Source organism: Magnolia sinica, chromosome 16, assembly GCF_029962835.1.
Source record: "Magnolia sinica isolate HGM2019 chromosome 16, MsV1, whole genome shotgun sequence".
Lineage (NCBI taxonomy): Eukaryota > Viridiplantae > Streptophyta > Magnoliopsida > Magnoliales > Magnoliaceae > Magnolia > Magnolia sinica.
Genome location: NC_080588.1, coordinates 65,104,878 through 65,166,415, shown reverse-complemented (window position 1 = coordinate 65,166,415; position 61,538 = coordinate 65,104,878). Strand labels below are relative to the sequence as shown.

The window sequence follows — 61,538 nt, the reverse complement described above, 5'->3', positions numbered from 1 at the left end:
CAAATTGAGCGGGGCAAACATGAAATTCAGCGGGGGAAACAGGAAATTCAGCGAGAAAAATTGAAAAATGAGTAGGGCAAACATGAAATTCAACGGGGGAAACATGAAATTCAGCGGGGTAAACTAAAAAATCAGCGGGACAAACATGAAATTCAGCGGGGGAAACAAAAAATTCAGCGGGAAAAACTGAAAAATGAGCGGGAGAAATATGAAATTCAGCGGGACAAACTAAAAAATCAATGGAGCAAACTAGGAATTCAGTGGGGCAAACTAGGAATTCAGCGGGGCAAACATGAAATTCAGCGGGGGAAACATGAAATTGAGCGGGGGAAACATGAAATTGAGTGGGGCAAACAAGGAAATGAGCGGGGCAAGCATGAAATTGAGCGGGGCAAACATGAAATTGAGCGGGACAAACTGAAAAATCAGCGAGGTCTATATGAAATTGAGCGGGGAAAAATAAAATCAGCGAGGCAAACTAGAAAATCATTATGCCCACTGTTTTCCGTGGTATGATTCACTTGATATTTTGATATGCTTCAATTTGGGGCTCAACCCCTTAAATTAGATAGAAAAATGGATGGACGACGTGGATATACTACAGGAAATGGATTGACTACTCCCCCTGCCACCAGCCAATGGTTGGTGTTCGGTGCTCTGTGGGCCCCATCATGACGTATGTGTTTCAACCATGCCATCCATCTATTTTTATATATCATTTTATGATATTATACAAAAAACGAGGTATATCCTGATCCCAATTGGACCACATTATAGGAAACAGTGTTTAATGAACATCGACAATTAACAACTTTTTGGTGGCCATAAAAGTATTGGACTAAGATGATCTTTGTTTTTAGCCTTCATCTGGGTCTTTATGACCTAATAAACAGATTGGATTTCAGATAAACAATACAGTGGGCCTCAGGAGGATTTAAATGATGGATATCCAATCAGTATTGTTTTCCTGTAGTGTGGTACATCTAAGATTTACATCCCTCTTATTTTTAGGATAAAGCCTTAAAATGAACTTTAAAATGGATGAAACACATACATCATGGTGGGGCCCACAGAGCACCGACCACCAGCCGCAGGGCTGGTGTCAGGGGGAATAGCCAATCCATTTTCTATACTACATACATTCAATGTGGGCCCAACTGAGTTTAAAATATACCTGTGATGCGTGCTTTCTTCACTAGACTAACCATTTTTAGAAGAAGATGAAATGTTGATAAGGGGGCCTATAAAAAGGATTTTTTTGGTCTTTCTAACGGGGTGAGGAAAGGGGGTGAAAACAACGGCGATGAAACAACATTGGAAAGGGAGAGGAAAAGTAAACCGTTGAAAGGGAGAGGAAAAGCCACATCAGTGACAAGGAGGGGTATTTTCGTCCTGAAATTCGGTCTCCGCACGTGCAGGCCTAAGTTCCAAAACAAAGTTTGTGGCGTTTCATAAAAACAGTGGATATAAGGTAGGGTCCTTAGTCCCAAATTTCTCGGAAAAAACTCAAAGAAAAAGATAAAAATCGGGCACTTTGCAAGTACACGCACGTCATCTGAGGTATGTGCGGAAGCTGCTCAAAAGAGGGCCTCTGTTCTGTACATACCAAAATTCAGGTTGATTTGATCATCAAGTGGGCCACACAGCCGTGGGTGAATCTCTCTTTAATTATGCGTTAATCTTACACGCGTATGCTCCACCTAATGATCAGAGGATTCAGAGCAGCTCGTCTCCCTCGCTCGCGTGTCTCCACTCTCCACTCACGCGAGAACACTTCGCAACTGCACTAGCTCGATTTCACTCGCTCTTGCAATGAGACGAACACTTGGCAACTCCACTTCTCCTTACGCTTTGGCGTACCTAGTAAACGCTTCGGGGCCCATCGTGATGTATGTGTCTTATCCACTCCGTCCATCCGTTTTACTAGCTTATCTTAGGGGATGATTTCAAAATCGAAGCATATCTAAAGCTTAAGTGGGCCATACCATAAGAAACAGTGTCAATTGAATATCTATTGTTGAAAACTTATCTGAGTGCCACAGATATTTTAAATCAAGCTGATATTTGTGTTTTCTTTTCATCCATGTCTCTATGACCTTATGATCTGTTTGGATGACAAATAAACATCACTGTGGGCTTCAGGGAGGTTTCAAGGGTGGATATCATTATCCCTACTGTTTACTATGGTGTGCTCTACTTGAGAGTTAGATATGGTTCAATTTTTTAATCGTAGAATAAAATAATCTGAAAAAACGGATGGACGGCGTGGGTTAGACAGACATTCTAGGTGGGCCACAACGAGTCTACTCAGTACGTTTTAGCGTGCTGAGTTACTCAGTATACAAATGCGCTTCTTCTTTTCCCAACGAATCACGGGATCCAACTGCACTTGCTCGAATTCGTAAACGGAGAATGCTATGATACGTTGCACCGTACCTTTTCATAGTACACACTCGTTTTAAACTTTCCAAACAAAGTCAACCTTACGCCAATCCAGACCATTGATTTGTTGTAGCCCACAGTGGATGGAGATCTCACCAAAATCTCATCGATCTAATTATTTGAGGGACCAACGTTAGTAACCTTTTCAGTTGAGAGTACAACATTGCTTAATTTCCCTTATCAAAAATCTCCCAAATATAAAAATCGAATATTACAGGATTCTATAGAGGATCCATCAATCTTTGGACACAATAGATTAACGGTCTGGATTTCTGGAATATGGGTTCCACTTTTCAGAAGTGGAAACGCGTGTACAACTGTAACATAAGAAAAGATGAAAGGTGAAATATCGCTGACTCGTCTTGAGGCTTCATCTCCATCACGGACTCTTTTTCGGGTAGAACTGGAAGTTGCTCGAGCGTTAATGGAAGCTCTGGCAAATGCTGCAGTCTCTTCTCCCTTCTTCCAAATCAACCCCAGCAATGGTTCCAGGCTTCCGCTTAAAGCTCGAACACTTCGCTGCTTCAGGTAGCAGAAAATCTCTCTTTTACCTTTTCCGTCTTTTTAGTAGAAATTCTCATTTTATTTTCCATATGAAGCTTTTGATTTTGGAATCCTTTCGTTTTTTTTCTTCTTTCGAAGATTCCTTTGAATTCCGTCGTAAGGAAATCGTAATCTATTCTTTTCGATCCGACTGAGTCTTTGATGGTGCGTTGGAAACTCTTCATTGTTTGGATTGAAATGCAGACGATGCACTCGTCGTGGACCCCACACTCCTGGAAAATAAGGGATTAGGGAGGAATTTTATTGCCTTGATGTTGTGAATCATGCCATCTGACGATCACGGAGATTGAAATGATGGTGGATTTTTCGCAGAGGACTGGACTTATTTGATACTCTAGCTGTGTATGGTGCTTGATACGCAGGATCTCTGAAATCGTACATGAGGCATACATTAACTCAAATTAAATCGGCTAAATTATTTGACTTACCGTCGCTAAGGGCCCGTTTAGATACCACCAAATTAGTTACTTTTTCTACTAACAGCACTAGGTAAGTAACTTATTTCAGATGAGTAAGTTTGGTTTAAGATCAATTATAAGTAAACTTTTTTTTTTTACTTAAAGTTACTTAATCACTTCAGCTTAATAAGTAGAAACCAAGATGAGCTACTTCAGTCATAAGTAGCTTAAGTAACTTACGATCCAAACGCCCCCTAAGTAAGTCCCAAAATCGGATTTTAGTTGAACAATCACAGCCTTTGATTCGTGGACAAATGTTAATTGAAATAGGGCCATTGGATATTTTCATTTCACCCAATAAAGGCCTGTTTGGATCGTAAGTTGCTTAAGATAAGTTACTTATGCCACAAGAACTTATCTTAGTTTCTAGTTATGAAGAAGATAAGTATGTTTGGTAAAGAACCTACTTATCAGCTTCTCCTCTCTTTCGTCTCTCCTATGCCTCTCTTCAACAACTTATGAAAAGGAGAAAAAGCTAAAAAAATTAATTGAAACGATTAAGTACTTTTAAGTAAAAAAGTTATTTATAACTAATCATAAACAAACTTAAATTACTTATCTACTACTGTAAGTAGGAAAAAAGTAATTTATTTGGTGGTATTCAAACGGGCCCTAAATGTCTGCCAATCGGACAGTCAACTAATTAAATAGTCTAGATTAGGACCCAACAATTTGGACTCTTTAATTTGAATTATTTGCATTCCATGTATGCAATTTCTAAGTTGTGCTCTTTCTTTTCAACTTTTGGTACAACAACTAGTATAACTTTAATGCAGGGGCATTTTCACACCGGGTTCGAGTGGGGTAGCCTGTGAGATGCAGGGGCACACTCGGGGTGAGCGGCCCGTGTGAGGTGGGTGGCTTGTGTGAGGCGGTACTCATGTGATGTGGGGCGCACAAGGGGGGTTCGGACGAGGTCCTAACCAATGCGATGTGGGGCTGGGCTATGAGATAAAGGGATTAATTCGCCATGCTCTGTCAATTCGACCTTTTAGAGCAAGTGGTTAGTTGTCCTGCATCAAACTTTATAATGTTTTATTCCCAAAAGTAGGAAAGATTGGTGTGTCTATGAATTAAGGCAAGTGTAAATAGCTGCTCTCGAAGAGTTTGTGTAGATAGGATCGTATGCAAAAATAAATAGGAATGGGACTTGAAGGGGACAATCTTCAGCTTGTCTGAAAACCGACTCAATTCGTTTTTAAAATGGGATGAATTTCATGTCTTTCAGACATCATCTAACAACTGAAAGTTCTCCCACAAAATGACTGATGAAAATAGTAATACTGAAGGGAAGCTTGTTCGACAAATCATGACTAACTCAATCCTAAAAACTAATTAAACCATAAGTCATATGGACGTGCAGACCCCACAGTCCAATCAGACCATCGCTTTGTGTCCAACACATCATCATGCCTTTGGCCTGGTCCGGATCCCCAATTAGGCCATTCTAGACCATTCATGTGGACTTAAGCTTAATCCAGACAGTTGGATGTGTCGGCTTTTTTATCAGGACCCCTTGGATGGACATGATGTTCAATGATTCAGTTGGCCAGCTTGTATGCCCAGGATAAATCCTTTGATTGGTAGTGTGTGGTCTTGGATGGATCAAAGAATCTTTTACTCAGGTGCTGATCCATTTCAAGCTTGTGCTTTGAACTTGCTGTACTGCTTCTGCTGCCTAAGCATTATCATTTTGAAACGAATGCTTCCCTGCTTTTCATCTGAATATTCTTCTGCTTCCCCTTAGGGCCTGTTTGATTTTACATGGTACAAGTAAATCCTGGTAAATAAGTAATTATTACCTTTTCTCCTAGTTTGAAAACGTGATAGTAATTCCACCTCGAAAATCGATACAAAAGTGTTGACTTAAATCTGTGGATCCCACGGTAATGTATATGATATATCCGCACCGTCTATCTATTTTATTAGAACATTTTGGGGGCATGAGCCGAAAAATGAGGCAGATCCAACACTCAAATGGCCCACACGAAAGGAAACAATGGCATTAATTTGTCCACCACTGAAAGTTGTTTCCTTCACTGAGCCCATGTTGAGGTTTTTTCATCATCTAACCCATTCATAGGGTCACACAGACATGGATAAGGGAAAAACACAAATATCAGCTTGATTCTAAACTTTTAAGGGCCCCAAGAAGTTTTTAATGGTAGGCATTGGATTCCCGCTGTTTCCTGTGGTGTGGTCCACTTGATCTTTGGATTTGTCTCATGTTTTTTTGGTCATGCCCTAAATTCAGCTGGCATAACAAATGAGCGGTGTGGATAAATCACTTATATCACGATGGGCCCCACATTGATTTTGTAAATTTCTCGATTTAAGTATTAAAAAAGTAAGTTGTCACATCTGCATTGGAAAAGATTTGGTAATTACCTAGGTAAATAATTATTACCCATTTACATGGTAATTACAGTTGAGCTGAAAAATCAAACAGGCCTTTAGTACATGGGTTTGGGTGGTGAAGCTGCATGCTTAGGAGTCTCACTTGTTTCAAATTCCTTTGCTTTTGGAGTTCATTTGCCCCTGTTGACTGCTTTATTTCTCCTTTTAGGAAGGATGAGAATGGCACGAGCTCTTTTACAGAACCTTCACAGATGGAGTGAGTATGATTTGTTTTTAGATCTGTGATCTCTTGGTCACTTCTTCAGCAGTGACTGATGGCGTCTACATTTGATATGTGGCCCAGGTTGGAGGTGCATAACACGGACACGATTCAGGTATGCAATGTCCCATTTGTTATGTCTTTTCCATTCATCGAGCATTTCTTTTTTCACTGAGATGATATATGTTTTCTCAGGAGTCCATTGTATCTACCATTGGCGGATTAGAAACGAACCATGATGACATTTGGAAACTTTTCAATGATGCTCAGAGGAGTAAGGCCCTGGAGAAGATTCTTTAAAGGTTTTATCTCTCTGCATGGGGTTTGGAGTAGTGCATTCCATATTAGTACTTTCTGAAACATTAGTGCATGTTCTCTCCTGTGTATAGACTGTGGAGGGTCTGTTTATCATTTTCTATCCATTATAGCTCAAATTTACATTCACGCCAGCACATAGTTCAAGTAATCTGCATGTAACATCATTTCCAAATGGGTCCATCTCTGTGCAAAGCTCAAGTAGTGTAGATCCTAGTTGCACTTTGTTCCAGGCATAGAGCAGTGCAGACCCTGTTTTACCTCACAAGTATCTACATCTCTTGGTTCCACTTTCATGCATCTGTTCATGCATTTGGGTGACTGCTTTAACACTTTGTGAATTAAGAAAAATTTCACATCACTTCCTGCATCCGTTATTCAGTTGGCAACTATAGTTCCAACTCCAAGTGCTCCCTAGAAGCATTGATCGCGATTCAATGGTTGTTTACTGAATCTTGTGCAACTTCGTCAAAGTCATCAATCTAGAGTTGAAAGGTTTTTATAGTATGATATTGATAATCATTTTATGTTATCAAGTTTTCACTAGAGTGCTCACATATAATTGCACTGAAGTTATTTATGCAATGGTATATGCACAAATATGCTTATGATGTACATCTGATGCATTTTCTTATTATTGTTTAGATATTCTACACCTTAATAAACAACGACTAATGGCCTTAGGGGAGCTCAGCAAGACCCAGAGAGAAAAACAACTGCTGCTTGATAGAATAGAACATTTGGAGGCACAAAATCAGAGTGTGGTAAAAGGTAATGCCTAGACATGAATTTATTTTATATATATATATATATATATATATAGAATATGTAGTTTCTATTTGGTGCAAACTTTTTTTTTTTGAATACATCTTTATTTTTCGAGGAATTCATGTAGCTAACCTCAATTAATTGTGACAAGGCTTAAATGATGATGATGAGGAGTTTCAACACGAGGTCTTAGGTTCGAGACCCATAGGTGGTGAAATCCCACCACGGTGTGCGTGGGTGTGTGTGTCGGGTGCATGTGTAAAAAAAAAAAGAAGTATAACTAGTCTACTAAAAATCTATAATGTACCCATAGAATTCAAAAGAACTTTAGAGAAGTCCCTTGACCAACTCAGATTAGATTTGAATGGTAATCATGGTGCGCCATAACGACCGTTACGTAATAGTAACGGTGGCAATTATTACACGTTAATGTTCTATGGAGCTTTCCAAATGGGCAAACCTCACAAAAATAGAAATTAATAGATTTTATGCCAGGAAATAAATTTTGATCAAGTACCTTTAACCCTTGATTGCTCATGTTGCCCACCTGTGTATGCTAGATAGTAGCTGACTTTATCATGGGATTGGCTATAATAGCATTGACAACCACGGTACCTCTGATCACTTGACATAGACCGCCCGTCAACTCTTTGTTTGCAACAACCATTGCCCTCTACAATTTCAATTGACCATTTTCACTAGAAAAGTAACCATCTTGACTATTTTTTTTTTCAATGATAGGAGACTTGACCACACACTTCAAATGATTCTTGTAATGCAATCAAACATAGTGATTCTAACATTTCCAATTCTGACAATTTTACATGTGTTATCATCACCCATGTAAATTGTGCTGCCATCACATAACCTATATGTGGAAAAACAATCCCTGTGTGGTATCATATAAAATGAAGCACTCGAGTCCAAAATCCATTAGTGGTTCAAATTCTCTTGTGGAATCACATATGACAACACTTCCCCATCCTTAGAATAATTGCCTTTCTCAACTAGGTTTCCTTGGGAACCCTTTCCCTATGATGCTTGATCATCCGAATTAGGTGTGGAATTTTCTTGATTTCCCTTCTTGAGTTTATAATTTTTGTGCAAGTGGTCATTCTTCCCGTAATTCTAACACCCTTCCTGTTTTATTCCCTTTTGACTTGGATATTTTTTGATATCTCCCACTGGCACCTCTCTCAATCTATCTTCCTCTAACTATCTTAGCATCACTAGAAGATTCCTCAAGTGCTTTTCTACGGGACTCTTGGGTGAGCAACGTGGATAAGATGGACTTCATATCTAGATCTTGACCGTTGCTGGAATTCATAATTAAACCATCCCACGAATATGGCATCGTACAAAGCAGAAATGCAACCTTTTCTTTGTCGTCAATTTTCACATTGGCCACTGCCAATGTGCTAATCAGGGCATTAAATTATTCAATTGTTCTTGTAAAGAGGACCCTTCATCTTCAAGTTGTACAGGTACAACTGCCATTGGAGAAAAATCTTGTTTCACATTGATTTCCCTTTGTACAGGTTTTACAATTTATCTCAAAAACATTTAGCAATGGTTTGATTGGGCACGTTAAACAAAACTGAATCATGTGTCAAACGCCGCCGCCTCAACATAGTATACATATTATACTTTAATGAAATGTCATCTTATAAAAAAATTACCGTTGAAAGAAGTCCAACAAATCATTTCCATTCAGGAGAGAACTTATGATCACCCTTTTAGGTTTGACTTTGGTTTTACCACCCATCCATGGTATGTCCCAACAGATTATCATTCTAGATCTCAGACACGCTTTCCACATATACTGTTGATATGTAAGCATTTAGCAGTGGATGCTTTCCTTTTCTGATAACCCTTTGCCAGCCCAGCACTGTAATTTGCACATGCACTCAACTATTCCTGAGGTTTCTCTTTCAATTTTTATTTATTTATTTTTTCCTGAAAGTGTTCTTCTAAGTTCATTCTCTTGTGGATATTGACTCAACAGATTAACTTCTGGTGCTGCGCACTAACTGGTAACTAGCCCAGGTAAAAGAGGAGGGTTGATGTTAGGCTGGGAGCTGGTTATTGAACCTTTCCCCAGCAATCATGAAAATTTGTGTTTAAAATCTTGGCAAAACAGGATTCATAAAAGCTGACCCCCAATTATCTGGGGCATGGCATCTTTCAGAAAAAAATAAAAAAATAAAAATCTGGGACATGGCATCTTTCAAAAAAAAATTGTCTGGGACATGGCTACAATGATGATGATAATTTCTCTCTCTCTCTCTCTCTCTCACACACACACACACACACACACACACACACACACACACACACACACACACACACACACACACACACACACACACACACACACAAACTTCCAGCAGAAACTAAGGATCTTATTACTATGCTAAGATGTTATTCATGTTGGTATCTTCTTTGTTAGGTTCCGCAGTTAAAACAGACAATCAATCAGTTTGCTGCGAGTTGCTTCTTCGAATGGATTCAATGGTCCTTTCAGGTCTAATTGGCACAGAGGAAGCATCTGATCTCCGAAGGATGGTCATGGAAAACAAAGTTAGTTTAGGTGATGCTTTCTGTAACATCCAGCAGAAAGGAGATACAGAACTGCTGACAGAACTTCGCCACTTTTCGGACAAAAGCAAACGGTATACCATCTCATCAATTGACTGAATAATGTAATGCTCAAAAGCTAATGTGCCTCTAAAATATAGTTTCTTCAGGCACTATGTTTTCCTTACTGATAAATAATATATGTGAACACTTGAAGTAAAGCAGGATGCATGTATTCCATTAGTACCTGAATGGCAGTGACTCTTCTACCATAGACATGTCATGCATGTAAATCAATCTAGACCATCCAAACCATGGGCCCTGTTGTGAATGGAACATTTACTGAAATTCATGCTAATTAACCATTCTAAGCTCAGTGCTGATTATGAACAGCTGGCCATTTTCATTTTAACTGCCTATTTGATGGTCATGATGGTCATGAATTGGATGGTTAGGCTCATCCAATTGGTGTGATTTTTGGGATATTCTCCATCAATAATGGGGCTAAGGATTTGAGTGGTTAAATTTGACAAACAAATTGCCCTACATATATGCCACATGGACACTAGGAGTCACTACCATTTAGTCCAGCCCATGATAACTTTAGTTGCTTTTAGTAAATATGTTTGCTGCTGTCACAGTTGTTATTGGCTAAAGAGCAGTAAACTTGAGACACCTCAAAAAAGGAGTAGTGTTCATATAAAATGCATGAAAGAGTCCAACATCATGTAGCCTGAACAGATGCAGATCAAATTAGACATACCATGGTGATTTGTATACAGCTCCAGCAGATTGGATCTTCACGACTTAAAATCAAAACCTTTAAATTTCCCAGCATGCACAATTGCCAAGGTCTTCAACTCCTTAGGGAGCTGCATTTTACAAAGTTCTCAAAAGGGCAAACAATGGAATTGCTCTCACACACAATGAACAATTGGTAGACATTCACGTGGGGGTCATCTTTTATGCATAAGTTTCCTTAACGTAGATTTAATCTCAGCCACTGATCTTTGTGAATCTCAGCCCTTGATTAGCCTTAAAAAACAAATGCATTTTAACATTAGTTGAGTGGCTACTGTAGTGCATACACTTGCACTATTATAGCTTAACCCTTTTATGTGGATGTTTTTTTTTTTTTCCCCCCAAAAGGTGAGAAACACACACACACACACACACACACACACTGATGCAGGACAATTAACCACTTGTTCTAAAAGCTCGAACTGTTAGATTATGGCGAATTAATCCCTTTATCTCATAGCCCAGGCCGCACATCTCATGGGTTTAGGACCTCGGCCAAACCCCCTTCGTGGGCCCCAAATCACATGGACCGCCCACCTTGAGTGTGTCCCCGCATCCCACGGGCTACCCACTCGAGCCCGGTGTGAAATGCGCATTAATCACCCCTGGTGAGGAGTCTCGAACACGAGACCTCCCCCGTGGGCCCCAAATCACATGGGTCACCAACCCGGGTGTGCCCCTGCACCCCACAAACGACCCCACTCGAGCCCAGTGTGAAAATGCCCCTGCATTAATCACCCCTGGTGAGGAGTCTCGAACACGAGACCTCCCGCTCTGATACCAATTTGATTCAGGACAATTAACCACTTGCTCTAAAAGCTCGAATTGTTAGAGTATGACGAATTAATCCCTTTATCTCATAGCCCAGGCCCCACATCACATGGGTTTAGAACCTCGGCCGAACCCCCATTCGTGGGCCTCAAATCACATGGGCCGCCCACCCCAAGTGTATCCCCATATCCCATGGGCTACCCCACTCGAGCCCGATGTGAAATGAGTATTAATCACCCCTGGTGAGGAGTCTCGAATACGAGACCTCCCCCGTGGGCCCCAAATCACATGGGTCACCCACCCCGAGTATGCCCCTGCATCCCACAGGCAACCCCACTCGAGTCTAGTGTAAAAATGCCCCTGCATTACACACACTACCACCCCATGCATGCATGGGTTCTCGAACCCTTGACCTTAGATATGAGACATGGTGTCTACCACTGAGCCAAGAGAAGAGGTCCCCTTTTATGTGGATGTTGTATTTTATAAAAACCTTCATAGACCTCCCAATGATTGAAAGAAATACCTATCACTGAAATAAAAACTAAAAGAAGTCCTAAAATCTGTTTGATTGAAGGTCAAAATACGTGTGTAGCACACATGGGGCCCTCCCGATGGGTCGTACAACCCACAATTTCGGTCTTTGGAGTCAACATCTTCATAAATCTCTTCTGGGTATCATCCTTGCTCAAATTACCTTTTTATCAACCTCACTTACATTACCTTACATTACCATTCTATCTCAAACCTGCAGATGGTGCATACGCAATTTCTAAAAAACGTGTGCAATTTGGAATTGTGCAGGCACCATCTGCAGATTTGAGATGTTCAATTCTGTCTTTATTTTCTTTCCTCATTTTTAATCATAGTTTTTTGTTAATATCTTTATAAAAAAAATCATAGTTCTTTGTTAATGTTGTCCATCGTGCTTGTATTGTCATGTTTTGAGACCAATATATGACACTCATGTTCTCTCTTTCCTGAAATGCAGAATAGGTTTTCACATAGTGCACATCTGTACTGAAATGGCACCTATAGTTTCTGTTGGATCTTTGGCATCATATGTGACCGGCATATCTTGCGCGCTGCAAAGAAAGGGCAACTTGGTGGAAGTTATTTTACCCAAGTATGCCAAGAACTTGCACTCTTTTACCCTTAATTTCTTTTGGCTTATTTATAGTTATTCATTGGTGAAGTTCTTATCATCTAATTCACAATGGTATGACGTGAAAAAAGAGTGCACAAATGATGGATCAAGCCTTTTCTTTGTCTACATTGGAGCCGAGTACTTTTGGAATTATTATTTGACATAACATGAAGTGATGTAGGGATTTCTTTAAATTTCGCCAGGCACGTTGATGGGCTTGTCCTTAACACGATAGAATCGGTTCAGCCCTCTTCATAGGCAGCCATGAAAAAAACCACATGATTGGGTGATCCTTCCCATTTGATCAATAACATTTAAAATGGAACGTCAAGATCACTCAAATAAAAGCAGTCCCAATCATCAATCTGTACCATCCATGTGGTGGGCCCCACATGGGCTGCTTATATTTTTAGAGAATCACATTGCCAGATGATGCTATTATTATTATTATTTTTTTTGGAGAATGGATGGCTATATAAAAGGGTCAACATATGGAATCCAATCCGTGCGAGTTTTTCATGTTGGCCAATACACAGTTTGCTCGACCAAATTGACAATAGATCATTTTGCACTATATACGTGTATGTGTACACACACGCATTTGGGAGGTTAGTTGGGATCTAACCAGCAACCTCATGGTGCAATGCAACAAAATTTTACTATATCTTCCCAAAATTTCCTCAATTAACTTTAGTTGCGTGTTTCTGCAACTCTTGATGCTACAACCATTTTTATTATTATTGAACTTTGCTGTATCTTCTTCCTGGAAATTTCCTCTTTTAAACCTTGGGCCATGGTTTGTTGTGTTTTTGCAACTCTAGATGCTAGAAGTCGTATTTTATGGTTAGCCATTGATGGGGACATCACCGCGCACACGCGCACGCATGCCGCCCCCACGCATGTACGCCAGAAGGAGGACCCCACTGTCGATCTGGATCGATGACAACGTCCAGGGAGGGCCTCCTAGTTAGGAGACGAAGTTTTGATTCAAAAGAGTGGGCCCGACGATCAAGAAAAGCCCACCATGGGATCTTATGATCGTGACCCACTAGTCGAATTGATTTTATATTTTAGGTTTTGTTTATTGTTATTATTTAGAACATCATGAACGCTTTAGATTTCTTTATTTGGTTTTTATTTTAGTTTACTTCATCATCAAGTAATAGGTTGTGCACATGACGCGAGTTTTGGGGTATAAAGTTTTCCTATAAATAGACACCCCTTGTAGTTCTTTTGATTCATTGAAGATTAATAAAAATTTTGCGTTTTTCTACTCTCTAAGTTGTGAAGCCTAATTGGGTGCGAAGCCCTCCTTTCATCGAAAGGTTAACTACCGTGGTGCGAAGCCACATCTATCCCGATTTGCCCCCATCCATCGCCATCTCTACTACCCATCTTCTACCATCCCTTCTTCTCATCTCAACTCATCATCTACACTTCGAATCAATCATCTATCGCAGCAATTCTCCTCCCCACAGCAGAATTTCAGAATCCGGCCCTACAAGAGGGCTGAAACTTCGGCGAAGCACCACGCACAAATCGTACATCGGATCAAGCTGAGATTTGGGAGTTTTGGAGTCCATCCCTGGTTAACCAAGGCCAAGGTTGCCTTTTTCTGAATAGTGGGCCCCACACACGTGCGGCTGGGATCATACGCACGTGCGTTTGGGCAATTGTTGTTGTCCACGCGTGCGGTACTTCTCTGGTTTGTCTTTCTCTTCTCTTTCACTCCGCTTTCACTCAAAATCCCTAAACCTAACCCTAAATTACTCAAATCTCCAATTTTATGCCCTTTTTCTTACCTTAGGGTTCCCCAAATTGGAATTTCTGAATCCCTTGGATTAGGGACCGATTACTATGCATGTGTGGATGATTATTTATTATCTTCGAGTATCGTTTGGTTCATAATTTTTATTGATCCAGCCCTATCATGTGTAGGCCTGGACCCGCATAGATTCTCCTTAATTGAATGTTTGGACTTTCATGTGGGATATGAAATTTGTGTAATTGTTTCTGAACTAACGTGATCTTAAGCCTGAAATCTCGCATATCATATTTAATTTTCATGTCTTGCATTAAATTTGGTATCAGAGCTTAGGGTTCTTATAGGGGAATGCATTACATGTTTAGGGTTTAGTTGTTTATGTCCATTACGCAACAATTCTCATCATATATGGTTGTTTAGAGATCCATAAACCATAACAGAAGCTGCTGAAATTTTCTGTTATCCCCTTATTTGAATTATTGTAGAAATTAACTTAGTTTTCTATTTCTAGGTTTAGAAACTTTCCTTTTCTGTTTTTTAGAAACTAATTTTTTAGAAACTTTCTTAATCTGTTTTTAGAAACTAATTTCCTTTTCTTTTTCTTTTTTAGAAACTAGTTTACTTTCCTTTTTCTTTTTTAGAAACTAACTTACTTTCTATTTTTAAAAACTTTCCTTTTTCTTTTTCTTTAGAAACTAGGTTGTTTTTTTTTTTTTTTAGAAACTTTTCTAGTTTGTTTTTTTTTTAGAAGCTTTCCTAATTTGTTTCTTCAGAAACTTTCCTAATTTGTTTTTGGAAACTTTCCTTTTTCGTTTTTAGAAACTAGGTTACTTTTTTTTTTAGAAACTTTCCTAACTTGTTTTAAAAACTTTCCTTTTTCGTTTTTAGAAACTAGGTTGTTTCTTTAATTTTTTTTTTAAAAATAAATAAAAAAAAAAAATCCTTATATTTTGACAATTATATTGCTGAATTTTGGTTGGCACCCTACACTAAACATGGAACAATTGCAAGAGTCACTAAGCAAGCTGTCTCAAAAGTTCAAGTTTTTGCTTAAGCGCTTGGAAATGGACCAATGCTTTGAACAGCTTGATGTACGCATTATTCGACTAAAGACCATTGCCAGGACAAACCCCATCATTGGGGTAGATGTCCAATCTCAGGCAGGTGGCCTGGAGGATAGACCAATGAATGAAGTTGGTCAAGGAATCAATCATGAGTGTGCACCCATGCACCCAACCCATGAGAGACATCAAGACCACTATTTTGAGGGGTACAACATGTGCGGCCTTGTAGCTGGAGAGAGTGCACCAGAGGCTAGTGTAGAGTTACCCACTGAGGCCATTCCGGTAATGGATGAGTTATGTGATGTCTTTCCTAATGATCTATCGGATGAGTCTCCCCCTAGGAGGGATATAGAGCACACCAGAACATGGGACACCGTAATACCTACAGCCGAGTTTGCGTTTAATAGTTTTGTCGATAGGTCCACAGGTCTCAGTCCTTATGAAGTCGTTACTGTTTATAAACCTGAGAAACCTATTGATCTTGTCCCTATGTCATTGTAACGTCTCGGAAAGACCCGTACAAAGACCCGAGTACCACCTCAGGCAGAAATCACCCAGGACCAAAACCTTTTAGAAATTAGGTTAATGCTAGCAAGTGCTAAACTAGAGTGCTTATGAAATTAGCACTAATCGCTTTAAATATGATCTGCAAGACTAAAAACGTGCAGAATCATTGACGTTACATTACCCTGAAATCTAGAATCCATCCCTAAACTCGGTTGCTCTCGGGAGCACACCGAAACTTCGTATTGGACCTAGACTGTACGTCGAAGGTCCGATGACCGCGAAACTATTCAGTTATGACCGCACTACTAGACTTGACAACCTCCTCGGAAATCAAGTCTTAATTGTGTCTAGAAATGCACAACTTGAGCCTGGAGCAAAGTGTGTGAGAAACGTGAAAATATTTAGAAATAAAATCCGAATTTAAGTAATCTGAGTCGTGTCGCTTGCGGGCCAAATATAAGGATTCAGACCATCAGAATCTGACCCAAATACACCCTCGGATCAGGAGAAATGTCCCACACATGTCGATGTACTTGTGGCCCTGATCGAGTGCCCGTGACCGTTGAACTGAAACTGGTCCGCCACGGCTGATCTGTAAATCCGACTGGAACGAAAACTCAGCCTGACCAAGATCCATGGTTAGGGAGTTTAAGTCCGACCGCACGTGGAAAAGGGGCCACCAGAAGTGCTCCGTTGGACCGGAATGGTCCGTATTTGGATATAACCTAAGTATACCTTGGCCCTGGGGCCATTCCCATGAAACCTGGGCCTATATAAGGACCTTAAACCCTCTCCCTCTCACCTCATACGAATTTGATAAAACCCTAGGAGAGAGAGAAGAGAAAAGAAGGGAAAAGAGAGAAAGTGAGAGTGAGAGTTGAGATTCTTCCTGGGATTCGATCCCGCTACTCCACGCACTTAACCGCCACTCCTGTATCGCTATACAGGCGATTCCAATTCCATTTTTAGGTAATAAAACCTAACCCTAATCTGTTTTAGGGTTTCAGATAGTGTAAGTTATGAAATAGCTAACTTAATTTATGCTATAGGTTGCCAATCTGCCGTAGACAAAGACTTAGCTTTAAAACTGAGTTCGTTACAAGTCTACCGGCGAAAGGTGCGAACTATAAACGTATAGGTTATGGTTTTCAAGGCTTTCAATGTCGGTTAATGGTTTATTACTGATGTGGGTGCAATTTCACATGTCAAATGCGATATTTGTATCGCATTTCTGATATATATGAACTATATTTGAGTTTAGAGTATTCCATGTATAGGTAGAAAGTATCGTATACGTATGGAATTTGAACATGTGTTTGCCATGATTAATTGTTGTATGTTTATGCTAGTTGTATGTGTAACAACTCCTTGGCGAAAGGATTTGCCCTAATACGTGCTATCACCAACATACGTCATGTATGATGAAATATGTAGTCTAAGTGTTTGTAGAAATGTCTGAATGAACAAGTGTGTAATAAATTGTACTTTATATGGGTGTTGAGAAGAGATTCTCAACTATCTTAACGATGTGTATGATTTCCTCCATGTAACTTATATTCTTTGTCTGTTTTACTTGGACACTGCCTATGTGTGAATTCATGTTTAAGTTGAAATCCATCAAATGCTCACATGCTTGTATGATTGGAATTGTTGATCCATTACTGTTCTGATTAGCTTGTATGATTATCTGTTATAATTGAATGTGTTTGGGACTACGGAATAGTCCAGGCAATCGGTAACAAGCTTGGAATAGGTGGCTGAGGTTGTTTCGCCACACAGGACGTGATTGATGAATTTGAGCCGTACTTGGGATGTCGGCAGTGGTTAGGCTACACGGAGTGCTTATGCACTTCATGTCGATTAACTCAACGTGTTCTCGTACTAGTCGAGCTTGTCAAGTAACCCGATTGACCCAATGTATGTTCACCATGTATGAACGCTACTGCTTGAATCTAAGGTACCAAACTCACCAGTGAAAACCCTTTTAAACCTTGGTACCTTGATACGCTAAGACTCATGAGCCGGGCATGGTGGTATGGGACACCGTGATCGAGCTGTCGGCTTACGCTGGGGTGACGAGCCTCCCCGTAGTGAGCAGTGAGCAACCCAGACTCGTGAGCCGAATACGGTGGTATGAGACACTGTATTCGAGCTGTCGGCCTACACTGATAAGGTGACGAGCCCTTTGTAGTGACTTCGAGCGTACACTAAGACTGCGTAGAGGCGACGAGCCCCTACGTAGCAACAAGAGTACACTAGGCCTGCACTGATAAGGTGACGAGCCCTTTGCAGCGACCTAGAATCGTATCATCGTATGAGATTTACTAGGACTGACGACCCTAAAATGGATCATTGTTTGAGAATTGATATAAGGGAGGTACCTTAGCTTCCCAATCCTGCTGTATGAAAGAGACTAATAATAACTCGGGAATCACGCTCATTTCATCGCACTGCATGTGCCCCGAGTTGAAGAGCACAGAGGGAAGAAAGCATGCCGCGACCGTAAGATGGTGTCGCACGAGGGAGTGTAGGCGAGGGCATGCATCATGCTTACATTTCATCCTTGCATTAATAAGAGTATCTAGAAATGTCTGATATGTCTACTTTATCATTGCTGCTTGATTGAATTGATAACATGTTAACCTTTGCTTTATGGTTCCACTGAGTTGATCACTCACTCCCACGTTCTGGGACGGTGTTCTGAACACCCACCAGACTCTGTCTTAGTTGCAGATGACGATGCGAGTCAGGATGCGGAGCCCGATTACTATGACGATCAGGATGAGTTCTCATATATGCAATTCTCCGGTGGTTTCGCTTAGGCCATCTGCATCAACGGGGCTACAGGGTTTATTATTGTAGTTGAACTATTTTGAACTATTACATGTACATGGTGACTCAGTGATGTATTCATACTCTGGAGACCGATCGTGATCTTTTTGGTTCATACACGTCTATATACATTTTCCAGTCTTCCGCTTGCGTTATATGAATTGATCTGCAGTATGAATTACTGTTTTGGTATAATCCCACTCATGATTAATGCACTAACACAGACAACATTTAATCATCATTATCTATGTTGCATAAGTGATGCGTTGGAACTCATGTGTTGAGTTTATGTTTGACCCCTGATTTTCAGGGCGTTGCAAGTTGGTATCAAAGCATGATTTGGATTAAACCGGACTTGGGTTATGGTCACACTACGTATGCTGATGCTTTTCGACATAGTTGGGTGCGAGAAAAATGTAGAGACAAGCTTAGGTTTCCCCGATTTCGCCAATTGGCAAAGTTCACCGAAAATGATCGCCGAGATCGGGTCTGTACACATCCGTGATCACTTGAGTCGACCCCGGATCATCCCTAGACCGTTAATCGACGAGTTTAGACATGATTTACCCAATCCCAGCCTTCATCAGTCGAGAAAAGACGAGGTTACATCAAAAAGTGCTCGAAAGGACCCGAAACGACTCAAAACGGAGTCGGGGGTCAAACGAAACACTTCTAGGGGGACCCAGGGTGGGACCCACACCTTTTTGGGACCCAGGGGGCAGGAGGACCTCGCCCAAAGGGCGAGCCCTCGCCGGATAGTCCAGCGACCGGCGAGGACCTCGCCGGTTTGGCGAGGCCTCGCTGCCAAACGGGCCTGGCCGGGTGGGCCGGCTCGGGCTAACGGGTCCTGGGTGTTGTGGGGCCCACGGACGCAGGTGGGGTCGATTAAAACCCCTCCTATGCTATCTCTCCTTCACAAACCATTACCCCAAGCTTTCCTTTTCTCCAAAAATTTCAGATTTTTCATTTAAACCCCTCCTCCAAACGCTCCATTTCTCATTTTCGTGCAACCCTTGCACCACCCCTTCAAAAACCCTCCACCACCGCTGCCAACCCCTTTCCATTCTCTCATTTGAGCTCTTAAACCCTCCATTTGAGTCTCAAATTCGTGTAAACTCACTAACCTATCCTATTCCATCATTTTCCCTCTTTATCCCCTTTCATTTGAGGCTACACATCCCCTTTTTGTAGCTCAAGATTTCAAAACCCAACAATCCCTCTTCTGATCTTCCTCATTCCTTTAACTTTCTTCATTCCTTCTCTTTTTGGAGCACACAAATACCATTGTGTGCTTCAACGATCTTGTGAGCCCATAACCCATCTTATTCCCACTTTTCCTTCTATTTCAATGGCTTTTTTTGAGCTTGTGACGACTATTTTCTCTCTTTCCGCCCTTCTTTCTCTCATAGGAAAGAAAAGAGCTCCTGTGGTAGAAGCTGGGCCTAGTCGCCCTACTCGTTCGAGGAGACCGATAGGTGCTGCCGCGAGTACGACCGTCACTCGGGAGTTTCAGACTAAACGGGATCTTGATCCCCAGGCTCCCGTTGGAAGGACTCTGTTGGCGGAGCTGTTGCATGGAGTTTATGAGGGTCGTAGGGTCTTTTTTGAAGCTCATGTGGATGCAAAGCTATTTAGGGAATACCTCTTGCTCGAGCGCCTGGAAGAGGCTGGGTGGGGTCCGCTATTTGAGGGCGAGTACCGCGCCAATATGGGCACTGTCCGAGCTTTCTATGCCCACGTTCGAGAGCCTACGCTGGAGCCCTTGCAGTTCAAGATCCCTTGTGGAAGAGATCGAGAAGCCACAATTGACGTTGGTTTAGTATCTCGGCTTATGAATGTGCCTCTTGGCGAGGTACATGCAAGTGAGAAGAATCTGAGGAGTGCACGTGAAAGAGATTGCCGCACACGGACCCTTTGTGGCCAACTGGTTCAGTGGCAACCCAACAATAGCCTTCTAGCGACCAATATGACTGCCGACTTCCGTCTACTTTACCACATCTTCACGTTCAACGTCTACCCCAGGTGGAGCAACCGCAGCGAGTGCACGCGCCTGATGGTAGATTTCCTGTATCAAGTGGGGCAGGGAGAGAAGCTGTGTGCCTACTTATGTTTTGCGACAGATAGTTCTCACTGCACGCTCTAATAGGAGGTCGGATTCGCTTTCATTCGGCCGACTCATATGCAAGATTGCACATGAGTTTGACTACAGACTTGGGGCGGAAAAGCCAGTGTCGATCCATTACATCAATGAAGCGACTCTCAATCAGATGGGAATCGGGCCACGGCAACGACAAGCCCGACTTGATGAGAGTGAGGATGAGACAGAGAGCGAAGAGGAAGAGAGCGAGGAAGAGCTTCAGAGACTTGATCCTGGCATCTTGGAGCGGTTCAAGAGTTTTATTTCGCCAGTGGGGAAATCTTCGCAGCCGGGAAGAATTGATAGGGACATCACCGCGCACACACGCATGCACGCCGCCTCCTACGCACGTATGCTAAAAGGAGGACCCCACCGTCGATCTGGATCGATGACAACGTCCGTGGAGGGCCTCCTAGTTAGGAGACGAAGTTTTGATTCAAAAGAGTGGACCTGACAATCAAGAAAAGCCCACCATGGGATCTCATGATCGTGACCCACTAGTCGGATTGATTTCATATTTTAGGTTTTGCTTATTGTTATTATTTAGAATATTATGAACGCTTTAGATTTATTTGTTTGGTTTTTATTTTAGTTTACTTCATCACCAAGTAATAGGTTGCGCACATGGCGCGAGTTTTGGGGTATAAGGTTTTCCTATAAATAGGCACCCCTTGTAGTTCTTTTGATTCATTGAAGATTAATAAAAATTCTGCATTTTCTTACTCTTTGAGTTGTGAAGCCTAATTGGGTGCGAAGCCTTCCCTTCATCGAAGGGTTAACTATCGTGGTGCGAAGCCACATCTATCCTGATTTGCCCTCATCTATCGCCATCTCTACTACCCATTTTCTACCATCCCTTCTTCTCATCTCACCCCATCATCTACACTTCGAATCAATCATCTATTGCAGCAATTCTCCTCCCCACAGTAGAATTTCAGAATCTGGCCCTATCGGAGGGCTGAAACTTCGGCAGAGCACCACGCACAAACCGTACATCGGATCGAGTTGAGATTTGAGAGTTTTGGAGTCCATCCCTGGCCGACCAGGGCCAAGGTGGCCTTTTTCTGAATAGTAGGCCCCACACACGTGCGGCTGGGATCATACGCACGTGCGTTTGGGCCATTGTTGTCGTCCACGCGTGCGGTACTTCTCTGGTTTGTCTCTCTCCTCTCTTTCACTCCGCTTTCACCCAAAATCCCTAAACCTAACCTTAAATTATTCAAATCTCCAATTTTATGCCATTTTTCTTACCTTAGGGTTCCCCAAATTGGAATTTCTGAATCCCTTGGATTAGGGACTGATTAGTATGTATGTGTGGATGATTATTTATTATCTTTGAGTATCGTTTGGTTCATAATTTTTATTGATCCAGCCCTATCATGTGCAGGCCTGGACCCGCATAGATTCTCCTTAATTGAATGTTTGGACTTTCATGTGGGATATGAAATTTGTGTAATTGTTTATGAGCTAATGTGATCTTAAGCCTGAAATCTCGCATATCATATTTAATTTTCATGTCCTGCATCAGCCATCCTAATGGACGGACGAAGGAACATGTGTCAGGTTCTCTTCACATCCCCTTACTAGAGACCCAAGCCAAAGCAATTGCCTACCAACTGTATTACTAATCATTCTTCTAATCTGTGTCAACTAGCATAATTATATTAAATTGTTCTTGGTCTTGTCAAGATTACTGTTTATGGATTTCTTTGAGATGAAGTTCCTGAGCTACTGACTTGAAGGGGTCACCCCTTTTAACAGGTATTCAAGCCTGGACCTAGAGGAAGTACAGGGATTTCGGAAAGTTGAAGCTGAAGTTCGTTCTTACTTTGGTGGTCGCTGGCATGGAAACAGAATTTGGACTGGGTGAGAAATGGTTTTTCTTTGTGCAGCATGAAGCATTATTTGGGCTCTTTCTCAGCACTATCTCCTTTTTGTTGTCCGGGCTTTTGTTGATTTTTTATTTGTCATTACTGTCTTCCTCTTGATTAGAACATAATGACAAACTAAGAGCACAAACTCATACTAGATGACCACTTACTGCAAGTTTGACAAAAAAAAAAAAACCAACAACTGAGAGAAAAAGTAAAACCTCACTCATGTGCAGCGATTAGCTCACTGCACATGTGGCATACATGCATGCCAATCTGGATTGTCCAAATGTTGGGCCAGTGATCATATGATCTAATTGCTCAGTTGGTGACCATCAAATGGGTGGTTAGGAAGTGGTCAGCTGTCTAAATTTGACTCAGAGAATCAGAAAGCTTTGTCGCCTGAACAGTTTGGTTTTCAGGTGGATCGAGTGGGCTTCGCATATGTGTACATCCATGTGCATCAACCTTTGTTTAAGTGGTTTGGCTTCACCACTTGCTTTTCTGATGTATTACGCAGCCTTATTGCCCCAATCTTCGGTTCGTCATCCTCAATGACTTGGACCTAGTTCATTGCTTTCTGTTGTGAGCACTCCCTTTCCTAAATCACTGTCACAGATAAAGCAATCTGAGTGCCTGTCTGTAATCTTGGGCTTGCCATTACCATTTTGTAGCCTTTTGAAATCTTTTTTCTCCTTGTTGAACTTCCCCTCTTCCTCACTATCAACCTGTTAGAGTGATTGGCAAACTTGAACTTCAGAGCATTGTCAGCCTGTTAAAGCTCCTCTTCATGAGTTGTTTGGCCATTGCCAATGTAGACGTCAAATCTTGCATACCACGATGTTGTAATTCTTGCTTTAATTTAATTGCTCTCTATTTCTATGTAATTTTATTTTTTTTTTGCACTGAATCATTTAATGTTTTGTGTTTAGGGTTATCTATGGCATTGGAGTTACATTTATCGAACCTCTATATCATTCATCGTTTTTCAACCGGGACAAGATATATGGCTACTCGGATGACTTTGAACGGTAGGGCATTTATCTTGGAAGTTGGAACTAATTAGCTATCAATTCTCTTTAACTCTCAGTTCATAATTTATTGGAATTCATGGAAAATCATTCTCAGATAGATTCTCACAAACATTTTCCTTGCCATTCTAAAAGAAATGTGCATTGCATTTGGGGAACATGCAGGTCACTAGTGAGTGACTATTTGGATTCCAGGCAGCTGAATGTGTATTTGTTATTACCATGAAGTATGAACTGCTAGTGCAAAATTGTTTGGCAAGGATGTTATTGCACAGTTAAACTAAGGTTTCACAAGTCCTTCGAGTTCATAGCTGTGTGTGAGAACTTATGATCTTTCACAGTGTTCCCAGCTAGATCATCCTTAATGATAAAAGATTAAATATGATCTGTGAATGATCACAAAAAGAATTTTCAAAACAGGGTTAGCAGACGCTTTACATCTTGGACCCTATGTAACTTTGGCATAGACATGCCAAACCAACTAAGAAAACTTGAAACCTGGACATATCTGTATGGCTTGCTTCAATAAAAACAATGCATGATGTAATTTATATTTGAAAAGAAAATAATTTAAAACTCATAACATATATAGTTATACATAAGTGATACAATCGTCATCATTTTAAAAAAAAATCACCATCATCATCATAATCAAGGTATGCAAAAAGGGAATGGTAACTGTCATTATGTAATGGTAATTGTGGGGAACCAAGGTATTCCAAAATGGTTATGTAATGGTAACGGCCAATGTTGTCAAACCGCATATGCGGTTTTGTGCGATCGGATATGCTTGTGCGCATATGCGATCCACAATCGCATATGCGGTCGCATATATATATATATTGAAAAAAAAAAACAAAAAAATAAGGAGAAGAATTGAAAAAAATGTAGAAAAAATAAGAACTTAGGAGAAGCTTCCCTAAGTCAATAGATAACTAATATAGTAATTTTACATATATAAAGTTAGTTTGTGACTTGTTAGAAAAATGAATGAAGTACATCAAATTCAACATTCAACAATATAGTTAAGTAACAAAACAATCAATAAGCTATTTATTGTACAAATACAATTTTGAAGTTACATCTTAATGTTTATTATTTATACATTATAACACTAACACTACTTACAAGTTACAATTTACAACTTCGTTACACTAACACTAAGTTATATTCAACAATATACTTACACAACTTATAGTTACAAAGTTACAATATTTAGGAAAGTTTGATTTTTTGCAAAAATAAAAAATAAACAAACAAAATAATGTGCCAACAGTTGGCAGATATGCGATCGCATACATCGCATATGTGATTGCATATCCTCGCACATTTGGCATATGCGATCGCATATGCACTGCAGTGGCATATGCGATGATGGCATATGCGATATGCATATGAGATTTCGCATATGTGAATATGCGGTCACATTTAACAACGTTGGTAATGGCGGTAACTGTTACGCATTACAGGGTCGTAACGATATTTATGGGAAAATTGACCTGTAAGGCTGTAACGGCCCTGTAACAGTATTACAGGGCTGAAATAGGTTTCTTTAAAAAAAAGAAAAAAAAGAAATCTGTAACAACCTTTACAAGGGCTATAGTGGCTGTTACAGCCCATATTGTATTGGTAACAACGGTAGCCGTTACGGTTACCATTACCATTATGGAATACCTTGGTGGGGACCAGTACGTGTATGGGGGGTGTTAATGGCCATTTCAGGAAAAAAAAAAAAAGGCCCGTACAATCTGTTACGGGGCCGTTAAGGTTTTTAAAAATAATGGCCATAATGGTTCGTATGGTAATGGTTTCCATCATTGAATGGTTTGATCATAATAGCCTTCTCCTAGCTAATATTGGATTTTGAAAAGGGTTTCAAAATAAATCTACTTTCAAAATATTGTCTTTTATAAAAATTATTTTAATATTTTAAATGGGTTGTTGCCTTAGTGATCAGGCTCAGTTTTCATCCAAAAGACTAGAGTTCAAGTATCTTTAAATGCATTTTGACACCTTTGATTCTGAGCCACTAGGCGCACATGTGGATGTCATGTGTGCATCATGTGGCAAGCACATGGACATGTGATGTGTGGGTTGCCTTATGGCACTTGGCTATTGGTTGACATCTGTCTCTCCTTTGAATTCAAACAAAAGAAATGGAATGAAACAGTTAAGAGGATTCAAATGGCAAAAGGCATGGACTTAAGGACAAAAGGTTCTGAGGCGTCTTTTTAAGACAAAAAGGTGCCCCTGTAAGACAAAAAGGTTCCTTGAAGAGGCACTGGGTCCATAAAATCAATACCATCCTCCAACTTGAGAGCATCTTCCCTTTCCTTCCTCTCCCTTAGAAACTCTTCCTTTTTACATAAATTTCAGCAAATATTGAATGTGGTAATGCCCCAAAGGGACCCATCAACTTACTCTCTATGCAATGTCCTTTATCCATCCAAAATCAGTCAAACTCGCTCAAATCTATTTTTCGTCAAACAAGGGTTTAGCAGTTGCATTGGACTAAATCATGCTAATTTGGTTAGCCAAATAAAAATCTTCTGGTTTCACCTAGCTTGATCTACAGTTTAACCAATATGGTTCAAATGTGGAAAAAAATGTATCCTAGCAATTTTGGGTAGACTTTGTGGAAAATGTGTGAACCTTGGAACCATATAATCCATGTTATCAAAAAACAGTAATATTAATTGAAAAAAATGGCCTGTAAGAGGCCGATACAGGGAAGTTATGGGGCCGATACATTTTTTCCTTGAAAAAATAATCGATTGTTACAAGTTCGTAATGGCCTGTATCATAATGGCCATAAGGCTGGCTGTTACGGTCACCATTTCTATCATTGAATACCTTGATGTAATCTGATTTGATGTTTCCATGATAGCTTGACAGGAGTTTACCCTATTTTATATGGAGGGAGCCTCTGGGGAAGAAGGAAACTGATGTGGGATTAAACTCTGTATGATAAAAACACATCAGACAGTGACAGATAATGGGACATTTCGTGCATGTATCTTCACCACTAAACTGAATGTTTCCTTAATTATGTAAATGCAAGTTTTTGACCTGATGATTTTGAGTTTGGACCTCCCTAAATACCACTTGGTTACTTAGTTTTGTCATTTAAGAAGGGGTACTCAAGTCCTTGATGTGTATACCTAATTCCAGAGTACTTTGTTAACCACACGAACGTTCTCATAATTCCACAAAAAATGAATATCTTGTTCACATTTTTCTGATAGAAGCTTGCTCAGATCCTTTCAGATTTACCTATTTCTCCCGTGCATCCCTGGATTACTTGGTGAAATCAGGAAAGCAACCTGACGTTTTGCATATACATAATTGGGAAACAGCTATTATTGGGCCACTTTTTTGGGATATCTTTGTTAACCAGGTAAAACACAGTTCTCCCCTTCCAGCTATTACATCATTTGATATAATATTTTATACACCATGCTGGATTAAATTTCTTTGTTTATTTTGTGGAATGGGGATCTGGTACTGGAAAACTTATAATGCTTTAATTGATCAGAAAAATTCTACTTTATTCTTTCATAAAGAACATGTTACTCATGTTGAGCTGTTTTGTATTGTCAACATAAGTGTGAGGTAGTTTGCATCTAAAATTCTTTAGGTGTAGAAGTCAACGACACTAAGGTGACTACCTCTTGCCAGTTCATAATAGTGAAATTGTAGAACTTAAAAAAAATGAAAATGGTTGAACTATTATTTGATTAGGGGAAGATACACTTATTAGACTTGTTATATTATTTCCAAATTACTAGTTCACAGTTTTGTCATCGACTATAAAGGAGATACTGTCATCGTCATCATCTAAACCTTGCCCTGGCTAATTGGGGTCGGCTACATGAATCCTGTTCCGCCATTCCATTCTATCAGGGACCATATCCTCAAGTAAACCATAGGTCATCAAATCTTTTATTAATACCTCCACCCACATCCTTTAGGGCTTTCCCCTTTCCCTTTCCATTCCTCAATAGTTCTTGGTCTCCAATACACATGTCCAAATCATCAAAATTTACTTTCCCTCATCTTATTACTTATTTGGGTTGCTTGTAAGTTACTTTAAATGCATTCATTTCTAATTCTATCATTGTCATGTCACTCATCCATCTCAACATCTTATGATGCAGGACCGATGCATGAACCAAATAACATGTGAGATCAAGTAACAAAATTAAGACAATTAACCAAAAAAAAAAAAAAACACAAACGTTGCCATGATCATCACGAATACTATGAAAACCAAAAGAACATCATGCATAATCCTAGCATAAGTTACCAACATCGTCACACGAGATCATTAAATAAAAGGAAACTGGGATCTAATGGATGTAGGGACATCCAATTAGCATATGATATAGTCTATTTCAAAGTAAAGAACCTAATACAACCCAAGGTAAAAATTATGGTTCGGGTAATTTGGAAAAGTAGGAAAGTTAGGGATTTTAGATTTAGGGTTAGGGTTTCGGGAATCAAAGAAAGGGGTTTTAATATAAAGATGATGGAAAACCAAAAGAGGCAAGGTGTGGCCGTACGACCAACCCAAAGGATTCACACGTGTGGCGTGGGATGGATGGGTTTAGGTCGGTTAGGGTTTGGGATTGTAGATGGGTAAAAGAAAGATGAGTTTATGAGAAGATGAGGGGTTAGGATGAGAAAATTGAAGAACTTGAAGAAAATACCTTGATGGAGGGGAAAAGATATGATGGTGTGGGCATAGATGGAGACCTCTTACATCCGTTGATGAAGATTGGCCTCGCACCAATCTTTCTTCCAAATCACATGGAAGTATCTTCAAATCTCACGAAGATGGAAGAAGAAAGCAAGAGCTCTCTCTCTCTCTATATATATATATATCACAAAATCCAAGGAGGAAGAGGGTCACGCGCCCACCCTCTTTTAACTCCAAGAAGGTTCAAAAATTACAATAAACACCATGTTTTGTGAATTTTGACGAAAATAGCCCTAGTCTAACTAAAATCAACTAAAAACACTCATAATGGCGTCCAAACATAAAGTAAACAAAACTAAATCCTATAAGATGATAAAATTTAAGAAAAAATAGTGTGGACGATCTACGCTCAATGGCCCGATCATGCGATCCAACGGCCCGATCGTCACGTACCTCCAATCCAATGGTCCGGATTACTCCATAAAGCAGCCCATGTGCATCTTCCTAGTGTGGGGTCTTCCAGATGCTTGCACATGCACATGGGGTCTTCAACACGATCACGGGTACTCGCCTAGCCACAGGGAAATCGGTGTGGCCCGCCTCCTCTGATACGTACGCAAAGGTGTACGTGAAGTGACGTCCTCATCATCTTAGTTTAGTTTCATTCTGTGAATGTATTGTTCCTTGATTGCTCAACATTCTCTCTCATAAAGCATGATTGGTCTTATAGCTCTTTGATAAAATCTCTCCTTTTGTTTGGTTGTATGTTGTGGTCACATAAAACTCCAGCTGCACATCTCCACTTCATCCACCCTACGCTTATTTTATGAGCAATTAGGCATCTCTTTCTCAATCTCTCTGTCCTCCTGAATTATCAACCTAAGATATCGGAAGTGGTCATTTTGGGGTACTTGGCCATCAATCTCAAATCATTTCTTATTTCCACTCCTATTGTTACTAAAATTGTATTGCATATACTATGTTCTTGTCCAGTTAATTTTAAAACCCCCTTGTCTAAAGTATCATCTGTAGTTCTATCATTGCATTTACCCCCTTGTCTCCTTAATCAAAACTCGTTCATCTGCAAACAACATACATCATGAGACATCTTCCTGTGAACACCTAGTTAACTCTTCCCGTAACCAATGTAAAATGATTGCCAACTCATTTCTGACTCATGGTATAAGCCTATTGTAATTGGAAACTCACTTGTCTCTCCACTAGTGATCGTCACATTAGGTACGAAGAGATCCTATATACACGAAAATTCTTTTAAGAAAATATGTCCATCTATTCTGCAAGGCAAGCATCAACAACTTAGCCTTAGATGGATTTTTATTATTTATGGTCGCTATATTTCTCAGAAGCCTTGATTGTGTTTTTTTTTTTTTTTTTTTTGTAGTTGACTTTCATGAACTTTATTGATTATTTAGTTTTAGACAACTAACTAATTTCGGCCTGATTTGGTAGCAGATGCTGCTTTTGTACATACGTACGGACTGAAATTTCAATATCTTGTGAATGTTCTCATTGTACATTTGAAAAAGAATTTATGCCTTACAACTTGCTCATCTCCTATAGGGACTTGGAAGCACTAGAATACTATTCACATGTCATGGCTTCAATTCTCAGGCAAGTAACTGTTGATTTGCTTGGTTTTTTATGTCAACATGAAGAGATGATTTTGTTATGTGGAGGTGTTTTTTTGATCTCGTCATTAAGAGTTGCTTTTGTTATGTGGAGGTTACGACTTATGACTGACGAGATTCCTACTGTATTAGTGTTTGGAGAAGCCGGATACGTTAGCACTATGTGGCCTTGATCCTTCTCGACTTCACCGCCCCGACCGTCTGCAAGATAATATCAAGACGCATCTTGTTAACATTTTGAAGGTAAATTATTGTACTTCCTTTTAAGAGCTTACTGTTTTTACCAGAGAATAAGTTACAATAATAAGCATGTAATTCCACTATATTATCAGGGGCTAATGCAACTGTTCATTATTCATGAAAAAAAAAGAAAGCAAGATCATCAGTATGAAGAGATTACACAGCTGTCTCTTTTTAGAATCTGCACAATCTTGACTTTTGCAAGTCTGTGTGTATTCATGTGTTCGAGAAAACAGAATTTGTCATGTTCAATGTTGTATGTAAATGTGGAAACCAAATGTTTGATGTGTCCATAATAATGACGATTTCTATGATTTATAGATATGGGAGGGTAGAAATATCCAAGTTCTGCAAGAGTAAAGGTGAAATTTTCTAGATTCAATGTATCACAATATATTAGTTGACTCATTATTGCACTCTGGAGGGACAAACATATTTTTGGTCATATTGCCTTTGGACATATTGTGCATATACGACATTTTATTTTTTCAATGAAATCAATTGCCAATTGCCTTGGCCAAATTCAAAATGATATCAGAAGAAATAAATGGAAAAGAACTAGTAAGAGAGATGAAAGAGGAGAGAAGAAAAGAAGGAAAAAAGGAGAAGTTTTGGAGAGCTTAAACCTAGATGTGTCAGCCCCCTCATTATTTTTATAGGCAACTTTGGAAAAGATTACAAATAACACCCTCCTAGTACTCGCCTGACCAAAAAACAACTTATTAGTACTAGTATTACAAAAAAAAGCCATTCTAACCTCATTTCTCAACACTCCCCTTCAAGTTGAGCATAGATATCTATCATGCTTAGCTTGCTAAGAACATATTCTGATGTTGTCTTAATAGCTCCCTTAGTGAGAATGTCAACCAGTTGATTCTCAGTTGGTATAAATGGTAAACAAGATCTTGAGAAATAACTTTCTCACAAATGAAGTACCTATGAACTTCAATATGCTTGGTATGATCATCTTAAACTGGATTTTGTCTAAGAACAGATTCTAATGCTGTCTTAATGGTTCCCTTAGTGAGAATGTCAACAAGTTGATTCTCAAGTTGGTATAAATGGTAAACAAAGATCTTGGGAGATAACTTGCTCACAGATGAAGGGCCTATCAACTTCAATATGCTTGGTATGATCATGCTAAATTGGATTTTGTCTATCCTAATGGTTGCCTTGTTCTGACAAAACAACTTCATAGGAGCATCTGCCTTGACTCCCAAGCCACACGACAGAATTTTCAGCCATCATAACTCTACTACACCATTTTCCATAGGCATGTACTCTGCTTCAATGCTAGAGTTAGCCACTACATTGGTTTCTTGCTTCTCCAAGTGATCAATTTCCTCCCACGAAAGTGCAATATCCTGTAGTCAGCTTTCTATCATCTACCACCAGCTCAATCTGCCTCTATGTAGCTCTTTATGCATAGATGGCCATATCTACAAACAAAAGACCCTTCCTAGGAGATGTCTTCAAATATCTCAAGATTCTATCAACCACCTCCAAGTTAGGAACCCGTGGAGCCTGCATAAACCTACCACCACACTTACTGCATATGTTATATCAGATTTGGTGAGAGAGATAAGAGCAGTCGGGTAACCAACCTTAGATACATCTCTTTATTCGGTAACAGTTCCCCTCACTTCGGCGTAGCTTATGATTATGATCAATAGGAGCGTTTGTTGGTCGGGAGCCTAGCTTACCAATCTCCTTTAGTCTAAGGTGTAGTTTCTTTGAGATATAAAGATACGTTTCTTTGATCGAGCAGTCTCTCTCATGGATATGAATATCGGTATCGTATTCGCCGATACGGCCATGTCATATCCATATTGATGCAAGACAATATGCAATACAGGGTCATATTGGCCCGATTTGAAAAAATTGACCTGATATGGCCGATACAGGGCGTATCAGCACCGATATGGCCGATAAAGGCCAATATGCTCATTGAAGTCTAATTTTGAATTTTTTTTTCCTTCAAAATTGCACTCTTCTCGCTTTTTTTTTTTTTTCCATTTAAATTATGGAAGAAGCTTAAAAACTCATTTTAGGCTAGATCTAGACCTATTTTGGGATAAAAACAAATGATTTGACTGGGATTCGACAAATCGAAGCAAAGTGGACGATAATGAGAAAAATCAAAAAGAAGGGTAAACATTCACTTTCTTTTTGATATTTTCATCTTATTTTTGTTGTATTTCAATGTAATGGGCCCCAGTTCACCAAATCATGCTTGATTTGTGTTCAATTAGGGCCCATTTAGTTAACCTTTAACAAGTCAAATTGACAGACAATATTCTCATCAAAATGGTCCGATACACCATCATATGCTTGTCCAACATACACAAAATAATTGATTATTGAATATCTTATCATTCTCTTTTTTCATGATATTTTTCTTAATTCTTTGGCTTCAAGAAAAAATCCTGACCGATATGGGCTGATATGGCCCTGATATTGATACGTGACGTTGTATCATATCATATTTTCGTTAGGCCGGTGTGTCGACCGATACTTCTTAGTGCACTTATTTGTACACCTTGTTTGTCAATCACGTGAGTCCTTGTGTCAGGGAGTCGGTTGAGCTCTTGGAAGCTGAAGACCGAAGACTCAAGAGGACATGGAGCATCAGGGAGCAAAGATCAAGTATATGAGGTGCCTTGGTGACCCTTGTAAACAAAGATTACAGTATCTGATACCAGAGATGAGCTGAATGATTTCTGTACTCGAGACAACCCAAGGGGTTGAATATATAGAGATTATAGTCATCTATACAAGGAAAATAATAAAATCAGAATCCTCTACATATGGAAATGAACTATACAAGGTATACTAGCTATACAAGGTATACAAGGCATGTGAGCCTGTCTAACATCCCCCGTCAAACTAATGTTGGTCATCGACAAGTAATAGTTTGCCAACTAGAAATGAGTGACGTGCAGAAGTGAGGGACTTGGTGAGAATGTCGGCAATCTGATCATGGGATGCAACATGTGGAAGAGAAATGAGCCCAGACTGAAATTTCTCGCGGATAAAGTGACTGTCAATTTCAATATGCTTCGTCCGTTCATGAAAAACCGGGTTAGAGGCAATCTGAATAGCACTTAGATTATCGACATGGAGTGGAGTAGGATTCTACAGAGGAATGCGCAAGTCGGAAAGAAGTCCACGTAACCAGACAAGCTCACTACACGCAGCGGACATTGCCTGATACTCGGCTTCTATGCTCGATTTGAAAACAGTGACCTGCTTCTTACACTTCCAAGAGATGAGAGAAGTGCCGAGAAAAACATAGTAGCCTGTGGTAGATCTTCGTGTGAGAGCGCAACCGGCCCAATCAGCATCCGAATAAGCACGAAGGTCCAGAGACGCCGTGGAGGAGAAGAACAGTGATCGATCTAGAGTTCCACGTAGGTACCGTAGGATGCGCAACACCGCAGTCATATGAAGAGTCTGAGGAGCAGAAACAAACTGATTGACGACTTGGACAACGTAGACAATATCAGGGCGAGTCATAGTTAAGTAAACCAGACTCCCAACCAAACGACGGTATAAGTCGGGCTGCGCAAGTAGATCACCATCGTCACGGCCATATTGAACGTTAAGTTCTAAGGGAGTCTGAATTGTCTTCTGATCCGTCAATGATACCAAGGCGAGAAGATCCTTGGTATATTTGCGCTGGCTGACCAGGATCCCACGTTTAGAACGTGAAATTTCAAGTCCAAGAAAGTATGTGAGATTGCCGAGGTCTTTCATCTTGAAGGATGATTGCAGAACATCCTTTAAAGCTGAGATGCCAGTAGCATCGCTACCAGTCAGAAGGAGGTCATCAACATAGACGATAACAATGACAATGCTGCAAGCAGTGGTGCGCAAAAATAAGTTTGGGTCATGACTACTTTGAGTAAAGCCAGCACCTGTAACAACATCGTGAAAGTGTTGGAACCATGCCCAAGGTGCCTGTTTGAGGCCATACAAGGCTTTCTTTAGGCGACATACCTTATTGTCAGGGATTAAAGAGCTAGGAAGAGGTTTCAAATATACAGTTTCTTGGAGGTCTCCATGAAGAAAAGCATTTTTCATATCCATCTGAGCAAGTGGCCAAGAGCGAAAGGAAGATATTGCCTGAAGAGTATGAACGGTTTTCATCTTGGTCACAGGAGTGAATGTCTCATCATAATCAATTCCGCATTTTTGTTTGTATCCCTGAGTGACAAGTCGAGCCTTGTATTGATCCAATGATCCATCAGACTTGAGCTTGACAGAATAAATCCACTTGTTACCAATTAGCTGTTGGTCAGCGGGTCGAGTGATAATGTCCCACGTATGAATTTCATCCAATGCCACAAGTTCTTTTGCCATAACCTTCTTCCAACAATCATGAGTGGTTGCCTGAGAGTATGAAGTAGGAATAAAAACAGTGTTCAGAGTAGCATTCATGGCAGACATAGAGCATATCAAGCGATCAGGCGCTCATTGTACATGATCGGAACGACGTATCAAGGTAGGTTCAAGATTTGCAACAGGTACAGTAGGTTCAGGATAAGTAATAGGTGGTAGATCTGTACGTGGTCGACGCGAGTAAACCTGCAACGGACGAGGGAGAGTACGCGAGGCAAGAGGAATATCAGGAAAGGTGGTTAGACCAGGAGAGTTTTGGGTGTGCGGAGGAGGAAGAGATGAATGAAAGGCAATATGTTTAAGAAAAACAACATGTCTTGAAACCCGAACACGATGAGAAATCGGATCATAACATCTAAAACCCTTTTGAGTTTCTCTAAATCCCAAGTACATACATTTGATCGATTTTGGAGAAAGTTTGTTACGCTCACGTGAAGCCAGGTGAACATAACAGACACAACCAAAAACACGAAATGTGGAATATGCAGGAGGTAAGCCGGTGAGAACAAAGTGTGGAGATTTACTGTTCAGAACGTTGGTTGACATCCGGTTAATTAAGTAAATTGAATGTAACATTGCTTCCGCCCATAAAGAACGAAGAACACTCATAGCTGTCATCGGGGTGTTGGCAGTTTCAACAATATGATGATTTTTTCGTTCAGCCACCCCGTTCTGTTGTGGAGTATCAGAACAGGTGGTCTGATGAATAATCCTATGACCTTGAAGAAATGTACGAAAATCTGTTAAGAGATATTCCCCCCCTGAGTCAGAGCGGAGAGTTTGAACTGGAACCCGAAATTGAGTCTCCACCATAGAGTGAAATATCCTGAATTTTTCAAAAACCTGTGACTTCGAGTGCAGAAAGTAAATCCAGGTGTAACGTGTGAAATCATCAATGAATATAACATAGTATCGTAACCCAGAGAGAGACATAATTGGTGAAGGACCCCAGACATCGGTATGCACTAGTTCAAACATTGAAGAGGATTTCGTAGTATTTAGAGGAAAAAGAATACACTTACTTTTTGAAAGACAACAAGATGTACAAGAATAATCCAAATCTTTTTTATTAAGAGAAATGTTCCTTAACATGCCAGAAGAAAATAACTGAATTAACTTATCGGAATGTGGATGACCCAGGCGAAAGTGTCACAGTTTCCACAATTTATTTGCTGAACAAATATCTGATGAAGATGGAGAAAAGAAACAACGAGCCGGAGTGACAAATGAATCAAAGTCCAGTACGTACAGACGACCATGCGGCCTACCCATCCCAAGTACCTTTCCCGTTGCCAGATCCTGCACAAAACAACAGTTGTGAAGAAATATGACTAAGTAGTTATTGGATGTGAGTTGACCAACTGAAATTAAATTGGAGAGGTGAGGGACATGAAACACATCACGAAGGGTGAACTGGCGATGAGCAGAAGGAGAGAAAGTCAATGATCCAACAGACTGAATGGGTAGTCTAGTGCCATCCGCAGTAGAAATAGCCTGATTTTCGGTGTAGGGACGAATGTCATGAAGATGGGATACAGCACCAGTCATATGATTGGAAGCACCCGAATTGAAGAACCATGTAGAAGATGGGGATATACTTGACATTCCGGCCGCAGAAAGGGCCTGAACGATTTGCTGGAGCATCGTAGGAGTCAAAGGTGATGAAAGACCTTCAACAGAAACAGTAGATGCAGTATTAGTAACAGATGGCTCGGAAGAAATAGTGGCAGCAGTAGCAGAAAGAGCACGACCACCGCCCACCACAACCACCACGTCCACGGTCGAAAGAAGATGCATAGGCATGTGTACGGCAGTCCTGAATACCATGACCAGTCCGTCGACAATAAGGGCACCATTCTTTGCATTGAGCGACGACATGACCCACCTTGTTGCAGCCACGACAAGTCAAAGGAGTGGACCCATGGGTTGGATTTGGAAAATCATGCAGTAGGGCGTGCAGCAGCAGAGGGTCGGATGATGGCCGGACGAGCAGGGACGCAGCAGGGACGAGTAGGGATGGTCGGATGGTGGCCGAATGAGCAGGGACGAGCAGGGATCGTCGGATAGTGGCCGGACGCAGCAGGGACGAGCAGGTACGACTGGATAGTGGCCGGACACAGCAGGGACAAGCAGGGATGGTGGCCGGATGCAATAGGGATGGAGGCCAGACACAGCAGAGATGGTGGCCGGATGCAGGGAAGGTCGGATCTGACAGGTGGTGCTGGTTTTGGATCAGTGAATCTCTGATATTATGTAAACAAAGATTACAGTATCTGATACTAGAGAGGAGCTGAATGATTTTCTGTATTTGAGACAACCCAAGGGGTTGGATATACAGAGTTACAGTCATCTATACAAGGAAAATAATAAAATCAGAATCCTCTACCTATGGAAATGAACTATACAAGGTATACTAGCTATACAAGGTATATAAGATATACAAGGCATGTGAGTCTGTCTAACAACCCTAACCTTGACCCAAAACAACCCTTGAACCTCTATATGATCATGGCCTAATAGGTAAACCTTGTTTGATCATCCATTAGCCTTAGAAGCCTCATTTGAACATACTTAGATAAGCTATAGAGGTCTCGAGTTGCTGTTAAACCAAACTGCCCAAAAACAATAGACTCATAGGTGTCATTGATCGACTCCGATTGATCGGGCTCGAGTGATCGAACATGGCCCAAATTGTCCAGTAACAAACTCACTAAATGCTGGATTTAGAGCGATTAATCGATACATCACCTAATCGATTGAAGGGGAGTTCGATCGATCGAAGGCATCGCTCGACGGTCGATCCAGCTGATTTCTGCTCATTTTTTTTGTAAACCGAGAAGAGCTGAAAGCTTTTGTGTATTTGAGACAACGCAAAAGGGTTGAATATATAGAGATTACAACATCTATACAAGGAAAGTAATAAAATCAGAATCCTCTACCTATGGAAACCAACTATACAAGGTATGCTAGCTATGCAAGGTATATTTCAGTCTGTCTAACATCCCCCCTCAAACTAATGCGGGTCATCGACAAGTAATAGTTTGCCAACGAGAAATGAGTGACGTGCAAAAGTTAGGGACTTGGTGAGAATGTCTGCAATCTGATCATGGGATGCAACATGTGGTAGAGAAATGAGCCCAGATTGAAATTTCTTGCGGATAAAGTGACATTCAACTTCAATATGCTTCGTCCGTTCATGAAAAACCGGGTTAGAGGCAATCTGAATGACACTGAGATTATTAACATGGAGTGGAGTAGGATTCTGCACAGGAACGCCCAAGTCGGAAAGAAGTCCACGTAACCAAAAAAGCTCACTACACGCAGCGGAGATGGTCGGATCTGACAGGTGGTGCTGGATTTGGATCAGTGAAGCTTTGATACAAGGTATGCTAGCTATATAAGGTATATTTCAGTTTGTCTAACATTTTTATCGTTGGAACTTGGTTCCTATATATAGGGCATTCGGTATTTGGGCTTTTTGATGGGGTTTTTGTGCAATAGAAGATTAGGTGTTTTCTCACTCAAACCACACATCCTAGACCTTTAATCCCATGAGTTCCAAGTCATCTTCCTTGAGATTTTCACTCTAATGAGGATTTTAACCTCCATCCTGAAGATGATATTTAGCTCCACTATTTTCTAGAGTTTAGACTCAATCTCATTGGCACATCTTTTGTCTAAATCCTCTAGAAGCCTCTTATAGGTGAATCCCCTAGGATTTCAACAATCCCATTAGTTTTAGGAGATTCTACCACCCTCTCATCACCTTGGTCACCTCAAATGGAGCATCGCATGCAAGCTATTTGATCTTGGAGCTGAAGCACTGGCAAGCATCGACATCAACGATTGGTGGAGCAATTGAGGTGCAGATTCAAACACGGGAGAGCTTTGAAGAAGCGACTCAAGCACGATGCGTTAAAGGGGCTCAATTCGATAACTGTCAATTAGTGAGTCCATATACTTTCTTTCCTTATGTAGGATTGATAATAAGAGTTTGTAACCCAAAGTTGATAGGTTCTTACGTAGGATCTAGGCTCTTGTGTATGGCCGAATTCATTGGACACAAGTGCATACGTGTTAGTCTTCGTGAGAGCCTCTAGCGGGAGTAAACGTAGGTCCTTGGACTAGGACCGAGGTTTTTTGTTAGCCGATAGAAAACCAACTAAAGTCTCTTACGGGGAGCCTTTGGCGGGAGTGTACGTTAGGTTCTTGTGTAGGACCTGTGTCCTTGTGTAAGGCTGTAAAGGTTAGAGGTGAACCTGATTTAAAACCTCCGAAAATGAATACTAGTACACTCATGGAGAGTGCGTTTGCCGGGAGTAGAGTAGAGAAACTGAACCACTATATATGCTTGTGTTTGGGAATAATGTTTGCAATTCTATTCTTGCTTATGTGTTCATTAGTTAAATCATATGAATGCTTGAATCAGATTATATGTTAGGCACCTAACTTATAAAGCACACACAAGCATACTATCGTTTATAGACTAGTTGCTAGAATTTGCGTATCTATTGTAGTCTATGTGATTGGACCTACTATTGGCTTGGAAGGCCATAGTATTAAATTGCCTTACTTAGTTTAATTGGTAAATTAGTTTAAGTTACGTAATTGTGTTTTAATTGGTCCTATCCCTCTAGGGCTTAGCCATTCATTCTATAGCTCCGCCAAGCTTCCACGTGCTGTGATAGACTATTCAACGCAATTTAATATTGACATTCATAACCGTGATCTCTATATCCAAAAATATTTCATGTCCTAGATCCTTATTCTCAAATTCTTTTGCCAAAACATCATTTAATTTTTGGATCTTCTGAAATCATTTTCTGTCATCACAATATCATCCATATAAATAATCAAAACCATAATCGATTGTTCCCATCGCTTCACAAAAGGTGTATGGTTGGCCTGACTTTGGGAATATCCACTCTTCTTCACTGCCTAATTGAACCTCTCAAATCAAGCCTGGAAAGATTGTTTAAGTTCATAAAAGGACTTCTTCAACCTACAAACTTGTCCTTCATTGTTGGGGAATATGAAACCGGGTGAGGGAGGCATTTACACTTCCTCCTTCAAGTCTCCATGGAGAAACGAATTCTTCACATCTAGTTGATATAGCTGTCAAACAACCATTTACTCCCAAAGCTTAAGCTGTCTGAGTGTGGTGTATCAATGTATATCAAGGGATTTTATCACTTCAACACCCCCCACACATGTGGGGTGGGAACTCCACACGGGAACATACTGACAAGGGTGGAGGGACACTTACACCATAAATAGGCCGGGCTTGATTTCCCGGTCCCTGGGCCGGACCTGATTTTTCCTGACCCCCCATGGGAGAATAATATATTAGCGAGGCATATTTGCTACTCTCGAGATTTGAACATAGGACCTTCGGCTCTGATACCATGTCAAACAACCATTTACTCCAAAAGCTTAAGCTGTCGGACTGTGGTGTATCAATGTATATCAAGGGATTTTATCACTTCAACAATAGTGGCCTAGAAAAATTAGCTGTAAGGGAGTATAACCTATATAAAGTTCATCTTGGCTAAAAGTGCAAACGTTTCCTTGTAGTCATCAGGTGGGTACCCCTTAGTGATAAGTTTGGCTTTATACTTTTCAAAGAGGGGGAAGGGGGGCTGTCTAGGATGGTTGAACTTCACTAGCCTACCATGGCTAATAAGTCTCCCATGTATGATGAGTTTTCCCATAATGGTTGCATTGCATCTCATCTTATCCTTCTTATTCGGTGCTCTATTCTTTTGACTGATTCCTTTTGCACCCTCAAGAGGAGCTAGAAGAGACTACAAGAGCTGAATGATTGCTGTTGGAAGAAATTGGCTGCATGCCTTTCTTCTACTATTCTTCACTCTAAACCAGGGAATAAAGTTAGTCCAATAACGGAAGCTCATCTTTGCCAAAATCTATACATTGTCTACTCTTGCGTAGAATTCAAACCAGCTAAGAAATCAAATGTTCTAATCTGTTCGACCTGTTTTTTATGTCTGTCCCTATTAGCGTTAGTATCCCATTGTAACAATTGATAATGTTCCAACTCTTGCCATAGACTTTGAATAGTGGAATAATAAGTAGCTAAGATCTTCTCCCCTTGATGAATAATAGCAATTTCATGGTGTTGCTGATATATAGCAATATTTTGCCACTGGGAATAAGTTCTAGTAACTTTATCCCAGTCTTCTTTGGCTGTCCACATGAGCAATAATCCTTTGCTAATATGAGGTTGCATGGAGTTAAGTAACCAAGACATCACCATCAAGTTCTCTTGCTCCCACTTATCATATGAAAAATCATTAGTAGCTGGTTCCTTCTCCCGGCCGTTCACATACCCTAGTTTTCCTTGCCTGCCAATACACATTTTGGTGGATTAAGACCATTCATGGAAATTAGTGCCATTCAATTTCACAGTTGTGATCTGCACACAAGGATTGTTACCATAAACACCGATGGTTGATATGGAACTTGTGGTCCCAGAAACATTAAAAGTAACCTCTGAACCACTTGTAGTCGACATTTTCCACAGAAAACAACTCATTTTTTTAAAAAAAGGATAATAGTAACTGTTTTTTATTGAGAAGCTACACTGACAACTGACAAAGCAGAAAAAATACATCCCAAATAGTTAATCAGATTACAACCTAGAATCACAACCCAAACATAGACTTTTGATTGCCACATTATCTCTTCCAACAATCGATGTTTATTACAGAAACATCGATTATTGTGTTATCTCCAAATATTCCACAGGACTGCTAGTGAGACGAGGCGCCATGTCAGAAGCAAAACCTGTGGCATTGGACTTCCATGCCACACCCAAAATAACTCAGTGACTGATTGAGGCATGGCCCACCGAGAACCAAATGCTTGTAGGAACATGTTCCATACATGTTGCATAAATGAGCAATGAAAAGGATGTGATCTATAGACTCTACATCGCTCATACACAATAGACAAATGTTGGGAAGGACCATTAATCTTTTCTGGAGATTATCTATGGTTAAGATTCTGTTTCGATTGACTAGCCAAGCAAAAAATGCCACCATGGGGGGTGCCCCATAGAACCAGAATGCATGAAATTTTTTTGGTGAGCTCGAAGTTGACGGTTTCCTAAGCATCATGTAGAACCCGATTGAAAATCTTCCATTCAATGATCTCTTAGATACCCATTGATCTTGAATAGCCGGAGAAGGATGAATGTTGTGGAGCAGCCCCAAAAGAATTGCTAGATCTGTTGCCTCATCGTCTGTTAAGGGCCTAAGGCTCTTCGACATGGGGAACACCATGCTCCTCCGCCATTTGTATGGGAGAAACAATTGGCAATTGAGATATTCCTCATGGGTGCTAACCTTGCCAAGGATGGAAAATTTACCTCCAAAGGCCTTTCTCCACACCAAGACTACTCCCATAAGCGAATACGCGACCCATTCCTGAGAGAGAAGACCACACCATGATTGAACAAAGGAGCAATTGAATTAATGGCTTTCCAAATACCTGAAGCTCCATAATATGAGGCTGTCTTGATCTCCCTGATAGAACAAGATTTTGGAAAATTCTCCTTGATATTTTTCTATATTGCTTCAACCTAAAGTTGGGTTTAAATAACTACTCTACAATTCTAAACAAGGAAACCTATTTAGAGCTTCTCTATATATAGTATGTTACAACTAATGATAATCCATGACAGTCATATACACAATATTCTCATACCTCCCCTCAAACTGATGTGGGATAATGAACCAACATCAGTTTGCCACGAAGAAACCTATGACGTGATGAGGTCATAGTTTTGGTAAAGAAATTAGCAAGTTGTAGTTCTGATGTTGCATGGGGAAGAGAAATGATTCCAGCTGTGTATTTGTCTCTCTCATAGTGGCAGTCAACTTCAATGTGTTTAGTGCGCTCGTGAAATACTGGATTGGAAGCCAACTGAATAGCACTTAGGTTGTCAGCATGTAATGGAGTCGACAAAGACAAATGAATCCCAAGATCTGTCAACAATCCCTTGAACCAAGTAATTTCACCACATGCCTCTGGCATTGCACGGTATTCGGCTTCTATGCTGGATCTAGATACTGTGGTTTACTTATTACACTTCCAACTAACCAATGATTGTCCCAAGAAAATACAATAGTCAGTAGTGGACCGGCCTGAAATGGGACAACCTGCCCAGTCTATGTCAGAGTAAGTGGATAATTGTAGATCATGCGATGATGGAAAGAGAATTGCCTGATTGAGGGTATCTCGAAGGTATCGAATAATGCGATGAACTGTCGTCATATGCAATGTGCAAGGTGCCTCAACAAACTAACTAACAACATGAAGTACATATGAGATATCAGGACGAGACATAATGAGATAGACTAAGCTCCCCACCAGCTGCCTGTAGGATGTAACATCTGAGAGAAGGTCTCCATCATCTTTCCCATACTTGATATTTAATTCCAGATGAGTCTCATAGGTCTTGTTATCCATAAGGTTTAATTGCTTGATCAATTCACAAGTATACTTCCGTTGACTCATGAGATAACCTCTAGCATTACGAGAAATTTCAAGACCCAAAAAATATGTTAATGGCCCCATGTCCTTCATATGAAACGAGGAGTGAAGTAATGATTTAAGATCGACAATACCTTGCACGTCATTGCCTGTGATGAGATTATTAGCAACATAGACCAATAAAGCGACAAGACCTGAATCGGATTTGAAAATAAACAGGATGAGTCATATTGGCTTTGAGAATAGCCTGCTGAGGTTAACACCTGATGAAAATTTTCAAACCACGCTCTTGGTGCTTGTTTCAGCCCCATATAAAGCTTTTGATAGCTTGCAAACTAAGCGTGGATCTTTGGACTTATAATCGGGAGGTTGCTTCAAGTAAACTTCTTCTTTGAGATTCCCACGGAGAAAAACATTCTTGACATCGAATTGACTGAGTTGCCAACCTTTAGAAGAACTTATAGCGATCAAGGAGCAGACCGTTTTCATTTTTTCCACTGGAGCGAATGTCTCATTATAATCAACTCCATAATCTTGTTTATAGCCCTGGGCCACTAACCGAGCTTTGTATCGATCTAAGCTCCCATCAAATTTTAATTTCATAGTATCTACCCATTTGCTACCTATCACTTGCTTCCCCTCAGGTAATGGAACCAGTGTCCAAGTAGCATTCTCCTCGAGTGCCTGAATCTCATCATCCATGGCCTTTACCCAACATGGTTGTGTATATGCCTGAGAATAAGAAGTAGGGATAACCAAGGAATCTAATCTAGAAAACAAGGCATGATGAGAGGCAAAAAGATTTAATCGACAGGGAGCAATAGACGGACGATTGGAACAACGTAATTAGATCTCAGTGGAAGGCGGGACAGTTACCTGCGCTATAGGAGAAGAGGACACCTGATCGGAAGCAGGAGCAACTGTGGGAGAGGACCCAAGAGAGAAGCTTCACATGACGTTGGTACACTTGTAGAGGAGGAGAGGAAGGAGGCATAGAATGATTTTCTTCAAAAGAGGACATATGAGAAATGGAAGATGGAACAATGGTAATTGATGGAGATGAATAGACAACTTTATAATATAGTAAATTTTCAAAGAATGTGACATGTCTAGACACACGAACACGACGAGCACATGGATCATAACAACGATACCCTTTCTGATGCCCCCTATATCCAAGAAATACACATTTAACCGCTCTTGGGCTGAGCTTATCTTGTTCTCGCTCTGGAAGATGAACAAAAGCAATGCATCCAAACACTCTTAACCGACTATAATCTGGATCTTTGTCATGAAGAAAGAACGTGGGAGTTTTTCGGTTGGCCAAAACACTAGAAGGTAATCGATTGATCAGATACACAACTGTTGATTTTGCTTCCAAAGAAATTTTGGGACACGTGCATATTCCATCATGGTGGTTGCAACCTCAATAATGTGCTGATTCTTGCGTTCTGCTACTTCATTCTGTTCCGGTGTGTGAGGACACGTTCGCTGATGTATAGTACCATTCGAACGTAGAAAAGTTTCAAACTCGTAAGACATATACTCTCCCCTAGAGTCAGATTGTAGAACTTTAATTTTCTTTGCAAGTTGGGTCTCCACATATGATGAAAATTGTCTGAATGCTTCAGACTTGTGCTTCATGAAATAAATCCAAGTGTGCCTTGAAAAATCATCCACAAAGACGATGTAATACAACGAACCACCAGGAGCCATGATGGGAGATGGACCCCAAACATCAGTATGAACGAGATCAAACAGATTATGAGTACGAGAGTTACTCAATGAAAAGTGCAATGCAGTAGATTTACATACTTTGCAACTAACATAGTTCATATCAATGGAAATGAGGCTAATATTTATTTCATCATTCAAAAGACCATATCTAAATAAGAAAAGCATGTTCTTAGAATTGGGATGCCCTAAACGACTATGCCAAAGTTTCCAGTATTTATTAGCAAAAGAAATATCATGAGAAGATGGAAGAAAAAAACAACTAGATGAGACGACCCCAGGATCGAACTCCAAAGTGAACAACCTTCGTCTCTTATGGCCCTTCCCAATCAGCTTCCTTGTTTCCAGATCCTCTATGAATCAAACAGATTGAGAAAACAAAATCAAACAGTTATTTTCCACTAGTTGAGCAACTGAAACCAAGTTGGCAGATAATTTAGGAACATAAAACACTTTGCAAAGGAAGAAATTTAGAGATGATGAAGGTGAGACTTTCAAGGACCCGATATGAGAGATAGATAAATAGTTTCCATCCGCAGTATAGATGGAACCCACTCCTCTATATGAGACACAATCAATCAGATAAGAAAGGTCTCCAGTCATATGATTAGATGCCTCTGAGTCAATATACCAACGATTTCTAGGATCAATATTACCTATTGAACCCGAAGAACCCATCACTTGGAGGATTTGCTGAATTTGTTCGGGGGAAAGCAGATTAGTCTGCACCGATAGGGCCATGGATGATGAGTCAAGCTTCTCAGTAGAGGAGGCCAGAAATGCACGTATATGTCGCTAGTAGTGAGGGGGTAGAGGAGGGCGAGTCAGGCAATTGGCTATATCATATCCTTCTTGTTTTTAGTATCGACAAAATAGAGTACTTAGTCTAGAGGAATTCAGAGTTGCTTTTTTGTTGGGACGACGAGTAGCCACATGACCAAATCCATTACACTCAAAACATTTAATTTTCAACATGTCTCGTGACTTTCCTGAAAAATTGCGAGTGATGAGGGCAGCATCAGGAACAATCTCTCTCATGGAAGCAAGGGTTTTCTAACGTGTCTCTTCTGCCATCAAATTAGATAGAGCTGCCTCAACAGATGGAAGTTGAGGTCGGTTCATCAGAGTGGCCTGAGTTGGCTCAAACTCCGGACGGAGTTTATATAGAAATTGCATCAATTTACTTGTGTCGCGAAGCATCTTCACCGTCTCTACTGCCGCAGTGGGAATAACTGGATCCATAAGTTGAATCTCATGCCAAAGGGTGGTAAGTTTAGAATAGAAATCTTCTATACTCAGAGTTCCTTGTTCTAATTTTGACAGCTCATAATCTACCTGATAGCGACGGGCGTGATTTGATTGTTGATACTACATTTTCAAGTAAGTCCATATTTCGGATGCTATCTCAAATGATGTGAGGTTAATTGCAATGTTGCTCTCAAAATTGTCTAGGATCCATGTGACCATCTTCCAATTATTTGTGGTCCAAGGTAGGAGTTCCTTTTCATCATTTGGTTTGTCCATAGAACCATCCACATAGTCGTAGAGATTCTTTCCTACTAGAAAATGCTTGAATTGAAATTGCCACAGGGAAAATTTTTTCCTATCCAACTTAACACGGATAGTTTCAATCTTATTGGAGAGATTCATGGATGCAAATATATATATATATATAGAGTCATGCTCCCCTGTGCACCTACGCACGTGCGCACCTTTGCACGTGTGTCATGGATGTCTAGTCTGAACGGTCCATGTGATGCGGAATCCCATGAAACCTCATGTGACAAATTTTCACCCTGATCTAAAATTCTGGTGGGCCATAGCAAAGAGAAATGCAAATCAAGGGAGGAAACTGTTTTCATTTTTCATGGCCCATCAAAGTTTTAGATCAAAGTAAAACTTGGTCCTGGGGGGTTTCACGAGGTGCTGCTTCACATGAACGGTTCAGATTTTGGATCCACATCACCTATGATAGGTTCTCAAAAAAGTTCGTATGTAGTACGTACGAACTGGTTCGCAGGTGAGCGTTTCCGTGTATATATATATATATATAAACATGGAGAATAAGTGTACCGATGATTTCTGGTAATGCAGAGACGGGTGTTGGACCGGATTTGGCGACTGCCAATGATGCCTCTATGCGTGGCAGAGATAACACTTGCAGAGGAGAGGTCCGTCACAAACCCTACCCAAGGATGGAAGATGCGGTAGATAACAATCAAATGGCCCACAGCGCGTGAACAGCAATATAGGGATCTGAGATGAACTTTAGAGATCTCTGCGAACAGCGGTAAGGGCGTGTTGGAGATGGTGCCGAATGGTAGAGATGGGATGGCAGGGGAGTAGAGATGGGGTTTCGCTACAGGGGGTCGTGCTCTGGCGTGGCTGACCAGAGCTAATAATGGCAGCCCAGATGATGGTGCGGTGAGGAGGAATATCAACAGATATTGCAGCAGATATTGTAGCAGATTTTATAGAGGAAGCTGCCAGAATCAATGGAAATGATGGGTCGGTGCTGGAAATAGTGGTGGGTCCTGGCGCCGACGATATATTTTGCCGGCAATCGGATGACATTGTAGATTCGGTGGTACTCGATTGCAGAGATGCGCAGGCTCCAGATGGCTGGATTGCGACGATGATCTTTGGCCAGCGGCGATGATGAAGATCACAACAGTGCTCTTAGAAACCTAGCTTTGATACCATAATAGAACAAGATTTTGGAAAATTCTCCTTGATATTTTTCTATATTGCTTCAACCCAAAGTTGGGTTTAAATAACTACTCTACAAGTCTAAACAAGGAAACCTATTTAGAGTTTCTCTATACATAGTATATTACAACTAATGATAACCCATGGCAGTCATATACGCAATATTCTTACAATCCCCTTCCTTCAACACAATATTTAGAAACAAGTATTCTCTCCACAACTTGCTTGCTTTCGATCTAGATCTTCATTACCATTTCCTAGAAGTGTCGGATTCACATCTTCCAATATTCTAATGCCTACTCTGCCTTTAGACAAAGGTTTACATACCTCTTCCCACTTAAGCAAGTGAAAATTTATGCTTCTTCTCTGCCCCTTGCCATAGGAAGTCACATCTCAAATTTTCTAACTTGTCCAGAATTGTCTTCGGGCATTTAAAAAGAGACATAAAGTAAAGTGGGAGATTGGAAAGTGCCGTTTTGATAAGCATAATGTGACTTGCTAGAGATAAATGGCGACTTTTCCACGTGGATAACTTTCTTTCAAACCCGTGTTTTAAATAGCGGTAGCGTGATGCGTAGCGCTCTGCCCTCTATAGCGTGTAGCGTAAATACGTAGCGTGTCGCGTAAGCTACACGATACTTCTATTTTTTAATTTAAAAATAGGACAAATATAATAAGTAGTGAAAAAAATGAAAAAAAATATAAAAATGCCCAAAATATGATTCATTTTTTCAATTATAAGCATGTTCAAAAAAGTTATTAGTTATCATTTATCAAAAGTCAATCCACATATATAAGCCAAATCAAATAATTATCACATCAACAACTTTCTAAACAAACCACTTTAATTAATAGTCTAATTGAAACCACAAGTCACAACTATGAAAAGAAATAAAAATCCCATAGGTTAAAAGTGTCAAGTATAATAAAAGTGTCACATTCCTCAACATTAGAAACAAAGAAAACATGAAAAAAATAATAAAAATAATAAAATAGTAAAAAAATACCTTGTAGCTTACGCTACGGATGCTACGCGCTACGTAGCTGTAGCATACGCTACGACCCTTGTAGCGTACGCTACTGGGGATTTACGCTATTTGGGACGCTACGTAGTGCTACGGCCACGCTACGCTACGTAGCGTACGCTACCGCTACGCTACGGGCGCTATTTGAAACACTGTTTCAAACCTTTCAATCACCTTACTCCACAAATGTTTGGCCAGTTTTCCTATGCAATGGAAGGCCCAAGTAGAATGACGGAAAAACCCCAACCCCACATCCTAACATGCTCGCAAAGGCCTGTACCTCTTCATTGGAAATCCTAATGCCTAGCATTTCACTCTTTTCCACATTGATCTTTAAGCCTGACACCTCTTCAAAGCACCCCAAAATTTTTCTTAGGTTATCCACCATTGCAATCTCTGCCTTGCAAAAGAGAATAGTATCGTCCGCAAATTGTAAATGAGAGATGTTTCCCTGACCTTGTGTTCCTTTAAACCCATCTATAAGTCCCACTTCTTGACCTTTCTCTAGCATTTTACTTAAAGCTTCCACTACCACTATGAATAGAAGATGAGAGAGTGGGTTTCCTTGCCTTAAACCCCTCGAGGCCTTGAAAAAACCTTTTGGTGAACCATTAACCAAGAGTGAAAAAGAAGTGAGAAGCATTCACGAATACGTAGAATCCATTTGTTTCTGCAACCAATCGTTTTTAACATGTATTCAAGAAACCTCTAGTCCATGTTATCATAGGCCTTCTCTATGTCTGGTTTCTTCCTTTGTGTCTTGAATTAATGCATTCATGTGCAAGTAAGGCGCAATCTAATATTTGTCTATTTGCAACAAATGCTCCTTGACTCTCTGATATGACCGAAGCTAGCACTGACTTGGATTTGGAGGCAAAATTTTTAGCTAAAATCTTGTATGGGCTACCTGTTAAACTGATTGGATGAAAATATTTAGTCTTAGCTCCCTCTTTCTTGGGGATGATTGCGATGAAAGAGGCTCTCATCCCTTTTGCAAGCCTGCCTGTATCGAAGAACTCTTTCACAAATTCCATCACATCTTTCTTAAGAACCTCCCAAAAAACTTCATGAGGCAATTGGATAGTTATCCAGTCTTGGGGCCTTATCTCTACCCAAGGAGTCAATAGCAGCTTTGATTTCTTCTTCCGAAACTGGCCTTTCTAGTGAATCCCTATCCACAGGAGATAAAGACCAAAATGACAAGTTATCTAACAAAGGCCTTCTCCTCTCTTTGCAAGCTAGTAACTTTGAGTAGAAATGAACAATTGACAAACAAATTGTATCCTCCTCTCTAACCCTGTGATCATCAAGCTGCTGATCCAATTGGTGCCAACTCTTGCACTAGCAATGCTACTATGGAAGAAGCATGTATTTTAGTCACCCTTTTAAAGCCATGGTGCCCTTGATCTTTGTTTGCACTTAATTTCTTCTTCCTTTTGAAACTTACAGTAGACTACCTGCATTTAGATATGCCTTTGCTGGTCTTCTTCAGAAAATACCCCTCCCCCTTCTTCCTTAATATCCAGCCGGTGTATTTCATTTAAAACAACTCATATTCTCCAAAGTATAGTGAAAGTACTATGTAGAATTTCAAAGAGGCTCAACAAAAAAGATAGATAAAAAGTTTGACAAAAAAGGGTTGTATGACACCATTCCTTCACAAATATCATCATAAATCTCTCAAATCTCAACGGAATGAGATGATTTCTAGAGGTGGCAACAGGTCGACCATATCAAATCAATGTGGAAAAGTTCCACAAAAAATCTCTCAGGAAAAAGGCACCCACAAAGCTGAGTTGGCCCTCTTTTTTGAGACTTCTCTATTTCAAGTTAAATGCCACCAAATACTTAAAGTTCCTGAAAAAAAATTACCGTAATTCTTCTAAAATCATTCTCTTTAAAATCCTGTACTTTTCTTCTTCATGGGACCATCGTAGGGTGTATTGCTGACATCACATGTATGGCATGATGATGTCAGCAGTGGGTCCCATCCAAGAAACCTCCAATCAACATAGAAAAAATGCAGGTGCTTTGATACCGAGAAGAAATAAAAGGAAGAGAACTAGCAAGAGAGATGAAAAAGGAGAGAAGAAAAGAAGAGAAGAGGAAGAAAAGAAGGAGAAAAGGAGAGTTTTGGAGAGCTTAACCCCAGGTGCATCGGCCCCCTATTATTTATATAAGCAACTTTGAAAAAAATACTAATAACACCCTACTAGTACTCACATTGCAAAAAAAGACCTTATAGAGCTAGTTTTACAAGAAAGCCCTTTTAATGTCACTTCTCAACAATATAGGATAAGGATTTTGATTTGGAAAAGATCTCAAGAAAATGCTGACGTCTGTATGGATTCAACCAGAAGATGTTAATTTAAAAATCTTCCAGCAGGTAAATTTACTGATATTCTTCAGAGACCAAGGACAACTTGTCATGGATGGAAAAGGCTACCAGTGATGAACGACTTAACAACAGCAGTTTGTAGTCTCAACCAAAATGTTGTAATTGCAGTTCTGGCTAATTCATCTACAGGAATTTACAATCACGCTGCTCAAATTGAGACCTGAAGTCTACACTGTCCAATTCACTCTTATTACAATAGAATCGGATTGGATACTGCAAAGGAAATCCAAAGCTGCTGCTTTGGGTTGTCTGCTGCATATGGAATGTTTCTTAATGCAAGAAGGATGCACCTCATAATTAAAAAAACTCATTATTTCAAGAAGAATGCTCCCCAAGCTTGATTGTCCCACACATTATGGTTGTCTTCTATTTTTCTTCTTATCTATATTATTGAATTGCTCAATCCACAATATTTAATCGAGTTTGAAAAGAAACAACAAACACATGCCTACAATGGATGGACCTTTTTTTCCCTACATTTTGCTTTTGTACTATCCTATTACCAAAAGCATAAGTGTGGACCACATGCAAACACGCTCACGTGGACGCACGCACACACACACCCCTAGTGGCCCAAAGAAGAATGTTAGGATAGATATCCTGGTGGCGGAGCAACGCCTAGGGCTCGGGGCGGAAGTAGCGCATCTGGCAGATCTACATGTCTATCTGAAATAGCAAATGATATCATATGTAAGGTAGTTGTTGATAATCTAAATCATTTGGGAATCCCAATAGTAAGAACGGGTTGGTAGAGAGGTTCCAGTTCAGACTCGCATCTTGGAGAGCTTTCCCTAGGAGGTAGGATTATTTTCAGCAAAGCTGTGTTGTCAAGCCTTCATCACCTGTCTTCAGTCTCCAGTGAAAATCATCATGAAGTCAGAAGCTCTCCAAAGAAGAGTTTTGTGGAATAACAACTAATGTTAGCTCAAATGAGATCTGGCTTTGTTATTGTTCTACGAAAAGGTTGGGAGAAAGAGAAGATAAGTAAAGAAGAAAAGAAAGTGAGGGCTCAAGGATTAGGGACGTCCACTCTACTCTCTCATTTTATCAGGGCTTTTGTAATGTTTGTGAAATGATAAAACACCCCTTTGCATAAGTTACATAAAGCTCATCATCATAATCAACATTTAAGCTTTATCCCAACTTATTGGGGTTGGATACATGAGTTCTTTTATGCTATTCTACTCTATCAAGGGCCAAACCTTCAGTTAGAGCACAGTTCATCAAGTATTTCCTACCTCCTTCCATGTCTTTTTGGGCCTTCTTCTTGTCCTTTTAGAGCCTTCAACTTGTACCAACTCACTCCTTCCAACTGGCAGAGTTCTTGGTCTCACATGACCAAACCATCTAATTCTACTTTCCCTCATCTTATTACCTATCAGTGATACTCCTACGTTCCCTTGAATGCATTCCTTCTTGCCAATCATCATATGAACAAGTAGTTTGTTAATTGCCCAACATTCTTCCCATAACGCATGGCTGGTCATATAGCTATCCTTTTAAAAAAAATCCCTTTTAGTTTGAATGGTAGACAACGATGACATAAAACTCTAGAGGCACATCTCCATTTCTTCCACCCATCTTGAATTCCACCCATCTTGAATTCTATGGGCAACATCCTTTTGAATTTCTCCAATCTCGTGAATTATTGACCCGAGCTATTGAAAGTGGGCATTTTGGAAATTTCTCATTTTCACTCCTATTATTACTAAAATTGCACCACATACACTTTGCTTAGTTTGACTAATTTTAAATACTTTAGATTTTGAAGCATACCTCCACAAATATAGCTTTTTTGTTTACGCCCTCTCTTATCTTGTTAACAAAAGCTATCATTTGCAAACAACATACCTCATGGGATAATGCGGACATCAGTGGTGCACTATTTAGAGTGTACCAGAGGAGGAGGCGTCATCGACAGAGTACCGGAGCGGAGGAGTTGATGTGGATGGACGTTGAGTTCATCGGACCCATTTTCTGACGCGCTACGAGTGCAAGAGCGGCATGACTGCACCCTAACCATAGATCCATGGGTCGGATTTTACACCCTACCACATGAGTGTTTTAGTTTTAGGCTTTTTTTTTTTTTTTTTTTTTTGTTCTTTTCCTTATTTAAGGGGCTTTATTGCACTTTCTTTATTTTTCATTTTTCATTTTTTTTGTTATTTTCTTGTTTTCAGGGGCTTTAGTGTACTTTTACTTTTTCCATAGCTTATATATATGTTGTGAGAAACCCTATTTTCATTATTATTGAATGAATAAAAATTCATCTCTTTTCTTCCTCTTTATTTAAGAGATCAGGGTTTCAGGATTGACCCTTGGGTGTTGACGATTCCACCCCGATTTCAGGTTTTCCTCTTTCTAAGATCTTCAAGGTGCAGGAAAAGGTAAGAATCATCCTTCTCTTCTTTTGACGACAAAAGGACCTATACCTTCTTCATCTCGAACCCCTCATCCTTCACCCCTTTCGTTCCTCTTTGAATATCTCCTTTCTAGTTCGAATGGAAAAGAGGAATTGTTAGTCAATAGAATCAGATCCAAGCTTAATCGTGGACTGACTTATGCTAGATCTGGGATATCCTCATATCCCGAGGTCCTCCCTTTTTATTGTTTACGTGATCTTATGTTAAGGGGCATGATCTTGACGAAATAACCTCATCATTGTGTTGAGATTTACCTAATCCCTTTGATTGGAAACAATTAGTTAATTGGTGTATTTATTTGAATATTCTTTAACCTGATTATACATGCATCTAGGGTTAGGTCATCACATGTCCCTGCATCATGGGATCTCTTGCAAATGCCATGTTCTCTCATCCATACCAATGCACAAGGGTATGGGCTCAATGATGACCCTTAGTGTAAGCCTACAGTAATTGGGAACTCACTTGTCTCTCCATTAGAGGTCCTCACATTTGTTATCGCTTCTTCATACATCCGTAACAATGTCAATATATCCTCTTGAGACTCCTATATTTCCCAACACCTACTAGATTAACTCTCTAGGGACCCTATCGAATGCTTTCCTTAAGTCAACAAAGACTGTGGAGATCCTTCTTTCCTTGTATTTCTCCTTCAATTGTCCAAGTATGAAAATAGCTTTAGTTGTAGACCTCTGCAGGCATGAAGCCAAACTGATTTTTTGATACATTCAGCTCATGCTTTAGTCTTTTCTCTATCATTCTCTCCCAAACAATCATTATATGGCTCGTAAGTTTAATCCCACAATATTTTTTTTTTTTTTTTTTTTTTTTTCTTTTTTAATTTTTTAATTTTTAAAACACATGCACACACACCCCCACACACTCATGCTAGTGGAATTTCACCACTATGGATACTCGAACCCTTGACCGGGTGTTGAAACCCCTGAGAATCCCACGATAGTTACTGCAGCCTCTATGTCTCCTTTGTTCTTATAAATAGGTAACATTGTACTTTTCCTCCTTCCGTCTGACATTGTTTTTTTTTTTACAAAAAAAAAAAAAAAAAAAAAAAATCTTACAATCTTTATGTTTTTATACAAAGCCATGCATATTAATTAAAAACTTCAGCTATAACACATAATGACTAAGAGCTAAAGAGGGAAAAGCCTATGTGACCACTCATAACCATCATCTTCATGTAAGTTGGGGCACGCATAATCATAGCCATCCATCACGGTTCATCAATGATTCAATAGTTACTATGCTATGGCTTAAGAGTTGTACATGTTATAAAAGTCACCCATTTGGTGATTTGCTGCAGCTCAACGGTTTTGTGTTTCTTTGATTCATGATTCAATTGCTTACTTCACTAAATACTCCTCCCACTTCTTTATGTTTTATGAATATTTGCTCATGTACATAGACGTGGATTGAAACTGCTGTCCCAATTTTTTCATTTTTTTATATGTGCTTTAAACATTTCTGTGCCCATCACAAAGCAAAATGATTGATAATCTTCAATATCATAGTATATCTTTATCATGTTTTGCACCTGCAGGGTGGAATTGTCTACTCCAATAAAGTAGTGGTGGCGTCATCCATTCACTCAAAAGATAGAATCATTCGCAATTTGAGCCATGGATTGGAATCCACATTAGCCATCCACAAGTGGGTGACATTCGCTATTCTGCACATGGGTTTCTAGGAAGTTCCTAGATAAATTATTTCAAAATTTCTATGGGTGTGATTCTCACTATTATGATCGTTATTATTGGGTGTCTCCTTGTTTGTTTTTTCTCCTTTTCATTTGTTCTAGGGAGAAGTTGTTGGTTTCCCCTTATGGATTTGATGATACCATCTGGGATCCTTCCAAAGACAAATTTCTTCCAGCAAAGTATTCTGCAGACGATATGAAAGGAAAATCAGTTTGCAAAATTGCATTGAAGCAGCGCCTTGGGTTCTCTGGAGATACATCTTCTGTGATCGTAAGCAGTGCATAACAACATTTTTATGTATGGTAAATTATGTGCCTTCTGCATAACAAGTATGCATTTGATTCCAATGGTGATATAATGGAGTAAGATGTTGCCAATGTTTATGCTGCAGCAATAGCTACCGTAAAAATAAATAAATAAGAAAAAGAAAGGAAAAAAGAAAAGAAAAACAGTACACGTCTTATATTTTCTGAATGGTTAGAGGAATATTGATATCATTTTTACAGGTTGCATAAGAGAATCAAACAATAGTATAGCATATGCATGGAAACACTCCACTGTATCTATATTTGCAGGATGAGCAATAAAATGAACTTTTTTTGGGAACTTCTTGTTGTCAGTGATTTTTTGAAAAACATGGAAGCATAAGAATTTGAAAATTTTCAGGTTTCAAAAGAACTTAATAAGGTTCCTCTTCAAGTTTCAAAAAATCATACCCTGATTTATGCCATCCGACCAAGGCTCTCCGAGTCTTGCCACCCCCATAAGGCAGAGTTATGGTTTCAGAGGTAACACCAGTTATGGTGCATGTTGCCATAAAAAAATTGTATGCCTGCTTTATCTATGCACCCAAACTAACCAACTCGCTCTGTTCTCTAGTGTCATCCACTCTTAATTGGACTCACATGCTGGCATAAGAGGTGGGCCACAAGATTTTAACCACAAGATGCTCATCAAGCATGATAAACCAGGTTTTCCAGTTAAAACAAAAGATCAACAGTTAAAAACCTTCTATTAAATATGAAAAACCTTTTAATCGTCCGGCTCAGCTAGAAAACCACTTGATGGATGGTCTAATCGCTAATTAACCCACAAATCAGTGCCTCGAGGTAACAATTGGATTCCATGTTGGAGCATGTATTTGTTGTACCATATCCTAATAAATGCACCCAATGACACCCATATGTTAGTCACTAATTTAAGCTCATAGGGTGAGCCAAAGCACACAACACTAGGACTATGAAATCCCAACATAACCTCAAGTCTATGTATTAGTCAAAACTAGTACACGGTCAATATGGTCTGAATATGATGGTCTTTCAATTCAGAGACATGAAGTGATCCTCCAATGCAAGTATTCAACCAGGTGTAATAACCAATGTTTTCAGTATGATGGTATCAGCTGATATATCTTGTACCCCACTTGTGGGATACAAAACACCACACAGGTAGTGTCGATAATACCTAGATGTTTGATCCGGTGAGCATTTTCGATTTTTGATCCATGTTTTTTTTTTTTTTCTCTGTAAATCATGTTAAATTAGTGTGAAATGGTTACAAATCTATTATTCTTCATGTTTGGCATGAAAAAAACATGGATTTGGAGCTTCGACTTTGAGATTTGGAGGAGATGGCCAAGCTACGGAAAATTAGGAAAAAATTGAAAGTTACCAATTTTTCGCAAATCGGTTGCAATCTTTGTGTCCAAACACAAAATCAACATGTATATAACCTGATCTAGTGACTCTTGGTAATTTGAGGATTTTTTAGAAAATTTTTAATTAAAAATGTTATTTTATTTTTTATTTTTTTTCTTGAAATTTCACTTCGATCAGCAGTTCATTGGCCCCCATTCGAAATTCCAAATAACCTGCCAAGCGCATTTATCATTTTCCAATCCTTCTGCCAAAAAAAAAAAACATTGAATCTTTTCAAACATCTTGAAGGCATAGATGTCCTTTGACTTTGTAAGAATGTCCAAAATTCCCCCAAAATCATTTCTATGTAAAATTTCTCAAGGTGTCTTTTTGAGGCCTGATCATGAATAAAATCTCTTCATTGATTTCAGTTAGGACTTTTCTATATTGGTGGCTTCTCAACTTTCTCATTGTCTTATTCACTGAATTTTTTTGATAAATCTGATGCTGCCATCCATGGTTTCCTGCAGTTCCAGCGCTCTACACTCAGTTTGATTACATCTGTTTCTTATTGCTGTACCCTTTTCAGTTATTTTTCTTTGATAGCATTCTCATGACTACTGTTATATTCATTTCATCTCTGCTTTCCATACTGCTAGCAGGCTACTAGTTTTGATGTTGACATTATCTATCAGGTCGGATGCATCTATTCCCAAGTTTCAGATGTTGACTTGGAGAATCTGAAGGCAGCTGTTTTGCTTGCTATGAGGAAGGGGGCTCAGGTTATTTTTTTCCACCATGGTCAATCAAAAAATGAGTTTTGTAAAAAAATGGTTTTCTTTTCATATTTGGACCCTGATTTTTTCAATAACATCATCAGTTTGTCTTCATGGGGGCTAGCAAAACACCAAGTGTTAATGCTGAATTGGAATCATTTCAAGAAGAACTCAAGGTAAAATGTCAAGAATGGGTTTGTTATCTTCTTTGGGTCTTTTGAAAGTGTTCAGTCTCTGTGATCATAAAAATCTACACCAATGATTAGAGATGGCTTTTACCGACAAGCTTGCCATCACTGTAAAATACAGATTTACAGTGCAATGAGCTTTTGTTTTATGTTTGTTTGTAACCTGATGATTTTTGGTATCTGTTTCTTGAGCAGGATGAAAATGTACGATTTGTAAACAAATACAATGAAGGTGTAGCACACCTAGTCCTTGCCGGATCCGACATCATCTTGTGCCAATCCTTTCATGATCCAGTGCAACAAGTCCCAGTACGTTGAGCAAAATCACATATTGAACTCCAAACAGGAGCTTAGCTGCATACCAAATACTAGTTTTTTTTTTCTCTTCGGGAAATCAACATTACCCTGTTACATATTTAGGTTTCAAAAGTTCACTCCGGCAGTTATGTCTAGGATTCCAGTCGGGCATTTTGGTAGTGAGAAATTATATGATCTTTGACCCAAAGCTTTAAATACTTAATAAGTAGGGCCCGTGGTACGATTAACCAGACCATTGGTCTATTGTGCACCATCATGGATGGGTTGGGCCACAAAAAAAAAAAAGACTCAGATTGGAACATCCCATCCACCAATCTTTGGACTTTGTTTTCCATCGAATGTGAACACTTTTGTGTTTCTCTTTTAAGCATCTAATTTGTAGGCCGAAAATCGCAAGGTTATGATTGTCTCGTCTGGGAGATTTTTCAGGCATTATCCATCTATGGTGGAGGGAAACAGACCTTTATCTCCAGACCATGGGCCCTGCTCATCAGAACTGTAAACCCGACTTTGATTTGCAGAGTTTTTGTTCAAAGATCCTATAATTCCTCTTTGGTAGTTTCCTAGAAAAATCATTAATGCTTATTTCATTCCTTTTCTCTACATTAGAGACCATTGATCTCATGTAATTCTCCAAATTCAGCTCAAGGCAATCAAGTACGGAGCTGCTCCAGTTGCAATAACCTTGAATGATTACACCTTAAGGTAACTACGGAATCACAGAAAATTCACTGTATCAAACACGAAGATTTGAAAGACTTGATCCTCACATGTGATTTCTTCATAGGCATTCAGAGAACCACGATTTTGGGAGCACAAACGTGTCACTGTATCTCCTCTCTACCTTTGCAAATATGTCCCTTAGCCAAGCTCTTGATCAAATCGTATGGCTCCTCCTAAAAGAATTCATTTTATTTTTCTTTTCTTGGTGCTGCTTTGACATTTATTTATAAGATTTTTGCTAATTCCACATGTGTGTGTATCCCAGTCCTCGACATGCCGGCACATCTGCCAACATGGCAGAGGGATGCGATTATCTTACCCCTCAGTCAGGGTGTGTCCCACTGTGTATGTGCCCCTGCCCCAGAATCAGGTGGTCCAAAAATGTGCAGGTAGAAAAAAGTTAGGTTCCTCTCCACTAGTTCTATAAGCTGTGATCAGCTAGCCATCTGATGAATGAACTGGCCTGCTTTTTGAGCCAGAGTATCTGCACAGTGGGGCCTCTAATGGACAGCTTCGTTGATCACTGTATGTGCCAGCTTGGAACATCTGGTGGTCTAGAGAGAGGCTGAGGTGTACCTGCTAATCAAATTAGCAAAATCGTCTTGTTGTTTGGCAGCCACTTAAAATGAGTTCATCACATTTTAGTTAATTGTATGTATTAGAGATCATTTTTTTTTGCCAGCAATTGGAAACAATCTTCATAATGGATGATTTATATACTCTGATACATAATTACAGTTAATTAAAATGAGATGAATTCATTTTAAGCTGCTACCAAACAGGCCCTCAAATAGGATTTTTATTTTTATTTTTTTCCAGTTAGGAGTATTGAATTTTTTAAGTTTGAACTTAATCGGGTCTCTGCAGAAGAATGACCCTACTCGGTGGAATCTGAAGATAAAGGATGCGATGTTGAAAGATTTCTCATGGGATGCAGAGTGCCATGACATACATTCGGAAGCTTACGCATCAATAAAGAACTTATGAAGCTGGCATATGAACATCTGCGCTGCATGTGTATTATGGAGTATACATATATGTACATATGTATTTATTATGGTAGAGACTATACACAGATACCTTAAATTTATTAGAATTTCACCTGATGGTAGCGATTTGATGGGCCCCACTGGGAAGCCATTCATACAAGTAGATCTATGGGTGGTCCAACAAATGGAAGCAGGGGGGCACCTGATTGGTCGAGGCAGTAGACCTCAGATTGCCAAGCTGACATTTATGTATCAGAGAGTCCCATCTCCCTATGTAGGACAATTATGTGAGATCCAAGCGTTGCATCAGGTGGGTCCCATTGTTGTGATGCTACAGATAAAAGTCAGTGCATTCCACTGTTCGAACCGTACATGAAAGAAAGGTGTCGAAGAACATGTCTAAATATTTTTAGCCATCCACTGCTTTCACAAACTGTAGTTCTACTGATTAGTGGACAGACAGCATAGCCTGAATGTTTTGCCACTAGGAAAATCTTAGCTGCCCGTTGGCTCCCCCAAGTGGGCAGCTAAAAACAAATGTTCATCAATGCTAATTGTTGTTGATGTCTTAAATCTGGAAGTAACAGGTCTGTTGATGCCATCTACAGACCACTCGATGCCATTGAGCAGTGGTCGATGTCATTGGAAAAATCAGAAAAATTCATATTGGTTGCTAGAACGTTTTGGTATTGCTACTCAATGTCATCGAAGGTCCCATCGAGTGCGTGCAGAATTGCATGAGTGCGGGATTTGTTTCCAATTCCGGTTGTGATACTTTATTTATGAGGTGTAATCGAGATTTGAGTATAGAGGTGTTCTAGGGCTTTCGAATTCGTTCCTAGGGTTTCAAGGGCACAGTTAGTGCTTGTGAAGTGGATTTGAGGCTTATTTGAATCGGTAACACTATCTCTTGTAATTTCTGCTTTCATTTTTCTTCTTGTTTATTTCTTTCCATTCTTGTTTTTCCTTGGTTTTAGCATGACTATGCTAGGCTAAACCTCTTAGCTAGGGCTAAGAGGTGAAGCTTGTAGCGAGATGGGAGACTCTATTTTATGTTTTTAATTTAATTTAAATTTATAAACTGAATTTGATTTTAGTTTGATTATTAAGGGAATATTTTTTTAGTCTTTAATGGTCTGTTGTGACTGAAATTACAATGGGTCTGCAATGGCTTTGAGCGTGTTCCTTTCCCTTTTTATGTTTATGACGTCAGGAAGCCCTATTGTTCACCATCGTCTCCTGGGCATGGTTGGATGACGGTATCCTTCCTAACCTTCATAGCATGTTGATTGGTTGGTAATTAGTTTAATTCTGTTGTTTACTTTGTCTCATGGGTATGGTTTGGTGATGAAATCCATTCTAATTCATATACCTTTCATCTCTTGAAAACTATATGAAAGGAAGTTCAGTTTGATGGTTACACCCTTCAACTGGATGAAGATAGGACTCTAAGTTCAGTTGAATACTTGAAACAGGCATAAGATCTCTCTGATCTCTACAAGTGAATCCTTTGAATCCCTAGTGTCCTTTTCCTGAATTCTTTAAGTTTTAGATAATTATTTCATCATTATTCCTCAATTTATACTCGATTTAGATTTCATCTTAGTCTAATTCTAGTTCTACTTAGTTTCACATTACGTACAGGTATCAGTCCCTTGGGATTCGACCTTGGTCTCACCAAGTTTATTACTACATCACAACCCTATACTTGGGGAGTGAACATCTATCGGAAG

The 61,538-nt window shown here is 39.9% G+C and overlaps 1 protein-coding gene across 5 annotated transcripts; it reads left to right on the top strand.

The window, feature by feature from the left end:
- Positions 1-2,761: 2,761 nt before the first annotated feature.
- Positions 2,762-60,114, top strand: LOC131228515 (probable starch synthase 4, chloroplastic/amyloplastic). 5 transcript variants are annotated; one of them, XR_009162993.1, is made up of 20 exons: positions 2,762-2,970; positions 6,031-6,078; positions 6,166-6,196; positions 6,277-6,355; positions 7,042-7,167; positions 9,614-9,836; positions 12,305-12,439; positions 22,527-22,631; positions 23,569-23,667; positions 26,935-27,064; positions 29,948-29,998; positions 30,148-30,258; positions 55,018-55,127; positions 55,276-55,444; positions 57,507-57,593; positions 57,692-57,763; positions 57,971-58,088; positions 58,737-58,798; positions 58,881-58,977; positions 59,684-59,724. XR_009162993.1 is itself a non-coding variant. In XM_058224208.1 (20 exons), the coding sequence occupies exons 1-20, from the start codon at positions 2,777-2,779 to the stop codon at positions 59,801-59,803; spliced, it is 2,154 nt and encodes a 717-aa protein (XP_058080191.1). In that variant the 5' UTR covers positions 2,762-2,776; the 3' UTR covers positions 59,804-60,114. The 5 variants fall into 5 exon arrangements, 4 of the variants coding, with proteins under 4 accessions (XP_058080191.1, XP_058080190.1, XP_058080193.1 ...); XM_058224208.1 differs by having other exon boundaries at positions 9,623-9,836; positions 57,971-58,084; positions 59,684-60,114; XM_058224207.1 differs by having other exon boundaries at positions 57,971-58,084; positions 59,684-60,114.
- The last annotated feature ends 1,424 nt before the right edge of the window (positions 60,115-61,538 follow it).

Coding starts and splice junctions, on each gene's coding strand:
- LOC131228515 (XM_058224207.1), top strand. CDS start 2,777: ATGAAAGGTGAAATATCGCTGACTCGTCTTGAGGCTTCATCTCCATCA. Junction 30,259..55,017: donor ATCTTGTTAACATTTTGAAG/GTAAATTATTGT, acceptor TTGCACCTGCAG/GGTGGAATTGTCTACTCCAA. Junction 58,799..58,880: donor TTGAATGATTACACCTTAAG/GTAACTACGGAA, acceptor ATTTCTTCATAG/GCATTCAGAGAACCACGATT.